This window comes from Trachypithecus francoisi, unplaced genomic scaffold, assembly GCF_009764315.1.
Source record: "Trachypithecus francoisi isolate TF-2019V2 unplaced genomic scaffold, Tfra_2.0 Lachesis_group8, whole genome shotgun sequence".
NCBI lineage: Eukaryota > Metazoa > Chordata > Mammalia > Primates > Cercopithecidae > Trachypithecus > Trachypithecus francoisi.
This window is the reverse complement of record NW_022681473.1, coordinates 65903770-65964717: the sequence shown is the minus strand read 5'-3', so window position 1 is coordinate 65964717 and position 60948 is coordinate 65903770. Positions and strand designations below refer to the sequence as shown.

The window sequence follows — 60948 nt, the reverse complement described above, 5'->3', positions numbered from 1 at the left end:
GCCTTCACTCTCTGACAGAGAACCAGGCCACCCCACACTTAGGAAACTAAAGAACAAACTCGGAAATTTACAGTTTGCTGCTGATAATATCAGCCAAAGATATGGAGAAGGAAAGAGAAAACATTTGCCCCAGTCTCTCCCCTCATGAAAACCTGAACTTCCAGATTCTCCAGGGAACCAACTATAGAAGAATGCTGCTCTGGGAGTTAGAACTTGGGTTCCAGTCCTATCTCTGTGGCTCGCTGGCCATGACAGTATGGGAAAGCCCTGGATCTTTTTGTCTTTTGCCCTTTCTATATTGAAAGAAAAAGCTGGCCAGGTGTGGTGGTTCACACCTGTAATCCCAGCACTTTGGGAGGCTGAGGCAGGCGGATCACTTGAGGTCAGGAGTTCGAGTCCAGCCCGGCCAACATGGTGAAACTCCATCTCTAATAAAAATACAAAAACTAACCGGGCGTGATGGCACATGTCTGTAATCCCAGATACTCAGGAGGCTGAGGCACAAGAATTGCTTGAACCCAGGAGGGCGGAGGTTGCAGTGAGCCGAGCTTGCCCCACTGCACGCTAGCCTGGGCGGTAGAGCAAGACTCTGTCTCAAAAAAAAAAAGAAAAGAAAAAAGGAAAAGCCAACTGGATATTTCCAGGTTTGGTACTTTTATGATTCAATGGCATGAGAGGTATTTTATTAGTGGTAAGAGAAATAGGGAAAATCAGAGAGAAGGTACTCTTAGAATCTTCAGGGTCAAGAGGCAATGATGTAAACATAAACGTGAACTTGCTCCTGGATTGTTTATTCAGAGAGACATCCCCAACATAGTAGAGCAGTCAATATTCTCCCTCAGTTAAAGATCTCCGGTTCTGTGGGCAGACAAAAGCACACATCTCTTCTTCCTTGACAGGGGGAGAACAACCTCTAGGATGGGGTCTTCTGCCTTTGGGCACTTGTCACAAGATGTTCTCTAGCAACAATGGCTCCCAAGACTCCCAAGTTTCCAGATTCCTGTAGTACCATCTTATCTGGGGTTAGGGAAGACTACAGGATAGTGATAATGACATGGTTAATCAAGAACACCTGCTGAACAGCGTAGCTGATAGGAGAGAACAAAAGTCATGCTCTTACACACGGACATCCTCCAATCTCTATTTCTGCTATTGGGTAGAACACACCTTTAACTTAGATTCCAATCTGGAAGCAAGTCCCCTCACAAAAGGCATCTTTTGCCCTTCCTTTTACTGTAATATGACAATAAACATTTATGTATGTATGTATGTATATATTTATTTATTTATTCTTGAGACAGAGTCTTACTCTGTCACCAGACTGGAGTGCAGTGGCACGATATTGGCTCACTGCAACATTCACCTCCCAGGTTCAAGCGATTCTCCTGCCTCAGCCTCCTGAGTAGGTGGGATTACAGGCATGTGCCACCATGCCCAGCTAATTTTTGTATTTTTAGTACAGATGAGGTTTCACCATGTTGGTCAGGCTGGTCTCAAACTCCTGACCTCGTGATCTGCCTGCCTTGGCCTCCCAAAGTGCTGGGATTACAGGCATGAGCCACCGTACCCAGCCTTATCTTTTTTTTTAATCTTATTTTTCATTTTTAAATTTTTTTGTAGAGACAGAGTTTTGCCATGTTGCCTAGGCTGGTCTCAAACTCCTATGATCTGCCTGCCTCAGCCTCCCAAAGTATTGGGATTACAGGTGTGAGCCACCATGCCCAGCCTAACAAAAGCCGTTTAGAGGAACATCAAAAACAGAAAAATGTAACCAATGGTGACAGAAGCCACAACAATAGCTACATTGTGGGTAGGGGAATTTATCGGATCTGGTGCAAGGGAGTTTTCTGGATTGCTAGAAATGTGCTATATCTTTAGCTGTATCTCTATATAGATTTGTATTTATATCTATAGTTATCTATATATTATTCATCCCAAATAGTTTTGGGCTTTATTACACCTGAGTACCTAAAACAAATGAACAAACAAAAATAGCTGAATACCTTGTCTTACCTCTTGGTTATATGTCTTGATGTGAAATTGCTGAGTCACAAGTTTAAGAAGCTGTTGCCACACTGTTATCCAAAGTGGTTGTACTAGTTACCATCAATGTATGAGGGTACCAGTTACTCCATATCTCACCAACACTTGCAGTCCTTTTAAGTTTAGCCATTTTAGTGAGTATGTACTATTAACATCCTGTATTTTAATTTACATTTCTAGAAAGCTAATTTTTTCATATGCTTATTGGCCATTTGGACGTTCTCTTTTGTAAAGTGCCCACTTATTTAAGTCTTTTGCCCATTTGTCTATTAGGTCATCTATCTTTTTCTTACTGGTTGTCGAGGTTTTTATATATACTGGATACATGGCCTTCGATAAATGTATTGAAAATAGGAAAATATCTTCTAGTCTGGTTCCTGCCTTTTCTTATTCTCTTTGTATTGTATTTATTATTGTCTTTTTTGAGCGAAGTAAAATTTACTTCTACTGATCTATTTTCCAGGTCTCTAATCCTATCTTCTGTTGTGTCCAGTTTGTTATTTTACCTATTCAGTGAGTTCTTTATTTCAAATATTGGATATTTCAGTTCTAGAATGTTTGCTTGATTCTTTTTAAAATAGATTCCAATTTTCTATTGAAATTGTCCATTTTAAAATCCATTTTGTGAACATTTCCTCTATTTTCTTTAATATATAAACATAGTTATACTAGAGTCCTTGTTTGCTAACTCAGGTAATGGGATCATCTGTATGTCAACTTTTATTGTGTATTTTCCCTCTTGATTGTTGGTCACATTTTCCTGCCTTTTGCAATAATTCATGTTGTGCACCAAACATTATTTATATTAGATTCATAGAGGCCCCAGATGATGTCTGTCATCAGACAGATTCCTCCCTTTTCTTTGTTAGGCAGGTAGAGTAAGGTAGGCTGGCTACCTAAAGCCAATTAAGGCTTGAGTTAGGTTAGGGCTGAGTTTCAGTTCTAGTAAAATTTAGTCCAACTTTGGCTTGTTCTTGTTCTTAAGTTATGACCCTCCTGAGTTTTGAGCTTATAGCCTGGTTGATCCTTGTCTCCTCAGCCCTAAAGGAGTATGGGAGATTTGCATCTATCCTTTGGTGGTTTTGAGCTTAATTCGTTAGCTGCATTCCCCATCCCTCCTTTCCCCCTGCCCGCTACATACACACATAGCTTCAAATCTTTGTAAAATGTTTTGAGAGGAAATACCAGTGTGTGTGTGAGGAAATCCCTCTTCCTCTATTCTCTTAAGCATCATGGGAATCATGGAAGATTTTGTTTTGTCTTTTAGAGGCCCTCAGCCCAGCTTTCTGGCCTCCTTTGCATAGCCAGAATTCAGATGTCCCATAGGGAAAACTTGTTATGCATTTAGAGTGCCTCAAATTTCCAATATGTTTTGCTAATCCTTTTTTAACTATCACAAGTCTTACTGGTTTCTCTTTCTCTCATATATGACTCTCTGCCTCGTCCAAGTCTCAGCCACAGTATGGTCCCCAAATCAAATACTCCCGGAGAACAAAAGAGCTGGTGATCATTAGTTAACTTTGGAGGGTCCCCACCCATTGGAGTTTGACTTCATCACATCCTTATGGCACCCATATTTCTCAATTTGTTTAAAAATGTGATTTGTGTAATTTATCCAGGTTTCCCTAGTCGTTGCAGTGAAAGTGTTGGGCTATCATGGTCTATGATATCCAATGCAGGAGCAGAAGTCCAGACACCTAGCTTAAATGGAGTCAGAAAGAACCACTACTCAAGGCATACAAGAAAGAAACTTAATAAGAGTGTGAGCAGCTGCATATTACACACAGCCTTGGAGAAAGGAGCCCCTCCGTGGAACATGGTGGAACTTTGAGTGAGTGCAAAAGTAGAGACATGAGCTTAAGGACTTGATTTATGAGATCTGACATCAGCCTAAACCACACAGCATGGAACCTTAGATGAAGATCAGCAGAAGCCTTTCCAAAGCACTTTCACCATTATAATTCAACAATCAACTGTTTAGATTTGATTTTCCCAGTAAAATATAAACTCTGGGAAGACAAGAACTTTGCCTGCCTCCTTCGCTTTGATCACTTCATCACCTAAACAAAGCGTATAGACTTCTATTTGGTAGCTTATTAATTAATTAATAATCAATATTTGACAAATTTTGGGTTCACATGGTAAAAGTCAATACCATAGCCCCTCATCAGTCCTCTACAGTTGGTTGTAAATAATTGTGCTTATATTACCGACAGAGTAAACATTATAGAATTATCACTCCAGAATCCTTTGTTTCTATGGTTTCCAGATGTTTCCAGTGTCTAGATGTTCCAGCTGCCCATCTCTGAGAAATCCAGCTCTGTCTCACCATGGATGCCACAGCCTGTAGTGAATCAGTGGATGGCTCACCCGTCTTCTATCTGGTGGGCATCCCCTCTCTGCCAGAGACCTTCTTCCTCCCTGTGTTTTTAATTTTCCTCCTCTTCTACCTTCTCATCCTGATGGGTAATGCCCTGGTTCTGGTGGCCGTGGTGGCAGAGCCCAGCCTCCACAAGCCCTGTACTTCTTTCTGATCAATCTCTCCACCTTGGACATCCTTTTCACCACAACAACTGTCCCCAAGATGCTGTCCCTATTCTTGCTTGGGGACCGCTTCCTCAGCTTTTCGTCCTGCTTACTGCAAATGTACCTCTTCCAAAGTTTTACATCTTCATCCTGGTGGTCATGGCCTATGACCGCTATGTGGCTATCTGCCACTCACTGCACTACCCTGTCCTCATGAACCCACAGACCAGTGCCACCTTGGCAGCCAGTGCCTGGCTTACTGCCCTCCTCCTGCCCATCCCAGCAGTAGTAAGGACCTCCCAGACAACATACAACAGGATTGCCTACATCTACCACTGCTTCTGTGATCATCTGGCTGTGGTCCAGGCCTCCTGCTCTGACACCACCCTCCAGACCCTCATGGGCTTCTGCATCGCCATGGTGGTGTCCTTCCTCCCCCTTCTCCTGGTGCTTCTCTCCTATGCCCACATCCCGGCCTCGGTGCTTCGTATCAGTTCCCGAGAAGGACGGGCAAAAGCCTTCTCCACCTGCAGCTCCCACCTCCTGGTGGTGGGCACCTACTACTCATCTATTGCCATAGCCTACGTGGCTTACAGGGTTGACCTGTCCCTTGACTTCCACGTCATGGGCAATGTGATATATGCCATTCTCACACCAATTCTCAACCCTCTCATTTACACTCTGAGAAACAGGGATGTGAGGGCAGCCATCACCAAAATCACGTCTCAAGACCTAAGCTGTGACAGGAGCATTTGACCTTTAAATGCAGCTAATTCTGCTTCCAGGACACCAAATAACAGTGCTTAGCACAGAATAAGGACTCAATACATAATAATGAAATAATGTTAATTTTTATAGGAATCTCTAGTTGTTGTATACAATTTTGCTATTTAGTAATTCAAGAAACCTTTACTAAAATAAAAAATTTTCATGGCAAAAAATTCTTATAAACAAAGTCAAAAAAACAAATAAAAAACATATCACAGGGAAATGCAAATATTCATATTATACAAAGAATGTAGAAGACTGAAATAAATATTTCAATAAAAACATGGGCAAATATATGCGTAGACAAATCATCAAAAAAATGCGGTGGCCTTTAAATAATGAGTCTTCACTTTATAAAAAGAATACTAATTTAAATTGTGCTGAAATGCTATTTTTCACTTAGATTAGCAAAAATCCAATATTTTGACAATATGCATGTAGAAAAACAGAACTTTTATAACTTGCTTGTGAGGATACAAATTGGTATAACACTACCACAATACCTACCAAAAGTACATATGCATTTACCCTTTGACTCAGCAGTATCACTTCTAGGGATCTATCCCCCAAGGAGTCACTGTCAATCATTCATTAGGTTATGTATTCATCACTACAGGGAACTTATTGAATAAACTGTTAAAATGCATGATGCAGTAATAAAAAGGAAATGAGGAAGCTCTCTACTGATATGGTATCATCTCTGGGATATGTGTTAAATGAAAAAAAGCAAGCTGCAGAAAAGTGTTTTTGTACGAAAGGAGATAGTTTGCTTAAAATTTCAGGAAAAAACTAGGGGGAAAATGCGAACTCATAAAGATGGTTATCTATAAGGAGAGGGAGGGAACAGGAAGGGACGGAACCGGAATGGAAACGAGACTAGATATATGTAATTATTTTTACACAGTTCAAAGAAATCAGAAAGAAAAACCCCACAATTCCCTCAATTTAAAATAAACAGAAGCACTTGACCCTGGCTGTCTCTCAAGTTAGTGGCATGACCACACAGAAAATTACTATAAGTGACTTTTAAACAATATTTTGAGTATACATCCTAAAACGGGTATACTAAAAGGACAAGAAAAATCACATTTTAAACTGCATTGAGGAGTTTTTGTTTGTTTGTTGTTTGTTTTGAGAAGAGGCCTTGCTCTGTCACCCAGGCTGGAGTGCAGTGGTGCTATCTCAGCTCATTGCAGCCTTGACCGCTAGGGCTCAAGTGATCTCCCACCTCACCTCCCTGAGTAGCTGGGGCCACAAGCACATGCACCACTACTCCTAGCTAGAGGAGTTTTAAAAACATGCATATTACAGTTTTACCCCTTTAATATATATTAGATGTAAATTACATATTTCTATAACCAAAACCATTTTTATCATTTTATTTTACCATGCATGGTTTTATATTTACAGAGAGTTCCAAAGATATGAGAGTTCCCATATATCCTTCACCCAACTTCCTCTGTGTCAACATCTTACATAACCACGATACACTTATCAAAAGTAAGAAGTTACCATTAGTAAAATACATACTATTAATTGTACTAGAGACTTTATTCAAATTTCTCCCGTTTTCCCGTAACGTCTTCTTTCCATTCCAGGATCCAATCCAGAATGCCACGTTGCATTTTATTATATCTTCTTGGTTGCCTGACGTTTTATTGGTCTTTCCTTGTCTTTCATGACCTTGACACTTTTGAAGAGTCAATAGTAAATTTGGCTAAGTGAAAGAATCCAATCTAAAAAGGCTGCATACTGTATGATTCTAACTGGAATTCTGGAAAAGGCAAAACTATGAAGACAGTAAAAAGCTCAGGGGCTGCCAGGGACTAGGAGAAGGGAGGGATTAATAGGCAGAACACAGAGGACTTTTAGGACAGTGAAACTATTCTGTATGATACTACAGTGGTGGATACATGTTATATATTTGTCAAGACTCATAGAATGTACTACACCAAGAGTATACTATGGGCTTTGGGTCATAATGCTGCATCAGTGTAGGCTTGAATGTAACAAATGTAACCACTCTGGTGGGGGATGTCATTCTAACAGTTATGTAGTGGTATCTTATTGTGGTTGTAATTCAATTTAATTACATTTCCCTATAACTAATTGTGTTGACCATCTTTCATGTGCTCATTTTCTATCCATATATCTTTTTTGGTGAAGTGTGTTCAGATCCTTTGCCTGCTTTTTAATCCAGGTTGTTTGTTTTCATAACATTGAATTTCAAGTGTTCTTTATATATTCTAGGTATAAATTTGCTATTAGATATTTGATATACAAGTAGTTTCCCCAGTCAATGACTAGTCTTTGAATTCTCTTACAGTGTCCTTTGCAGAGCAAAGGTTTTTGATTTTGATAAAGTCTAACTTATCATTTTTCCTTTATGGATTATGATGTTTTATAACATACCTAAATACTCATCACCAAACCAAAGGTCATGCAGATTTTGCCCTATAGAAAACAAAGTTTCTAGAAGTTTTCCATTTTTGATTTCATTCTATGAACAATTTTGAGTTAATTCTTGGATAAGGTGTGAAGTTTAGGTTGAGATTTTTTTTTTTTTTTTGCGTATGAACATCCAATAATTCCAGCACCATTTGTTATAAACCATTCTTTATCAAGTTGCATTTACACTTTTGTCAAATATCAGTTGATTATATTTGTGTGTATCTATTTGTGGGCCTCTCTATTCTGTTCCACTGATACATATGTCTATCCTTTACCAATACCACATGGTCTTGAATACTGTAGCTTTATAGTTAGTGTTGAAATTCCATAATGTGACTCCTCCGACTTTGTTAATTTTTTTTATAATTGTTTGGTTATTCTAGTTCCTTTGCTTTCTAATATAAATTTTAGAACCAACTTACTGGGATTTGGGGAGGAGAGGGACTATGTTAAATCTATAGATTAAATTTGGGACAACTGACATTTTAACAATGTTGAGTCTTCCAATCCATGAATATATCTCTCCATTTACTTAGCTCTTTAATTTTATTCATTACAAACTGCATTCCTGGGATGAACCCCGTTTGGTTGTGACATATTTTTCCCTTTATATATTACTAGATTTGACTTGTGAATATTTTGTTTAGGATTTTTGCATCAAAATTTATGAGAGATACCAGGGTGTAGTTTTCTTGTAATTTCTTTGTCTGGTTTGGTATTAGATAAATGCTGTCCTCATAAAATGAGTTAGGAAGCTTTCCTGTCTATTCCACATTCTCAAACACATTGTATAGAATTGGTGCTATTTCTTCCTTAAATATTTGGTAGAATTTGCCTGTAAAATTTCCAGGGCCTAGAATTTTTTTACAGGAAGTTTTAAACTACAAAATTAACTATTTAATAGATACAGAAAAATTTCCATTATCTATTTCTTCTTGAATGAACTTTATAATTTCTGCCTTTTAAGCTATTAGCCCATTTTGTCCAAATTTAGAATTTATAAACAGAGTTGTTTGTACTGTTCCCTTATTATCCTTTTAATGTCTGTGATGTCTACTCTTTCATTCCTAATATTGGCAATTTGTGTTTTCTGTTATTTTTTCTTGGTTAGTTTAGCTTTAAGTTTACCAATTTATTGATTTTTCAAAGAATCAGCATTTAGTTTGTTTCTTCTAATTGTTTTCCTGCTTTCAATTTTATTGATTCTTCCTCTAATCTTTATATTTTTTTCCTCTACACATTTTGGGTTTGATTTGATCGTTTCTTGACGTGGGAGATTAGATCATTGATATGAGACTTTTCTTTTTCTTTCTCTTTTTTTTTTTTTTCTTTTGAGACGGAGTCTCCCTCGGTCGCCCAGGCTGGAGTGCAGGGGCGCGATCTCGGCTCACTGCAAGCTCCGCCTCCCAGGTTCACGCCATTCTCCTGCCTCAGCCTCCCAAGTAGCTGGGACTACGGGCGCCAGCCGCCGCGCCTGGTTAATTTGTGGCATTTTTAGTAGAGAGGGGGTTTCACCGTGTTAGCCAGGATGGTCTCGGTCTCCTGACCTCCTGATCTACCCGCCTCGGCCTCCCAAAGTGCTGGGATTACAGGCGTGAGCCACCGCGCCCGGCCAAGACTTTTATTTTTCAGTGTAAGCGTTGAAGTCTGTACATTTCCCAATAGCTCCCACATTAGCAACTTCACACGAATTTTGATATGTTGCATTTTTATTTTCATTTCATTCTAAATGTATTTTAAATTTCCCTTTAAACATCCTAATTGACCCATGGTTATTTCAAAGTGTTTTTATTTAATTTCAAAATATTTGGAAGATTTTCCCAATCACTTTCTGTTACTATTCTCTAGTTTAATCCCCTTATCGTTCAAGAATATGCTTTGTATGATTACTATTCTTTAAAAAGCTTTTCTATTCTTTTAAATATTTTGTTTAATGGCCTAAAATATGATCTATCTTGGTGAATGTTCTGTGCACTCTCGGAAGTGTATTCTGCTATTATGTGGAGTGTTCTATAAATGTCCATTAGGTCTAATTGTTTGATATTGCTCTTTAGGCCTTCTATATCTTAACTGATTTTCTATCTGCTTGATCAATTCCTGAAAGGGAAATATTAAAGTTTCTAACAATAATTATGGATTTGTCCATTTCTCCCTTCAATTTCACCAGTTTGTAAGAAAATTTCCACTTTTTAGATTCAGGGGGTACACATGCAGGTTTGTGACATAGGTAAATTTCATGATGCTGAGGTTTGGGGTATGAATGATCCCGTCACCCAGATAGTGAGCATAGTACCCAACAGTTTTCCAAATCTCACTACCCTCCCTCCACCCTCTATTAGTCCCCAGTGTCTATTGTTGCCATCTTCATGGTCATGAGTACCCAATGTTTAGCTCCCACTTATAAGTGAGAACATGCAGTACATGGTTTTCTGATCCTGTGTTAATTAGCTTAGGATAATGGGCTCCAGCTGCATCCACGTTACTGCAAAAGACATGATTTCATTCTTTTTTATGGCTATGTAGCATTTCATGGTGTATATATACCAATTTTCTTCCTCTTCTTTTTTCTTTTTTTCTTTTTGAGACAGAGTTTTGCCTTGTTGCCCAGGCTGGAGTGCAATGGCACGATCTCGGCTCACTACAATCTCCACCTCCCAGGTTCAAGCGATTCTCCTGCCTCAGCCTCCCAAGTAGCTGGGATTACAGGCATGTGCCACCATGCCTAGCTAATTTTGTATTTTTAGTAAAGATGGGGTTTCTCTATGTTGGTCAGGCTGGTCTCGAACTCCCAACCTCAGGTGATCCACCTGCCTCGGCCTCCCAAAGTGCTAGGACTACAGGCGTGAGCCACTGTGCCCGGCCATATTTGGACCAATTTTCTTTATTCAGTCCACCGCTGATGGGCATCTAGATTGAATCCATGTCTTTGCTATTGTGAATAGCAATCAACATATGAGTGCATATGTCTTCTGGTGAATAATTTATTTTCTTTTGGATCTATACCCAGTAATGAGATTGCTGGGTCAAACGATAGCTCTACTTTATGTTCTTTGAGAAATTGCCAAACTGCTTTCCACAGTGGCTGAACTAATTTACATGTTCACCAACAATGTGTAAGCATTCCATTTTCTCTGCAGCCTAGTCAGCACCTGTTCTTCTTTGACTTTAGTAATAGTCATCCTGACTGGTGTGAGATAATATCTCATGGTTTTGATTTAAACTTCTCTGATGATTAGTGATGTTGAGCATTTTTTCATGTCTGTTGGCTGCTTATATGTCTTCTTTTGAGAAGTGTCTGTTTATGTGTTTTGTCCGCTTTTTAATGGTATTATTTGGTTTTTGCTTATTGAATTAAGTTCCTTATAGATTCTGAATATTAGACCTTTGTCAGATACATAGTTTGCGAATATTTTCTTTTTTTTTTTTTTTTTGAGGCGGAGTCTCGCTCTGTCGCCCGGACTGGAGTGCAGTGGCCAGATCTCAGCTCACTGCAAGCTCCGCCTCCTGGGTTTCCGCCATTCTCCTGCCTCAGCCTCCCAAGTAGCTGGGACTACAGGCGCCCGCCACCTCGCCCGGCTAGTTTTTGTATTTTTAGTAGAGACGGGGTTTCACCGTATTAGCCAGGATGGTCTCGATCTCCTGACCACCTCGTGATCCGCCCGTCTCGGCCTCCCAAAGTGCTGGGATTACAGGCTTGAGCGAATATTTTCTTTCTTTTCTTTCTTACTTTTCCTTCTCTCTCCTCACCCCTCCCCCACCATCCTTTTTTGAGACAGTCTTATACTGTCGCCCAGGCCGGAAGGCAGTGGCGTGATCTCAGTTCACTGCAACCTTGACCTCCTGGGCCTAAGCAATCTTCCCACCTCAGTCTCCGGAGCAGCTGGAACTACAGGCATGTGCCACCACACCTGGCTAATTTCTGTAGAGACAGGGTCTCTCTACGTTGCCCAACTGTCTCAAACTCCTGAGCTCAAGGGATCCTTCCACCTCCGCCTCCCAAAGTTCTGGGATTACAAGCGTGAGTCACAGAGCCCAGCAGTTTACAAATATTTTCTCCCATTCCGTAGGTTGTCTGTTTACTCTTTTGATAGTTTATTTTGCTGTCCAGAAACCCTTTAGTTTAATTAGGTTCCACTTGACAATTTTTGCTTTTGTTGCAATTGTTTTTGAGGACTTAGTCATCAATTCTTTCCCAAGGCCAATATTTAGAATGGTGTTTCCTAGGTTTCCTTCTAGGATTCTTATACTTTGAGATCTTTACATTTAAATCTTTAATCTATCTTGAGTTATTTTTTGTGTATGGTGAAAGGTAGGGGTACAATTTCATTCTTCTGCATATGGCTAACCAGCTATCCCAGCACTATTTATTGAAGATGGAGTCCTTTCCCCATACTTATTTTTGCTGACTTTGTCGAAGATCATATGGCTGTAGGTGTGCAGCTTTATTTCTGGGTTCTCTATTCTGTTCCATTGGTCTATGTGTCTGTTTTTATGCCAATATCATGCTGTTTTGATTACTGTAGCCTTAGAGTTTCAAGTCAGGTAACAACGATACCTCCAGCTTTGTTCTTTTTGTTTAGGATTGCTTTGGCTATTTGGGCTCTTTTTTGGTTCCATACGAATTTAAGAATAGCTTCCTTTTCTAATTCTGTGAAAAAATGATGTTGGTAGTTCAATAGGAATAGCATTCAATCTGTATATTGCTTTGGGCAGTATGGTCGTTTTAATGATGTTGATTCTTCCAATTCATGAGCATGGAATGTTTGTCCACTTTTTTGTTTTTTTCAGCAATGTTTTGAGTTCTTCTTGTAGGGATCTTTCACCTCTTTGGTTAGGTGTATTCCTAGGTTTCTTGTGCTTGTGTGTGGCTATTGCAAATGGGATTGTGTTTTTTAAAGTTGATTTTTAATGTTTATACATATTATAACATTATGACATGATGTTGTAATGATGTACAAAATCTTTATGATAAATAAAATTATTGCACTTAATATCATTTCTCTGAAAAATGACATTAATTAATTTCATTTTTGTGAATTTAATTTCATTATTGTGAAAACAAAAATCATCAAATTCCTTAATGCTGTATCAAACATAAGCAATACCAGTTCAAATTAGAGAAAAGGTATGCCAACACCAGATTTTGACAACAAAAAGAAAGTTAAAACCCTAATATTTGTCTAATCTAGGTCAGGTAACCATGGAAATGAAAGAATATTAAAATTATTTCTTTTATTATAGCATGATAATTTTTATTATGCTTTTTATTATAGCATACATTGAAGAAAATCATAACCCCATTAAAAAGTGGACAAAGCAGGAGTTCGAGGTCGCCTGACCAACATAGTGAAACGCGTCTCTACTAAAAATACAAAAAATTAGCCGGGTGTGGGCTGGGCACGGTGACTCATGCCTGTAATCCCAGCACTTTGGGAGGCCAAGGTGGGTGGATCACAAGGTCAGGAGATGGAGACCATCCTGGCTAACACGGTGAAACCCTGTCTCTACTAAAAATACAAAAAATTAGCTGGGTGTGGTGGCAGGCGCCTGCAGTCCCAGCTATTCAGGAGGCTGAGGCAGAAGAATCGCTTGAACCTGGGAGGCGGAGGCTGCAGTGAGCCAAGATCATGCCACTGCACTCCAGCCTGGGCGACAATGCGAGGCTCTGTCTCAAAAAAAAAAGAAAAAAGTGGGCAAAGGACATGAACAGATACTTCACGAAAGAAGACATACATGTGGCCAACAAATGTATGAAAAAAAGCTCAACATCATTGATCCTTAAAGGAATGCAATCAAAACCATGATGAGATATTACCTCACACCAATCAGAATGGCTATTACTAAAATGTCAAAAAACAACAGATGCTGGCAAGGTGGTAGAGAAAAAGAAACACTTTTACACTGTTGATCAGAGTGTAGATTAGTTCAACCAGTGTGGAAGACAGTGTGGTGATTCCTCAAAGACCTAGAGGCATAATAGTACCATTTGACCCAGCAATGCCATTACTGGGAATATACCCAAAGGAATATAAATCATTCTATTATAAAGATACATGCATGTGTATGTCCATTGCAGCATCATTCACAATAGCAAACACAGTAAATCAACCTAAATGCCCATCAATGATAGACTAGATAAAGAAAATGTGGTACTCATACACCATGGAATACTATGCAGTCATAAAAAGGAATGAGATCATGTCCTTTGGAGGGACATGGATGGAGCTGGAAGCCATTATCCTCAGCAAACTAACGCAGGAACAGAAAACCAAATACCGCATGTTCTCACTTATAAATGGGTGCTGAATGATAAGAACTCATGGACCCATGGTGGGGAACAACACACACTGAGGCCTGTCAGAGGCTGGGGGGGTGGGAGGAGGGAGAGCACTGGGAAGAATAACTAATAGATGCTGGACTTAATACCTAGATGATGGAATGACCTGTGCAGCAAACCACCAAGGCACCTGTTTACCTATGTAACAAACCTCCACATCTGCACACTTACCCCTGAACTTAAAAGTTGGAAATTAAAAAAAAAAAAAACACAGAAATCCCATGTGTTATTAATCCCAACTATCAATAATAATTATCGCCCTGGTGTGATTCCATCCTGCGCAGCTGTTCTCTTGAGCAGTGGTTGTTTATCTCTGTCTGCCTTCTCTCCCACCTAAGGGCGTGCTGCCACTCGTTGGCAGATTCGATGGACCTACACATGAGCCCCCTGAGGCTCCAGAACTATCTTTTCAGTTGGGAACTAAAGGCTAACAAAGATTATCACTTTAAGGTGGATAATGATGAAAATGAGCCCCAGTTATCTTTAAGAATGGTCAGTTTAGGGACTGGTGCAAAGGAAGAATTGCACATTGTTGAAGCAGAGGCAATGAATTGCGAAGACAGTCCAATTAACGTAACACTGGCAACTTTGAAAATGTCTGTACAGCCAACGGTTTTCCTTGGGGGCTTTGTAATAACACCACCTTTTGGTTGAAGTGTGGTTCAGGGCCAGTACATACTAGTGGGCAGCACTTAGTAGCTGTGGAGGAAGATGCAGAGTCAGAAGATGAAGAGGAGGAGGATGTGAAACTCCTGAGTATATGTAGAAAGCAGTCTGCCCCTGGAAGTGGTAGCAAGATTCCACAGAAAAAAGTAAAACTTGCTGCTGATGAAGAAGATGATGATGATGAAGAGGAGGATGATGATGATTCTGATGATGGGGAAACTGAAGAAAAAGCACCAGTGAAGAAATCTCTACAAGATACTCCAGCCAAAAATGCACAAAAGTCAAATCAGAATGGAAAAGACTCAAAACCATCATCAACACTAACAAAAAACAGGAAAAAACTCCTAAAAACACCAAAAGGACCTAGTTCTGTAGAAGACATTAAAGCAAAAATGCAAGCAAGTATAGAAAAAGGTGATTCTCTTCCCAAAGCTGAAGCCAAGTTCATCAGTTATGTGAAGAATTGCTTCCAGATGACTGGCCAGGAGGCTATTCAAGATCTCTGGCAGTGGAGGCAGTCTCTTGAAGAAAATAGTTTAAGCAATTTGTTAAAAATTTTTTGTTGCCGGGCGCGGTGGCTCACGCCTGTAATCCCAGTACTTTGGGAGGCTGAGGCAGGCGGATCACGAGGTCAGGAGTTCAAGACCAGCCTGGCCAACATGGTGAAACCTAGTCTCTACTAAAAATACAAAAATTAGCTGGGCATGGTGGTGCATGCCTTTAATCCCAGCTACTCAGGAGGCTGAGGTAGGAGACTTGCTTTAACCCATGAGACAGAGGTTGCAGTGAGCCAAGATTGTGCCACTGCACTCCAGCCTGGGCAACAAGAGCGAGACTCTGTCTTATTTCATTTCTGTAACAGTTGATATCTGACTGTCCTTTTTATGATGCAGAATGAGAACTTTCCCTGCTGTGTTTGATAAATGTTGTCCAGGTTCCATTGCCAAGAATGTTTTGTCCAAAATGCCTGTTTAGTTTTTAAAGATGGAACTCCACCCTTTGCTTGGTTTTAAGTATGTATGGAATGTTATGATAGGACATAGTAGTAGTGGTGGTCAGACATGGAAATGGTGGGGAGACAAAAATATACATGTGAAATAAAATTCAGTATTTTAATTAAAAAAATAATAATTATCAAGCAACCATGCTGATAGGAACAGCTGAATTATATTTCTCTTTTCTTCTTTTCTTTTCTTTTTTTTTTTTTTTTGAGACAGAGTCTCACACTGTTGCCCAGGCTGGAGTTGCAGTGGTGAGATCTCTGCTCACTGCAACCTCTGCCTCCTGGGTTTAAGCGATTCTCATGTCTCAGCCTCCCTGGTAGCTGGGACTACAGGTCATGCCACCACACCCAGCTAATTTTTGCATTTTTAGTAGAGATGAGGGTTTGCCATGTTAGTCGGGCTGGTCTTAAACTCCCAACCTCAGATGATTCACCCACCTCTGCCTCCCAAAGTGCTGGAATTACAGGCATGGGTCATCGTGCCCAGTTATATTTCTATTTTCTTTGCTAAATAATTATTTTATAAAATTACTGACACATTGAAAGACAATCAAAGAGTATAAAGCCAAAGATATGTGGGGGGAAGCATTACATATGTCAGGGGGCTCAGTAATAAAAATGTGCATTTTTTTCTGGATGTGGAGGCATATGTAGTCTTTTTTCTTTAAAAAAAAATTTTTTTTTGAGACAGAGTTTCGCTCTTGTTGCCCAGGCTGGAGTGCAATGGTGCCATCTCAGCTCATTGCAACCTCTGCCACCTGGGTTCAAGTGATTCTCCTGCCTCAGCCTCCTGAGTAACTGGGATTACAGGCACATGCCACCACGCCTAGCTAATTTTTGTATTTTTAGTAGAGACAGGGTTTCTCCATGTTGGTCAGGCTGGTCTCTAACTCCTGACCTCAGGTGCTCCGCCCACCTTGGCCTCCCAAAGTGCTGGGATTTTGGGTGTGAGCCACCGTACCCGGCCTTATTCATCTTTCTATAGATTCTAGTTCTCTCTTTAATTCTCCATTTCTCATATTTTATTTATCTTTTCCTCTTTTTTGTAATATATTTATTAATCATAGTTATTTTAAGGTCCCTGCCCGATAACTGTATCTGAATTATCTGTGTATTTGCTTCTACTCTCTTTTTCTCCTCTTGTTTTTGTTCATTTGATCTTTCATTTTATTTTGTTTTAACCATGACTCATATTTTTTTATTGGTTACCTGATGTCAAAAATTTTTAAAATTTAAAGCTCTGGATTAATCAGTTTTTTCCAGAAAGAGTTATATTTTTCTAGCAAAGAGTACTAATGGATTGCCTTGTTGTGGCTTGGTTTTAGGCTATATTATGTCATGTTTATTTCAATTTTGCTATTACTTTTAGGGTTTAGCCGTAATTCTAAAGCCTGGAATTTCCAGGGTCTCAACTGAAATTCTGGGGTGCTTACAATGGCCCCTCCATTTGCATGGAGCTAAACTCCAACCACTGAATCTCCAACATCATGTGGCTATTACAGTCTTTCTGAAGCTCTCTGGCTTCCCAGATGCTGTATTCTTCTGGGTTCTTTGAGTCTTTCCCTGCATATGCGCACCTTAGGAGTTGGTCAATGACAAGAGGTAATCTGTACACAGGTTCTGGTGTTCCTTCTCTGCACTGTCATCCTCTCCTAGAATTTGCTTCTTAAGTTCCAGTCACTTTGGTAACCTAAACTCCAAACAGTGGGGCTTGTGTTTCCTAATTGGGCTCTACTTTGCCATCCTGCAAGCTGGGAAATACCTTAGGATAAAAAATTGGAGTCAGGTGGAACTAGCCTCATGTGACTCCCCTCTCACGGACTGCAGTCCTTCAAGACCTGCCATTGGTGGCTCTCTGAGGTCTTCAGACCATTGTTTTACATATTGTCCAGCTTTTACAGTTGTTTTTGGCAGAAAGCTTAGTCCCAGACAAGCCACACTGTCATACTCAAAACTTAAAAGTCCCCTTTGAATTTTCTTTTCTTTTCTTTTCTTTTTTTTTTTTTTGAGATGAAATTTCACTCTTGTTGCCCAGGCTGGAGTGCAATGGCACAATCTTGGCTCACTGCAACCTCTGCTTCCTGGCTTCAAGTGATTCTCCTGCCTCAGTCTCCCAAGTAGCTGGGATTACAGGTGTGTGCCACCATGCCTGGCTAATTTTTTATTTTTTTAGTAGGGACATGGTTTCACCATGTTGGTCAGGCTGGTCTCGAACTCCTGACTTCAAGTGATCCACCCACCTCGGCCTCCCAAAGTGCTGGGATTACAGGCATGAGTCACCATGCCTGGCTCCCTTTGAATTTTTGAGGTAAAATACACTATTGAATCACAGCACAGCCCACTTGAATTTTAGAGCAAATTCGTGCTTTTTTCTGTAGTTAACTATTCTCCTTCTGAAAAATAGTGCCTGGCCCTGGAGCAGACTGAATGGCTGACTGGGGAACACTGAATGAATATGAGTCCCATGCTGTTCCTTATGAGTTGGATATTAATTTGAACAAACCAAATATAAAATTGAACATGTACAGAAACATCCCTTCTTCAAATGGAAGTAATAAATGTTATTCTATTAGGCTCAAGCAGATCTCGAAGGAGCTATTAAATTGAGTGAGTAGGCAGCTCACACTCCCATGACACCCAGTCTTGCTGTGTTGGCAACTTTCCATCAACTCTAATATATGATCTCATGGGAAGTTCCCTATAACCAATTCCCTGACGAATAAAAACATTCAAACCTGGTTTACAAATATTTCTTCAAAATATGCTGGGGCCACCTGAGTGGACTGCTGCTGCATTGCAGCCCCATTTAGGAGGGCCCCAAAGGATCGCCAACAAGGTAAATCCTGCCAGTAGGCAGAACCTTTGGCAGTGCATCTGTTTTTTCACCCTGGTAAGTTCATCTCACCTGAAAAGTGAAATGGAAAGAGGTATGGATCCATAACAGAGTATGGGCAAATGCTAATGGTTTTGCTGGGACATTCAAGTACTTAGAAAGAAGATTGGTGGAGAAGAGGTATGGAGAAGATTTAAGGTGGTAGACCTCTAAGAATGGGTACAGATTGTGAAGATATTTGTGTGCCATGTGACTATTTACCAGAGGGTATCATGGCAGAAAAAGCTCTTCAAAATCAATAAGAGTAGGCAAAATCAGGTAGACAAGATGATCCATCCATGAAAATCAGTTAGACTCTCTTTCCTAGATGCTTCAGTGTTTGCTCAATAGATTCATGAACAAAAGGCACAGTGACAAGGAATGAAGTTGTGCATGGATTCATAAAGGCTGGTCTGGCTTAGCTTCTGCTATATATCCAATATGTCAGCAACAAAGATCAACACGGAGTCTATGATATGAACCATTGGCCAAGGAAACTGGCCAGCTATGGGTGACAGGATGAACACACTAGATCCCTTCCATCATTGATGGGGCAGTGGTTTATCTTTATTGGAATAGAAACTTATACTGGATATGAATTTGCCTTTCTTACTCACAATGTTTCTTCTGTTATCATTTTCTGTAGATTTAATAAATGCCTTATTCATCATGATACTATCCCATATGGCCATGTTTTTGACAAAAAAAAAATCAATTTTATGGCAAAAGAAGTGAAGCAGTAAGTCTCATGCCCATGGAATCGCTGATCTTACAATGCAGCCCATCACTCAGAAGCAGGCGGCCTGCTAGACTAGAGGAATAACTTATTGGGACTCAGTTTTGGGTGTTGGCTGAATGATAATACCTCAGGGCTTGGGTGCTGTCTTGTAAGCTGAAATACATACTTGTAACCAGTATCCAATATATAGAGCAGTTTCCTGTCTAGCCAGAATACACAGGTCTGAGAACCAAGGTAGGAAGTGGGAGTGCTTCCTCTTATTGCCCCTAAGAACCCAGTTCTAAAATACATAGAACCTGAAAGGGAATTGGGGGAAAAAAAATAAAAAAGGAGAATCAAAGTATGTGCTTCCGCCTCCCTAACTTTGGATTCTGCCAGTTTATGTATTTTAGTTCCTAAGCATGGAATAGATCTACCAGGAGTGAAATAATCATTTCATTGAACTGGAAGCAGAGATTGCCACCTGAACTTTTGGGTCTCCCCATGCCACTGAATTAACTGGCAAAGAAGGGTACAACGAATACATCTGATTAGAAAGAGAAAACAGGGTTGTGACTATGTAATGGGAGGAAGAGGAGGTATTTCTGGAACCAAGCCCTTCTCTGAAGTGCATATTAGCACTTCTGTGTACATTTAGAAAAGTAAGTGGAAAACCAGCAAACCAATAAAGGAGGATCTTTAATATTTAATAGCTCCAGGCCCCATCTTCTTGATTATTATATACTTCTGTTGCAGCAGTCAAGGCACTAGGCAGGGAATAAAGCCCTAGGTCTAAATTCCAGCTCTTCCTCTAGCCATCAATGTTAAAATGGACCAGCTGTTTCACTTCCTAGACCTCGTTTTCTTTCTCTTGGACTTACTGTATACCCTATTGTTAATTCCTGCCTTCTCTGCTATTGTGAGGATAAGAGAGGATAATGAGAATAAAGGCTACACCATTGGTTTAAAGTTTTGGGCCCTTGAGGGCTGTTAATAATGATCTTGTTATTATTTGCAAAGCCCAGGGACAAATACTACTTCTTTTTGTTTCTTTTTTTGAGACGGAGTCTCGCTCTGTCGCCCAAACTGGAGTGCAGTGGCCGGATCTCGGCTCACTGCAAGCTCCGCCTTTCGGGTTTACACCATTCTCCTGCCTCAGCCTCCCGAGTAGCTGGGACTACAGGCGCCCGCTACCTCACCCGGCTAGTTTTTTGTATTTTTTAGTAGAGATGGAGTTTCACCGGGTTATCCACGATGGTCTCGATCTCCTGACCTTGTGATCCGCCCATCTCGGCCTCCCAAAGTGCTGGGATTACAGGCTTGAGCCACCGCGCCCGGCCTAAATACTACTTCTATCACATACAAGCTGAAGAAGATGCCAGGGAGTTGATCCCTGAGGGATGGTGAGTGTGGCGTGCCATGGAAGCACCATTGAGAGAAAGCACCCCAGGAGGCCTGCCAGAAAAGAGGGGCCTGAGGGTTTAATGAGTCATGGCTCAGCCCTAGCCTGCCACCTCCTCCAAGGTCTCACATGGAGGAACACAGGAGATACCAGTGTGCAGCAGGCTCAACAGGTGAACATTGCTGGAGATGGAGTGCCCAGAGATAGGCAGAGAAATCTGGGATGGGAAGACGGGGACAGGGTGTCCAGGGACTACAAACCTGGGCCAGAGGTCAGGAAGGCAGATTTAGTATGCACAGAGCAGGCACCCAGGATCCAGGTTGGAAGGTGCCTGGGATCCAGGTGCATGCCTGGGCTGTGAAACCTTTGGCCAGATATCCTGGCAGGCCTGGGCAATGGATGCACTCACAGACAGGATTCAAATCTTCTTGACCAAGGCCTTCCTGCAGGGAGAAAAGGCTGATGACAGCAGGAACCACTGGAAACACTAGCAAACTTTGTGCTCTTCCATGTTCCGGGCTCTTTGTAAGCATATCTAAGCATTCTCTACATAAAGAAAACCCCATGAGGTCACAGATCAGGGGCAAAAGGCTCAGAGAGGGGAAAGTGACTTGCTCAATGTCACACAGCTGGAGTTAGAAGCAGGGATTGACTCCTGAGCCCACACACATAACCACTAAGGTGCACATGACATAATGAAGGTCAAGAACCCGGTTCTGCTGCGGTGTTCCCTCAGTGCGAGAGCCCTCATCCTCTCCCTTAGAGGCGTGAGTCATGTGACATCTGTCCTGAACCCCCACTCTGCAAAACGCAGAGGGACACTCAGAAAATGGCTCATTGAATTGGAAACCTCTCAGAGATGATTTCCTCAAACCCCTCACTGTATGGATGAGAAAATCAAGACTACAGTCACAGAGAGTGTCAGAGCTGGCCCGGGAGGCAGGACTGTGGGCTGCCAGGCTCCAGGTGCAGCCTGTGCTCTCACCCCTCACCAGCTGTGACCCTGAAGGAGAGCCTGGCCTTCTCTGAACCTCAGTTTCTTCACTAGTTGAAGGGGCATAAGCACTTCCTTGCAGGGCTGTCTGATGGGGAGAGATGATGTATAGAAAGTGCAGGATGACATTCGGGTGATCATTTTTTCTGTCCTTCTCTCTCCCTCACCAGCACTGTAACTGACTCATAGACAAACCTAACTGGAAAGGTCTGCTGGACAAGTTCTGTGCCCTGGGAAACAGTGTCCTTTTAGCCCTAAGCACAGGGCTGCATTACTTAGAGATAGCAAGTAATTCAAAATAAAATAACTCTAAATTGTACAGAAAGTCCAGCCAAATTCTGATATTTCCTATGATGGGCTAGTTGAATGGTGCTTTGAAATAATACATATTAAAATCTCTCAGGAAGTATTTTTGATGCCTCTGCTTTGCTGGTGACCCAAGCCTGGTCTGCCTGTTGGCTAGTCCAGCACCACCTGGCTGTGAAAAGCCTCAGGCTGTCTCTCCACCAGGGGGTCTCAGCATCCATGTCTCCTTCTGCAAAGCAGTGGATACAGGAGAGAGAAGGAGGGGCAGCTGGACTGCATGGCCTCCAAGGGCCCCTCTAGCTTTGACCTTCTGAGTTTCTGTCCCTCAGACCCCCAACTCAGCCTAACGTGGGGACAGTCAGCCCATGACTCACTCTCTGAGTGCAGCAATGTCCAGGGAAGTGCAGTTGCCCGCTTTGGGTATGAGGAAAACCTAGCTACTGAATCTGTTGGGACAGGGTTCTGGTTAACTGAGGGATAACCTTCTCAACTTGGGACAAAGCAAGTTCACTCTTGCCAGGTCTTGCGACATTATTTTAAAGGAGCATTTGCATTGCTAGACAGTGATTTAGTACCTACCGTATAAAAACCCAGAGGAAAATTTGAAATTTAGTTTTGTTTGATGTTATCAACTAGAAAACAAAAAAGGGAAATAGAAACCTTTGTCTTAAAAGACTTCCCCTTGGAAACTTGGACTTCTATATTCTTCAGGAAACATGTATAGAAGAAAGAACCCTGTCCTGGCAGTGTTTCTGGCTCTGCAGCCAGCTGTCCGTGGCACCCGGGAAAGCCCCTAGCCTTTCTGTGAGCAGCCTCTGGACTATGGGGGATAAATTATTTGGACTTGAAAATAAACATCTTTTCCATTTTTTACATTAGTGATTTTATCCATGAGAGATATTTCATTAGAGGAATGGGAAATTAGAAGTGACTCGGGAAAAATAGTGGAAACTGCTCCTGAATCATTGGGATTAATGAGACAGTAATACAAACATCAACAAAGACTTGTGCCGGGGGTCCTTTAGCGCAAGAGACAAGCCTAAAGTAGAGGGTGAATCAGTACTTTCCTTCAGCTCAAAATCCCCATGTCTGTGGGTTGAAGCAGTCATTCCTGGTTCCAAAAGGGGTTCTTTTGACTCGGAGCAGCTACTACAAACAGATTTCCAGGTGGTTCTTTTCTATCAGTTACGCCTCCCAAGTTTTCCCAGGTTACCGTGACACTTTCTGACTAGCAAAGAAGCAGAGAAGCCTGCTGGGTAGTGGGAATGCAGTGGTCAAACAGGAGCACAGCTGAGCTGCAGCAGCCAGCAGGGAGGGAAGCTCAAAGGAGTTACAGAGACTGTCTTGGATTCTCTGTTGTTGCCCAGCTGTGGAAGAAGCCATTATCAGGAACCCAGTCTGGAATGCTTCTTCCTACCAAGAGCATTCCAGTGTCACTCCCTTCACTGTAACATAACAAAGAGCCCCACAGTCAGAGACAGGATAGAGAGAACTCAGCTTAGATGGAAACAGCAGAACCACTGCACCAAGCAAACAAGAGAGAAAGGAGCCATTCCCTAGTTAATAATTATGATGGAAAGACAGCATGTTGCAGTAAACCTGGGAGACATCAGCCCTCCCTATTCAATGTGGTAACAAAGATGCCATTTTAAAAAAACTTAAAGCAAATGCCAAAAGAAAAATGAACTTGGTGTTCTGGTTTAAGAGATCTGGGCCGGGCGTGGTGGCTCAAGCCTGTAATCCCAGCACTTTGGGAGGCCGAGACGGGCGGATCACGAGGTCAGGAGATCGAGACCATCCTGGCTAACATGGTGAAACCCCGTCTCTACTAAAAAAAAAATACAAAAAGCTAGCCGGGCGAGGTGGTGGGCGCCTGTAGTCCCAGCTACTCGGGAGCTGAGGCAGGAGAATGGCGGGAACCCGGGAGGCAGAGCTTGCAGTAAGCTGAGATCCGGCCACTGCACTCCAGCCTGGGCGACAGAGCGAGACTCCGTCTCAAAAAAAAAAAAAAAAAAAGAGAGATCTGATATCCCCAAAATAATTATATGGAACATGCTAAAGTGCACTAGAAGTTCTTCCAAAGCACTTAACACAATTACAATTAAATAATTATGTGATTCATTGCTTAATGTCTTTCTTCAGCCCCACTAAGTTGTCTACTATATATCCAGCAAATAACACCTGATTTATATATTGTAGGTACTTTTTCCATACTTGATTTAAAAAGGAAAGAGAGAATTCTGGGATAGGATGAAGAATTTTGAGATAAGATGGAGTCCATCATCTATTTATTATACAGTGATCATTTAGTAATTCTCCTTACAGAATCTCTGGTTGTTTTGGCTTCCAGATGGGCCTGGTTCCCAGGTGTTCCCAGTACTCAACTTCAGCGCCTCCAGCTTTAACCCACCATGGAAACAATCACCTGTAATGGATCAGGGGACTCCTCAATCATCTTCTACCTTATGGGCATCCCCTCTCTGCCAAAATGCCTCTTCCTTCCTATTTTCTTTGTCTTTCTCCTCCTCTACATGCTTATCCTGATGGGTAATGCCCTGATCCTGGTGGCTGTGGTGGCAAAGCCCAGCCTCCACAAGCCCATGTACTTCTTCCTAATCAACCTCTCCACCTTGGACATTCTTGTCACCACAACCACTGTCCCCAAGATGCTGTCCCTATTCTTGCTTGGGGACCGCTTCCTCAGCTTCCCTGCCTGCTTCCTGCAGATGTACCTGTTCCACAGCTTCTCCTGCTCAGAAGCCTTCATCCTGGTGGTCATGGCCTATGACCGCTATGTGGCTATCTGCCGCCCACTGCACTACCCTGTCCTCATGACCCCACAGACCAACGCTGTCTTGGCAACCAGTGCCTGGCTCACTGCCCTCCTCCTGCACATCCCAACAGTGGTACAGACCTCCCAGATGGCATTTGACAGCATTGCCCGCATCTACCACTGCTTCTGCGACCACTTGGCTGTGGTCCAGGCCTCCTGCTCTGACATTACCCCCCACACCCTCATGGGCTTCTGCATCGCCATGGTGGTGTCCTTCCTCCCCCTTCTCCTGGTGCTTCTCTCCTGTGCCCACATCTTGACCTCGGTGCTTCGTATCAACTCCCAAGAAGGGCACTCCAAAGCCTTCTCCACCTGCAGCTCCCACCTCCTAGTGGTGGGCACCTACTACTCATCCATTGCCTTAGCCTATGTGGCCTACAGGGCTGACCTGCCCCTCGACTTCCACATCATGAGCAATGTGGTATTTGCCATTCTCACACCCGTTCTCAACCCTGTCATCTACACACTGAGGAACAAGGATGTCAAAGCAGCCATCACCAAGATTGCATGTCCCCAGTAGCCAAAGAATGCTAGGAAACCCTGATTCAAAGAAATAACTTCATCTTCTCTCATAAACATCAATAACATAGAGGGGAAAAATGGAAAATTTAGAAAGCCCAGTAGTCAGAACACTCAATCTCAAAATATAGTCCTAGGTAGTCCTCCATTGTAATCAAATAATAATTTTTTTCTTAATTCATAGAAAAAAAGAATAGGATTTTTAAATTCAATTTTAAGGTGTGAACCCCAAATTTCACAAGACTGTGAATATAATTGAGGTCACATTACCATTAATTCAAACAGTTTTGATTCTTGGAGATTCCAAGTATTTGATTAGCAAGAAACTCTGTCTTTTCCCTTGGATCTCTTCTGTCGATGTTTCTGAAAATCCCTAGCATTGCTGGCTATTGGATATGAATTATTCTTGCCCTTTTTGGTGAAATAGCAACTTAGATAGAAATATCCCTCAATAGAAAAACTCTGAAACGCTCACATCTCAATCCTTGTTGCTTGAAAATTCACTGCCACCAGTGATTTTCAATACCAGTCACACAGGAAATTTGCCTCTGCTATCTAGACCTGTGTGATGTCCTAGAAGCAGAGCATGCCCCTCACGCAGCTTATGCTCAGGCAAGCAGTGTCCCTTAGCACACCTGTTTGGGTAAAAAGCAGTAGTTATTTTAATTCTCAGCACACCATAGTTTCCCACGGTGGCTAAGTAGAGACACTGGGTGGCTGAGTGGAGAAGTTTCTCCTTATCAGAGGTATGCTGTTCCTGGGGCCACCACCCTTTCTCAAAGTATGGTCCTAGATATTCCTCTTCCTGCCCCAAGTGGCGAGCCCAGGCTCGTTATTCCCTTCTCCTATGGCAAATTTCCTCTTGAAGACCTGTCAGGTTTGTCCATTGAGGGACATGTAGAACAATGAAAAGTGTTAAGGGGGAACCCAGGTGACAAATATCCTCATTGTTGGCTCTTCACAGATAGCCTCATTCCAATTTCTAGAGTCCCAGTTTTTGTCAATCAAGGCAATATTGTTAACCATTCTCCCATTGCATAAGACCCAATGTAAATGGGACCTCAATGGGTGCAATTCAACAAAGGATATGATTTGTTCCTGGACTCAGCTTTCTGTGATATCAGAGATCCTGCTATGGTCAGAAAGGGCTTCCCAAAACAGGGTGATATGAAGGCTCTGAGTTTCCTTGTTTACTGACCCTGGGCAGCTGGGATTGGGATTCATGTTCTTTTATCTAAACATTACTAATTTTGCAAGACATTTATTTCCAACTCCTTGAAACTGATGTCTAAATGTCAGTGGGACCACATCCTCAAGGTCTAAAGGAGGTAGCCTAATAAGTCGCCTTGCCCTAGAGTTCCATGCACTATCAGAATTTAACCTAAGGACGTAGAGGGGAAATTTTTTTACTGTCGACTCCACCACCACCCAATAAACAATTCCCAAAGTACTCCTGTGTTACTACCAAAGTTCTGTCTGGGGTTTATCTGTTCAGAACCTCCCTTCTGGTACCAATTTCAGTTTCAGGTCAGGGCTTTGGTTTGCTGTGTCCCCAGATCATGACATCTTTTCATCTTCAGCTCCCCTTCTAGATAAACAAAGAATCACATGTTAAGTGAATGGTAGTGCTATGGAATCTCAGGCTAGTTCTACCCTCACTCAGTATTTTCCTGTGGTTTCTCCTAAACATTTATCACGAGTAGACATGAAGTCATAGCAACAACAATGTTTTTCACTTGTAGCTATACCTGCTAATTGGTAGTCTGTCCGTATTTCCCAAGAAAAAATTGCCTCAATTTTTGTACATCAAAGGACACTCTCAAGAGAGTGAAAAGACAATCCATAGAATGGGAGAAAATATTTGCCAATCACATATCTGATAATATTAATAACTATATTATTAAAATAATAACAGATAATTAATAATAACTATTAATAAAATAATAACCAATAATCATTATATTAATACTTCATATAATAACTTTATTATGTTAGTATATGTTATATTATATATTATATAATATTAATATTATATTATTATAATGACATAATAATTTATAATGATAATTAATAAAATATTTAATAATAAAATTATTGTTAATAAAATAAATCAGAAAATGATAAGTGTTGATAAGAATGTGGAGAAATTGGAACGCTTGTGCATTATTAGTAGAAATGTAAATGATGCAGCTGCTATGGAAAACAATATGGCAGTTTCTCAAGAAATTAAACACATAAATACCACATGACCTGGTAATTCCACTTCTGGTTATATATCCAAAAGAATTGAAAGCAGGGTCCTGAAGAGATGTTTTTATCCTTATGTTCATAGCAGCATTATTCACAATAATCAAGAGGCAGAAACAACCTAAATATCCAATGACAGATGAATGGAAAAACAAAATGTGGTATATACACTAAATGGAATATTATTCAACCTTGAAAAGGAATGAAATTCTGATACATGCTACAACATAGATGAACCTTAAAGACATTATGCTAAAGGAAATAAGCCAGACACAAAAGGATAACTATTATATTATTTCACTTACATGAGGTGCTTAGAATAATCAAATTTGTAGGGACAGATAGTAGAACAATGGTTACTAGGAGCTGAGGGGAGAGGAGAATGGGAAGTTATTGTTTTATAAATACAGAGTTTCTGTTTGGGATGACTACAAGGTTCTGGAAATGGATAGTGGTGATGGTTGGACAACATTGTAAATGTACTTAATGCCATTGAGCTCTACACTTAAGAATGGTTAAACGGTAAATATTATGTTACGTATAGGTATCATAATTTTTTAAAGTTAAATAGTTTCAAGCCAGGCCATAGAACACAGGTCACGGATAGCCTGGGAGTTGGCTGCTTTTTGTCAGATGCTGGCTCTGGACCAAATTAGCTGTGGCCAGAGGGAAATGTATGAGTTCAATCATATGATTTAACAGGGGCACCTAATCAGTGGAAGCGACTGGGGGAGGGAGGGTGGGTGGATTGGGAAGATATCAATCAAAGGATACAAAATTTCAGCTAAGCAGGAGGAATAAGTCCAAGAGATCTATTGTACAACATGATAACTATAATTAATAACAATGTATTGTATACTTAAAAATTAAAAAAGAATAGATTTTGTGTTCTCACTCCAAAAAATAAGTATTTAAGGTCATATACATGTTACTTAGTTTGATTTAGCCATTCTGCAATGTATTCATATTTTAAGACATCACGTTGTACACCATAAATATATAGAGTTTTAATTTTTTTTTCATTTTTTTTAAATAAAAAGAGATGAGGTTTTGCCACGTTGCCCAGGCTGGTCTCTAACTCCTGGGCTCAAGTGATCTGCCCGCCTCTGCCCCACAAAGCACTAGGATCACAGGCGTGAACCACCAAGCCCAGCCAATATATACAGTTTTTGTTTATTGATTAAAATAAATAAATAAATAAATAAATAAATAAATAAATAACCTACAAAAAGAATCAGTGGAGCAGTTTGTCTTAAAAAGAAGGGTGAGAGGGAGGGAGTTTGAAGCCCTATACACTTGGTGGAGTCTTTTCACCCCTGTGAACCTGAGGTGGTGATTGTGAAGGTATCCCTAGACACCTTGGCTCCTCTCCATCCCCACATCCTTGACCCGGGTGCAGATGTCACCATCTGATCTCTTCTGGATGAGCACAGCATTCTCTTCACGGATCTCTCTGCTTGTGTGTCCACGTTCCCATACATAAAGTGGCCAGAGCAGGCTTTCTGACACACAGATCTGGTCATATTACCACCCTCCATGTGACTTAAAGACTCTCTCTGATCCAGTCTTGAACAATCTGTTTGGCCTCAAGTCTCGCCATTATCTCTTGCATGGCAATTCTGAATTTCTTTTCAGTTTCTCAAACACACCAAGTTCTCATTCTCTCTTCAAACTCTAGCAAACTCTTCTCTCTTCCTGAAGCACTTTTCCTCCTTGTCCATCTCACTTGCGTACATTTTATTCAGGCTCCTCCAGGGAATTATCCAGGAAATTAGAGAATCAGAAGCCTGCGCTGGCTGGCTCTTAATTCTGAAATGTGAGGTAGATGTCATTCTTTACGTGTGTGTGTATGTGTGTGTGTGTCTGTGTGCGTGAATACATACATACATATATATATATGCACAGAGTGGCCAAAATTCCCAGTCACCCTATGAACGAGACAAAGAGAGAGTCTCACTATGTTGACCAGGCTGGTCTCCAGCTCCTGGTCTCAAGAAACCCTCCCACCTCAGCCCTGCAAAGTGCTAGGATTGCAGGTGTGAACCACCACACCCAGCTGGTGCCCTGTAGCACTTTATAATTCCACCATTACGGCACTTTTTTTTTTTTTTTTTGGACCTTAGGAGAAAAGAGTTCAGAGCATGGCATACTCATTAGTTTCTGCAGGCCCCTTGCTTGTTTTACTTATTTTCCCCTTTCAATCTCCTTCCCACATAAGCACAAAGCATAGTGCTGCTTAGTGCATGTATGTGTAATTTTAATTTACAATAAAATAATTGTTTCATGTCTCAATTTATTTCTTACATTTTTACTCATTCTACTTTTTAAAGATACATTTATGTTGTTATTTATACATCTAGTTTCATTGGTTTCAACTGATACATAATATTCCATAGTATGATTTGATCACATTTTACTTTTCTCCTACTGAAGGGCGCCTAAATTGCCTCTAACTCTTTGCTACCTTTATGTCTTGATGAATGTCCTTGTGTTATGTCCCTTTACAGACCCATGGAGCATTTTCCTGAAATATATACCAAGGAGTAAAATACATTAGTCATAGAGTATGCATAACCTTTAGCTAAATACAGTCCATCCTCATCGTTTGAAGATTGCAAATTTGCCTACTTGCTAACCCCAACACTCACAGAGCTTGCAGGGTCATTCTCGAACATGTACACAGTGGCCAAAAATCTGAGTCACCCTATGAGCATGTTCCTAGCTGAGATCGAACAAGATGACGTTCTGTCTTCATGGTTCAGCTCTGTAAATAAGTGTCCTTTCGGCGGGCTATTTAGAGCCATGTTTTTCACATTTTTGTGCTCTTTTTGTTAGTGACGTCACTGTTTAAAGTATTTCCAGGCATGGTGCTGAAGTGCTGTCTAATGTTTCTAATGCAAGAAGGCTTGTGGGAAAAAAATTTTGTGTTAGATAAGCTGTGTTCAGGCTTGAGTTATGATGCTGTTGGCCATGACTTCAATGTCAACAAATCAATAATACATGTTAAATACAACATCTTTAAACAGAAACATATGTAAAACCAGGTTATGCATTGTTTGATTGATAAAAATGTTGTAACTAGAGGCTTGCAGAAACCTAATCCTGTATTTCCCCTAGAGAAATGATTCAGTATTCACTAATTCAGTGTTTGCAGCAACTTTATAAAACGTAACTACTGTAAATAATGACAGTTGACTGTACTTTGAGATTGTTTCCTAGAATGGCTGTGCCATTTAACACTTCTAGCAGTAATGAACTAAACAGTTCCCATCTTTCCACATCTTTAGCAAGACGTGCTATTATCCAGTTTTCTAATTTTTGCCATTCTTATCAGGCTAAAGAGCTACTTCGTTCTGCCTAATATACATCTTCCTGATTACTAATAAATATAAACATTCTTTAAATACTTGTTAGCACTTAGCATGCCTCTTTTGCAAATCTTATTGAGAAATTTTGCTCATTTCTTTGGATCTTCTATCTTATTGTATTGCTTTGCAGAACTTCCACATGTTCATGCCGTGTCAACTTTAAATTGCAAATATGTTTTCCCAGTTTGTAATCTATCCTCCATTGAGCAGAAATCTCTAATTTGATGTAGTCAAATCCATCACATTTAAACTTTATGGCCTGTGGAGTTTTAGTCTTTCATTCTTTTTGTATCATAAAGGAATTTCCCAGCAGTTTTTTCATTAGCTTCCCAGTTTTATTTTTCAAACTTATATCTTAAAATCATGTGGAGTTCCTCTCTGTTTAAGGTATAAGGAAGAAATTCATTTCTTTTTCTTCATATCAGAAGCCATTTTTTTCTAAAATCTATCTTTTAAAAAAAAATCTGTCCTTCCTCATTGTTTTATAGCACCATCTTTATCAATATCAAATTCCAACACACCTCATCTACCTCTGAGCTATTATATTCTATTATTATTTTGTCTATTGTTATGCCAGAACAATACTGTTTTATTATTACAGCTTTGAATTATGTCTTTTATCCTAGCTGATAATGGAAGCCCCTTCAATCCTTTGGTATTTTTAAAAATTGACTTAGCTATTTGCTTGTCTTTGTTCTTTCATTTAAATTTTGGACCAGTTGTGGTGGCTCATGCCTGTAATCCCAGCACTTTGGGAGGCCCAGGAGGATGGATCACCTGAGGTCAGGAGTTCGAGACCAGCCTGGCCAACATGGTGAAACCCTGTCTCTACTAAAAATACAAAAATTAGCTAGGCATGGTGGCAGGTGCCTGTAATCCCAGCTACTCGGGAGGCTGAAGCAGGAGAATTGCTTGAACCCAGGAGGCAGAGTTTTCAATGAGCCAAGATCGTGCCATTGCACTCTGGGTGACAAGAGCAAAACTCTGTCTCTAAATAAATAAATAAATATTGCAGTAAGTTTGCAAGCTCTCTCAAAAATTCAGCACAATTTTCAGGGGGGTTGCATTATGCTACTCCTCCCACTTATCTGATACACCTCCCCATTTATTTGAATCTTCTTTCATTTAAGTTTTTAATTTTTTTCAACAAATTTAGTAGTCATTTTTGGTAGGATAAACTTTTTTATTTATGTTACTATCATGAAAAACATTAAAAATTTTTTCTAATTGTTATGCTACAGAAAGAAAACCAGTTTCTAGCTAGTATATTGGTTCCCAACAACTGCCCTTATCACACTGAATTATAATTACCTTGTTGTTACTTATATGGGTTTTTATGAGAAGAATGAAGCCATGTGAGGATGGAAACTGGGCGTCTTTTTCATCTCTGTATCCACAGCACCTCTCAGAGGGCCTGGGACACAGAGTGGCTTAATTAGTTCAGCCCATGGGACATGGTGTCACTCACCATTAGTTCCCTCCCTCTCTCTGAACAAACATATCATCAGATTCTACATTGCATGGATCGATAGACTCATGTCCAGAGAGAGAGGACCAGAGAAATTAAAGAAAAACTAGAGCTACAGCCCCAGCTTCCTGGCTGAGGTCCATTTCATTTCCATTAGGCTGTCTTCACTCATTAAGTGCCCCTACCCTTAGCCTTATAAGAAGAATGAGTAAAAACAAAGTCAAAGGTCCATTCTCCTCAAGAGGCTTGATGATATGGTGATTCATGGCGACACAGAATTCCAGGGTGCCCCTTCTTTCAGTGCATGATCCTGTACACCAGGGGTTCTCAAACTTTAGTGTGCATAGAAATCATAGTGACAGCTCATGAAAACACAGGTGCCTGGGCTCTAACCTGATTTTTTTAATCACATAGATCTTGGGTGGTGCTGAAGGATTTGCATTTCTTTTCTTTTCTTTTTTTCTTTTTTTGTTTTGTTTTTTGAGATGGAGTCTTGCTGTGTCACCCAGGCTGGAGTGTGGTGGTGCGATCTCGGCTCACTGTAACCTCCGCCTCCTGGGTTCAAGTGATTCTCCTGCCTCAGCCTCCCAAGTAGCTGGGATTACAGGCACACACCATCACACCTGAATAATTTTTGTGTTTTTAGTAGAGACAGAGTTTCACCATGTTGGCCAGGCTGGTCTCAAACTCCTGACCTCAGGTGATCCATCCACCTCGGCCTCCCAAAGTGCTGGGATTACAGGCGTGAGCCACTGCACCCAGCTGGGTTTGCATTTCTAACAGACAAAAGCACAGAGCAAGCACTCAGTAAGCATTAGCTTTTAATATTATTGTGCAGAATTGATTAATTTAATGTCATCCCCATAATATTATTCAGTGTTGCCCAATAACTTTCTCCTTAAAGATAGTGGAAGAAAAATGTTTTACATAAAAGCAAACTATTTTCCTTTTTTGCTGGGTAATGAAATGCTTCGAATCCAGCTAGATTCTTTTTTTGCCTTAGCTGACAGGAACTCAGCCGCTTCCTCATCTTTTGCACCTCTCTTGTTCAAGTGCCTAAAAATATCAATTGTTCTTCTCTCTCCTCCTAAATTATTTTTTGTTATGTTTTTTCCTTTTTTAAAAACTTTGTCTATAGTTTCTAAAGCTATCTCAAATCTTTCTGATACATAGAATATAAATAAATATATATGTATTATAATATAAATGCATAGATATAATTATGAAGACTTCTGCTTAAAACAAATTAATGACCATCAGAAAAACTTTCAGGAGTGTATTAAGTCCATTCTTGCAATGCTATAAATACTTGAGGTTGGGTAATTTATAAAGAAAAGAGGCTTAATTGGCTCATGGTTCTACAGGCTGTATTGGCTCATGGTTCTACAGGCTGTATAGGAAGCATGATACTGGCATCTGCTTGGCTTCCTGGGAGGCTGCAGGAAAATTACAATCACTGCAGAAAGCCAAGGGGGAGCAGGCACTTTACATGGCCAGAGCAGGAGCAAGAGAGAGAGTGAGGGGGGAGGTGCCACACACTTTTAAACAACCAGATCTCACAAGAACTCACCCACTATGATGGGAACATACCAAGGGGATGGTGCTAAACCATTCATGAGAATTCCACCCCCATGATCCACTCACCTCCCACCAGGCCCCACTTTCAACATTGGGGATTATAATTTGACACGAGATTTGGGCAGGGACACGATCCAAACCACATCAAGGAGTAAATATTATTTTGTGTTACCTTTTATTCTCAGTAGATTGTCTTGAATAATCTCTAGTTTCAGGGAAATTTCCTGTCCCTCAGCTGCTTAATTAATGCTCCTCATGGAGAGGTGGCTATCAGACCTGAGTAGTATGAAGGAAACATTAGGGTGCTACTATCAGACCCTAGACAAAGCCAACAGTTGCTCTATGGCACCTTGCAAGAGCCTTGTGAGATTCCACTGGCATTTCTGTATCTTACTGGATGACTCCTCTAGGTTCCAGAAGCATAATATTCAGAGGAGTCCTAGCCTTCAGAAAGCTCAGAGAGCCCTAGGAAAAGGTCTGGGGAAGGAACCTATTGCCCTCTCCAATGGGCTCATCTGCCCATTTTGGGATCCTATTCATGTGAGTGGTCACTGGGGAAGGCTTGGGCACCCTAAGCATAAAAAGAAAAGAAACAGCCCTAAGAAGATGGGGTGGCATGGGTTGGGGGTGTGCCAGATTCGGGCTCTAGGCTCTGAGGGAGACTGTGAGGTACCTGGGCAAGGATCAGGTCAGGTTCAAGATGGGACAGTCAGAAGAGAAACTGATCCCTGGGACTGTAAATTCACCATCTACCCCAGTGCCTCCTTATAAAGGTCTGAGTTGCCAAATATGGTTCTTTCCTGACTTTAAGTCCCTGACAGCTCAGAGATTCTAGGGTCAGGAGACCAGGGGTCTGAGCCCAAGCTTCTCTGATTTGGAAGACTCGTGACCCCCAAGGCAAGATTCTGAGATTCAAGATTTTCCTTCAAATATCCTAATATTCTATTATGTTAAAACCATTCTTAGAGTATAAGATTCTAAAGTTCTCAGGTTTGAGGTCTATGGTTTGAGATTGTAAAATTTTAAAATTTAGAAACAAAGATTCCAAGGAGAAGAATGTAAAAATCTAAAATTCCATGATTTTAGATATTTTAGAATTTTGGAGACTAATATGCTAAAATCTTTAGAATCTAAGTTTCAATGATTCCAAATTCTTAAAATTTTAAGTCTAAGAGTCTAACAATCTGGGATCTTTAGCTCTATAATTTTATACCTATTCACTGGTGGTACCTGAACAAATAAATAAACTTTCCAGCCCACCTGCCAGGAAGTGTTTGGCACCTTCCAAGATGATACTCAGGGGCAAACCTACATGAAGGTCATAGCTGCCAAATGGTTCAGTCACTTCCTGGTAAGGTCAGATCATTTATGATGTGAACCTCTTCTCCACCTGCAACATCTTCACTGTGGTACTGGAGTGGATACCTATTACTTTCCTGTGTGCCAGGCAGCTCTTGTTTTTAGGAACTGCAATTCCCCCAACTCCATGTGATTCCAGTGGGGCTGGTGACCACACAGCACCACGTTCTCCACCTCAAGGATGGGCACGTGACCCATTCTAACTAGAAAATTCCCATGTCTTGAATGCAGCAATTCTTCCACAAATGAGCCAATACTTCATGTGAGAGACAATTGTGCACTTTCATCACTTGGGATCAGGAGCTGCAAGGATGGAGTAAGCTCTGTTAGTCAGGATTTGCTACTGGCCAACTCCCCCATCCAGGGAAAAGAGCCAGGACTGAGTTATTCATTAGGAACTAGCAGAAAAGTGCCTAGGGCCCACTATACTTTCAAGAGCCCATGAAAATGTTTTAACTCTTTCAAAATCAGAAGAAATGAAATACAGTTCAGCCTGGATTATATTCAACTTTATACCCATGCAATTGTAAAAATATAATTTTTAATATTGTTATATGGAGGGAGGAACCCAAAAAGCAAAAGTACCAAGGGCCCATGAAAGTTATAATGTGACTCTGGAAAGGACTTACCTGAGAATGAAACCAATATGGGGAAAATATCTTTGAGAGATGGAGCAAAACAGAATGATTGGTTGAATTCTTGGGTCAGCCACATTAGAAGCCAAACTGTCCCTGTGGACATCCCAGTTAAGTGAACAAATGAATTTTGTGTTTACTCAAGCTGGTGTGTTGGACATTGTCATTATCTTGGCTGCCCAGAAGCGTCCTATGTTTGAGGAGTTTCCCACCTTCTCCTGCCACTGAAGAAGCCTTTACTTGCTTTCCAACCTCCCTTGCAAGTAGAGCTCAGACATATGACCCAGATCTCTGGCCCCATATAGATTTCGTGAGATACCTAATATCCTTTGGTAAAATAATCTGTTGATTAAACCAGTCAGAGTTGTTTTCTGCTATTTGCTAGACTGGTACAGCTAGTTTGGGCTAAACTTCTACCCTGTGCAACCAAAAATGTTTTGACTAATACACAGCAGAGCTCTCCTCTGCCCGTCCTTTTTCAGGGTTCAGAGACAATCAGTTGTTGTATCTTCCCAACAGCCCAGCTGCTTTGTCCCTGGAGAAAGGATAGGTCAGGGTGAGTCCTACCCAGGACAGGATCACAGGGACCAGAACAGCTGCAGAGCACAGCTTGAAAAGTCAGTGTGATTTCAAGACTCCTTAATGTTTTTGTCCTTTTTCTCCCAGACTTCAGCCTCTTCTTTACTCAGGACTTTACTTCTGACATCATCTTTAGAAGGTAGGGTGCAAAGAAAAATTATTTTGTTTGTTTCCTTCTCCCACCCACAAGCACCATAGACATTCTCCCACAGGAAAGTATAAGAAAGGTGTCTCCAAGTTGCCTAGATGGATGGACCTGGAAACAAAATCAGAACCAGCTGCAAGGACAAGGCTGCTGGGAAAAGCAGCTGATGGAGAAAAGCTCAGGAGGAGGAAATGCACCCAAGAGCGATGTGGAGGGAGGACAAGGGAAGGGCTCAGGAGACTCAGACCTACAATTTAGTCTAAGTACCTGTGAAGTGGTCTCTCTGCCGCCCCATGGCCACACAGCCAGCACTATCGCCTCATTCACCACCACCATCCTGAGGCCTTCGTCCCAACCCATCCTGTACTCCCAACCTGATTCTAGTATTCTGAAGATACTGACTCCTCATTCTCTTTCCCACTGATGGTCTTTATTCCCCTACAGATCTGATGCTTCAGATCTGTATCAACTGCCTTATTTGAGTATGGCCCCTACTTTGCCCTTGGGCCTCTTGCTCATCTCAATTCTGCTTCATCTTCTGATTGTACCTGTGTCCTCTCATTACCCTGCAAGGCCTGGAGGTGGAGACCAGGTGATATGGTTTGGATATTTGTCCCTGTCCAAATCTCATGTTGAGATGTAATCCCCAATATTGGAAGTGGGGAGCCTAGAGGGGGTGTTTGGGTCAGGGGGGTGGATCCCTTATGGTGTGGTGCTGTCCTTACCATAGTAAATGAGTTCTCATGACATCCGGTTGTTTAAAAGTGTGTGGCACCTCCTACCTCCCTTGCTCCTGCTCCCGCCATGTGCAATGCCTGCTCCCTCTTCACCTTCCACCATGATTGTAAGCTTCCTAAGGCCTCCCCAGAAGCAGATGCCAGTGCCATGCTTCCTGTACAGACTGCAGAACCCTAAGCCAATTAAACCTCTTCTCTTACAAATCACCCAGTCTCAGGTATTTCTTTATAGCAATGCAAGAACAGCTTAATAAACCAGGTGTAAGTCTTCTCAGTCCTTGGGACTCAGCACAGAGTCTGGCACAGAACAGGGGCTAAATCTCGTGACCGAATGAATTGTATGGTGAATAGCAGGTCATCAGTGGATGTTGGTTGATTGGTTTTACAAATGTACTCATTTAATAGAGATGTTTCTTGGATTAATTTACTGATGACTTCCAGGTTACAAAAAAAGAGAGAGGCTCTCCCTCTTCCCAATGCCTAAACGGAGGGAAGATAAAAAGTATAAAAGAAAATTGTTTACCAGAAGATTATTTGGTATCCTTGAAGTAGAAATCCCAGTGAATGCAATGGAAAGTGTATTCAAAGATAAACAGCAGAAAAGTTCCATGAAATAAAGAACTAATTCTGCAGCACTCTAGGGTACCTATTCTTATTTCAAGAATAATTGATGCAGGAAGATCAATACCTACACATACCTTGATTAAGTTATCAAACTTCAAGGATAAAGATAAAATATTTCAAGCACTTCAGAAGGAAAAGTCTTCTCCTCAGCATTATTCAATGTCACAACATTGTGGAACAATGTCTCTGAAGTCATTGAAGCCCAAAGGCAACAGGCAAATATTCTCAGGAATTCAGAAAGTACAGCACCTATGAGCTTTTCATTAAAAAACCTACTACATAAAGAAATTCAGAAAACCAATGGTTAAGTCAAAATAAAGCATTATGGAATAGAGAAGCAGTGACAAATGAATGATTAGGAGCACTGCAAAATCTGTTTAAATGTAGAACTAGGACTAAAGAAGTTTGGGAATTATAACTACACAGTAGAAATCAATGTTTTAAACCTTGACCAAATAAAATTAACGATATAACTAACATTTCTGAGGATCAAAGGAAGGTGAGAATAAGTGTACAAAGTTAACAGAGTCATGCATCACTTAAAGTCAGAGATATATTCTGAGACATGCATTAGGCAACATCATTAGGCAATGTCATAGTGTGCTTACACAAACCTGGATGGCATGGCCTACTACACAGCTAGGCTCTATGGCATAGCCTGTTGCTTCTAGGCTACAAACCTGTACAGCGTGTTACTATCCTGAATACTGTAGGCAATTATAACACAATGGTAACTATTTATCTGTCTAAATGTATCTAAACAGAAAAGGTACAGTAAAAATATGATATAAAAGATGAAAAGGCTACATCTGCATAGGCCACTTACCATGAATGGAGCTTGCGATACTGGAAGTTGCTCTGGGTGAGTCAGTGAGTGAGTGAGGAGTGAATGTGAAGGCCTAGGACATTACAGTACACTGCTGTAGAGTTTATAAATACTGTATACTTAGGCTACATTAAATTTGTTAAAAATATTTTCCTTTTCAATAATAAATTAACCTTAGCTTCCTATAACTTTTTAACTTTATAAACTTTTAAATGTTTAGAAGCTTTTTGACTCTTTTGTAATAACACTTGGCTTAAAACACAAACATACTGTACAGATGTACAAAAATATCTTTATATCCTTGTTGTATAATTTTTTTCTATTAAAAAAATATTTTTTACTGGCTGGGTACGGTGGTTCACGCCTATAATCCCAGCACTTTGGGAGGCTGAGGCGGGCGGATCACAAGGTCAGGAGATCGAGACCATCCTGGGTAACACAGTGAAACCCTGTCTCTACTAAAACAAAAAATTAGCTGGGCATGGTTGCGGGCACCTGTAGTCCCAGCTACTTGGGAGGCTGAGGCAGGAGAATGGCATGTCCCCGGGAGGCAGAGCTTACAGTGAGCCGAGATCATGCCACTGCACTCCAGCCTGGGTGACAAAATGAGACTCTGTCTCAAGAAATATATATATATATATATACACATTTATTTACCTTTAATTTTTTTGCTCAAAACTAAGACAGAAACACACACATTAGCCTGGGCCTACATGGGATCAGGATCATCAGTATCACTGTTTTCCACCTCCACATCTTGTCCCACTGGAAGATCTTCAGGGAACAATAACATGCATTGAGCTGTCCTTCTTCTGGAATACCTCCCAAAGGACCTGCCTGAGGCTGTTTTATAGTTAACTTTTTTTTAAATAAGTAGAAGTACATTCTAAAATAATGATAAAAAGCATAGGATAGTAAATATATAAACCAGTAACATAGTCCTTTATTATTATCAAGTATTATATAATATAGATAATTGTATGTGCTATACTTGTATATGACTGGCAGCACAGTAGCTTTGTTTATACCAGCATCACCACAAACACATGAGTAATGCATTGCACCATGAGGGCTATGATGTCACTAGGTAATAAGAATTTTTTTTTTTTTTTTCACATGGAGTCTTGCTCTGTCACCCAGGCTGGAGTGCAATGTCACAATCTCGGCTCACTGCAACATCCGCCTCTTGGGCTCAAGTGATTCTCCTGCCTCATCCTCTCAAGTAGCTGGGATTATAGGCATGTGCAACCACGCCCAGCTAATTTTTGTATTTTTAGTAGAGACGGGTTTTTACCATGTTGCCCAGGCTTGTCTTGAGCTCCTGACCTCAGGTGATCCACCCGCCTCAGCCTCCCAAAGTGCTGGGATTAGGTAATAAGAATTTTACAGGCTAGGCGCAGTGGCTTATGCCTGTAATCCCAGCATTTTTGGAGGCTGAGGCAGAAGGATCACTTGAGGCCAGCTCGAGCAACATAGCGACACGCAGTCTTTACAAAATTTTAAAAAATCCGCCAGGTATGGTGGCATGTGCCTGTGGTCCTAGCTACTTGGAAGTCTGAGGTAGGGGGATTGCTTGAGCCTGGAAGGTTGAGGCTGTAGTGAGTTGTGATGCCTCCACTGCACTCGAGTCTGAGGAACATAGTGAGACCCTGTCTCCAAAAAAATTTCTTTTTCAGTTCCATTATACTCTTATGGGATTATCATTGTATATGTGGTCCATCATTGACAGAAACATTATACATGCATGACTGTTTCTTCTAAAATTGAAATGAGAAATTAAAAAAATGACTCCAACCTCAGTGTTTTTCATAATCTTTTAATTTCTTTTTTTTTTTTTTTTTTTTTTTTTTGAGATGGAGTCTGGCTCTGTCGCCCAGGCTGGAGTGCAGTGGCCGGATCTCGGCTCACTGCAAGCTCCGCCTCCCGGGTTAACGCCATTCTCCTGCCTCAGCCTCCCCAGTAGCTGGGACTACAGGCGCCCGCCACCTCGCCCGGCTAGTTTTTTTGTATTTTTTAGTAGAGACGGGGTTTCACCATGTTAGCCAGGATGGTCTCGATCTCCTGACCTCGTGATCCGCCCGCCTCGGCCTCCCAAAGTGCTGGGATTACAGGCTTGAGCCACCGCGCCCGGCCTTAATTTCTTAATCCTTACGTTTCTTTAACGAGTTAACATCTCTTGAGCTGCAGATACATTTATCTGAAGTTCGTTGGTTTCTTTAGTTTCACCTCAGTTCTTTTTTTTTCTTTTAAGTAAAATAAAAGTTATTTAATAGGTACAGACTTTCAGTTTGGGAAAATGTAAAAGTTCTGGCGATGGATAGTGGTAATGATTACACAACAATGTGAATGTACTTAATGCCACTATATTGTACACTTGAAAATGATTAAAACTTTAAAAAATTCCTGTTCTCTTAGGAAAGCACTAACTGTGGTTGGCCATATAAACAAGTAAGCACCAGAAATGGATTTCAAACCTGTTCTAATCAATTCTGCTATAGGTATGGTAGAGAGAGCTCCTAACAGACTTCCTCTCCTTTCCACCCTTCCCCACAGATAACAATTATAAACTCTGGGGAAATTTTTTTTTTTAACTACTTGAAGATTCTGGAGAGCAACAAAAAGCAGGCAGAGCCTAAAGAGATGTCAAAAACTTGAAAAAAAGTATAAGTGCAGGATGATTTTCCTGATTTTACATACTACATTTATAATGCCAAGCACAATGACTAACACTTTAATAGAAAATCTGCATCCCTCAAGTCAGAAGAACCAGAAGACAGACGAGAACAACCATCATGTCTGAAAAGTCAGCAGTAAGATGGGGTAGGGAAGTCAGGGTAGACCAAGATACATTATAATCAAATTGTCAAAAGACAAAGAGAGAATCTTGAAAGCAGCAAGAGAGACCTGAATAGTCACATGCAGGGGATCCTAAGGAAGACTTACAGCTGAGTTTTCATCAGAAATCACAGAGACCAGAGGGCATCCAGAAAGGAAAGAACCAGAGAGAAGATTGAGTTCTATGAAGAAACTCTTCCTACATTCCCAGGATGACCCTGAACCATGAGTGTCTGGGGAAAACTCAAAGCAGCATGCAGCTAAGTCTTAAAAAACTTAATTGATATTTTAGTTACAACTGACTGCAAGCAACACCAAACTTATAGTTTGAGTCCAATCAAGTAATTTGCTTAAAAAAAAATCAACCAAGTAACATCACTGAGAATGATGAAATAGAAAGTGCCAAGAATTTGTTTCTCTACTGAAGCAACCATGGAATTGGCAAAGACTAACAGAATCAAACTTTTTTAGAACCCTGGATCCAATTAAGAAAAAAACTTACAACAACCATGGAGTATTTCATGAAGAAAGAGGTGCTACATTTTAGCATTTAAGGAAATCTCTTTCAAGACACTGACTGACCACTGAACTAACAGATGTAGAATTCAGTAACCATATACAACAAAGAATACAGTCTTTGCCAAAAACAGTTTGAAAAAGTCACAAAAGAAAAAGATGATGGCAGCATATAACAAACAACAGCAGCAAACTCTGGGGAGGGTGAGGAGAATCTGATTTCCAGAGTTACCGTATTAGAATACTCAAAATGTCCAGTTTTAAACCAAAAATTTATAAGGCATGCAAAAAAACAGGAAAACATGGCCCATTTACAGAAAGCATAAATTAACAAAAACTATCCTTGAGGGAGCTCAGACATTGAGCTTCCTAGACAAAGAGTTTAAAACACTTGTCTTTAGTATGTTCAAAGAGTTAAAGGAAACTATGAACAAAGAAACAAATAAAACGAAAAGATGTCTCAATAAATAAAGGATACCAATAAAGAAAGAAAAATTATAAAAAGGAACTAAGTAGAAATTATGGAGTTGAAAACTATAACTGAAGTGAAAATGTTTACTATGTGGGTTCAACAGCATATTTGAGCAGGCAGTACAAAGAATCAGTGAATTTGAAGATAGGTCAATTGAGGTTACCCAATTGGAGGAGCAGAGAGAAAAAAGAATGAAGAAAAATAAGCAGAGCCTACAAGACCTGTGATACATCATCAAGCATACCAACATATGCATTATGAGAGTACCAGAAGGAGAGGAGAGAAAGGTACAAAATTAATATTTGAAGAAATAATGGCCAAACATTTCCCAAATTTGCTGAAAGACATCAATCTACACATCCAAGAAGCTAAACAAACTGCAAATAGGAGAAACTCAAAGACATTCATACCAATATATATTATAATCAAATGTCAAAAGACAAAGAGAGAGTCCTGAAAGCAGCAAGAGAGACCTGAATAGTCGCACGCAAGGGATCCTAAGAAAGATTTACAGCTGATTTCTCATCAGAAACCATGGAGACCAGAGGGCAGTGAATTGATATATTTAAAGTGATAAAAGAAAAAAAGTCTGTCAACCAATAATTCTATATATGGCACAATGATTCTTCAAAATGAAATAGAAATTAAGACATTCTCAGATAACAAAGGTTGAGGGAGCTCATCACCAGCAGACCTTCCCTATAAGAAATACTAAGGAAAGTTCTTTAGGATAAAATGAAAGGACAATAACAATAAATTGATGCCACATAAAGAAAAAAGATAAGATCTCTGGTAAAGACAACTACACAGATAAATATAAAAATCCAGTATTAGTGTATGTTTGGTTTACAAATCACTTCTTTTTTCCTATATGATTTAAAAGACAAATAAATACAAGAAAAATTATTAATCTATGTTAACAAGAACACAATTTCTAAAGATGTAATTTGTGACAATAACATAAAGGAGGAGAAGACAGCAGTACAGGCACAGACTTTCTGTATGCTATTGAAGGTATCAATTCAAACCAGATTATTATGAATTTAGAATGTTAGTTGTAATTCTTAGGGTAACCATTAAGAAAGTATCTTTGAAATATCCAGAAAAAAAATATGAGGAGGGAATCAAAATGGCACACTACAAGAAAACCAACTAAACACAAAAGAAGGCAGTAATGAAGGAATTAAGGAACAAAAAAAGATACAACATAAAAAACAAATAGCAAAATGGCAGAAACAAGCCCTTCTTTACCAGTAATTTCTTTAAATGTAAATGGATTATACTCTCCAGTCAAAAAGCAGAAATTAGAAGAATGTATTTTTTAAAAAGTATTATCCAGCTATATACTATCTATAAAAGACTCATTTTAGATCCAAAGATAAATACATTGAATGTGAAAGTATATCAAAATATATCTCATCTGGGGAAAGATGGCAGATACGAGGCAGGACTAGCTTGCAGCTCCCACTCAGATGGACAGGACAGTATGTGGAGACTTTTGCTCCAAGGGCTACCACAGGAACATACCAGGAAAGCCAAGAGAATCTATAGAGCCTTTGAAGGAACTGGATCACCAATGCAGGCTCCCTGAGATGCCAAAAAGCTGTGAGTCTGCTTGGTTTCTCAACAGGAAGGCTCGTGGTCTGGGGCAAATTCTCAGCTTAGGTCACTGGCTGTCTAGAAATAGATGTGGTGCTGTTGTGGGGGCACCGTGGGAGTGAGGCTGGCCTTTAGCACTGTGGGCTGCATGGGAGCAAGGTGAGGCCTTAGACTGCCAACTTTCCCCCACTTCCCTAGTGACTCAGCAGAGGCAGCCATAATCCCCTTGGGAATATAACTCCATTGGACAGGGAACCACACCCCCATATGATACAGGAGCCACAGCAAACCCTGCCAAATGAGAAGCTGAGCTCAGACACACCTATCCCTGCTCCCACCTGGTGGTGTTTCTCTACCTGCCCGGCTAGCTGAAGACAAAAGTTATAATCTCTTGGAAGCTCTATGGCCCTGCCTACCACCTGAGAAACCAGAATACTTAACCAGGTTTGCATCCTTCCTATAAAACCACAGCTGATGTGATCTTGCAAGTGCCACCTCCTGACTGAAGGTCAATCAACACAAAACCAGTGCATTAAACAAAAACACAACCAAGGACCCTCACAGAATCCACTTCACTCTCCTGCTACCTCCACCAGAGCAGGTGCTGGTAGCCACAGCTCTAAGACCTGAAGATAGATCACATCACAGAACTCTTTGCAGATGCTCCTAGGACCAGCCCAGAGCCCGGTAGCTCCACAAGGTGGCTAGATTCAGAAGAGCAAGAACAGTCACTACAGTTCAGCTCTCAGGAAGCCCATTCCTAGGGGAAGCGGGAGAACACCACATCAAGGGAGCACCCGGTGGGACAAAAGAATTTGAACAGCAGCCCTTGAATCCCAAATCTTCCCTTTGACATAGTCTACCCAAATAAGAAGGGATCGGAAAAACAATTCTGATAATATGACAAAGTGAGGGTCTTTAACACCAAAAGATCACACCAGCTTACAGTGTGAACTCAGAAAATCTGAAATAGGTCTCAATTTAGACAGTTTATTTTGCCAAGGTTGAGGACACACCTGTGACACAGCCTCAGGAAGTCCTGATGACCTGTGCCTAAGGTGGTCGGGGCACAGCTTAGTTTTATACAGTTCAGGGAGACATGAGACATTAATCAACATACATAAGAAGTACATTGGTTTGGTCTGGAAAGGCAGGACAACTTGAAGCAAAGGTAGGAAGACTCAAAGTGGGGAGGAGGTTTCCAGGTCACAGATAGGTGAGAGGAACAGTTGCATTCTTTTGAGTTTCTAATCAGCCTCTTCAAAGGAGGCAATCAGATATGCATCCATGTCAGTGAGTGGAGGGGTGACTTTGAATACAATGGAAGGCAGGTTTGCCCCAAGCAGTTCCCAGCTTGACTTTTCTCTTTAGCTTAGTGATTTAGGGGCCCCAAGATTTACTTTCCTTTCACACCAGCAATGGATCCAAATCAAGACGAAATCTCTGAATTGCCAGAAAAAGAATTCAGAAGGTCAATTATTAAGTTAATCAAGGAGGTACCAGAGTAAAGTGAAGTCCAACTTAAAGAAATCAAAAACATGATACAGGATATGAAAGGAACATTATCCAGTGAAATAGATAGCATAAATAAAAAACTATCACAACTTCTGGAAATCAAGGATACACTTAGAGAAATGCAAAATGCACTGGAAACGCTAAGCAATAAAATTGAAGGAGCAGAAGAACTTCAGAGCTCAAAGACAAGGTTTTTGAATTTACCAAATCCATCAGAGACAAAGAAAAAATAATTTCTAAAAATGAACAGAGCCTCCGAGGAGTTTGGGACTATGTTAAACGTCCAAACCTAAGAATAATTGGTATTCTCAAAGAAGAAGATAAATCTAAGAGTATGGAAAACATACTTGAGGAAATAATTGAGGAAAACTTCTCCAGCCTTGCTAAAGATCTAGACATTCAAATATAAGAAGCTCAAAGAACACCTGGGGAATTCATCACAAAAAGATCATCGCCTAGGCACATAGTCATCAGGTTATCTAAAGTCAAGACATAGGAAAGAATCTTAAGAGCTGTGAGGCAAAAGCATCAAGTAACCTATAAAGGAAAACCTATCAGATTAACAGCGGATTTCTCAGTACAAACCCTACAAACTAGAAGGGATTGAGGTTCTATTTTCAGCTTCCTTAAACAAAATAAGTATCAGCCAATAATTTTGTATCCAGTGAAACTAAGCTTCATAAATGAAGGAAAGATACATTCTTTTCCAGACAAACAAATGCTGAGAGAATTCGCCACTACCAAGCCAGGACTACAAGAACTGCTAAAAGGAGCTCTAAATCTTGACACAAATCCATGAAATACACCAAAACAGAACCTCCTTAAAGCATAAATCTCATGGGACCAAATAACAATAACACAATGAAAAAAAAAAAAACCCAAGGTATTCAGGCAAAAAAATAGCATGATGTATAGAATAGCTCTCCACATCTCAACACTAACATTGAATGTAAATGGACTAAATGCCGTGCTTAAAAGATACAGAATGGCAGAATGGATAAGAATTCACCAATCAAGTTTCTACTGTCTTCAGGAGACTCACCTAACATACAGATTCACATAAACTTAAGATAAAGGGGTGGAAAAAGATATTTCATGCAAGTGGACACTAAAAGGGAGCAGGAGTAGCTATTCTTATATCAGACAAAACAAACTTTAAAGCAGCAACAGTTAAAAAAGACAAAGAGGAACATCATATAATGATAAAAGGACTAGTCCAGCAGAAAAAATCACAATTCTAAATATATATGCACCTAACACTGGAGCTCTCCAATTTATAAAACAATTACTACTTGACCTAAGAAATGAGACAGTCAGCAACACAATAATAGTGGGTTGGACTTTAATACTCCACTGACAGCACTAGACAGGTTATCAAGACAGAACGTCTACAAAGAATCAATGGACTTAAATCATATTCTACAACAAAAGGACTTAACAGATATTTACAGAACACTCTACTCAATAGCTGCAGAATATACATTCTATTAATCAGCACATGGCACATTCTTCAAGATAGACCATATGATAGGTCACAAAACAAGTCTCAGTAAATTTAAGAAAATCGAAATTGTATCAAGTACTCTCTCATACCACAGTGGAATAAAACTGTAAATCAACTCCAAAAGGAACCCTCAAAACCACACAAATACATAGAAATTAAACAACCTGCTCCTGAATGATCACTGGGTCAACAATGAAATCAAGATAGAAATTTAAAAATTCTTTGAACTGAATGATAATAGTGATGTCACCAGTGGAGAGTGTCCAGGCTCTTGGCATCTTGAACAAATAACTGGACAAAATGCACAAACAAAGCAAGGAAGGGAGGAAGGGGTTTACTGAAAATGAAAGTACACTTCACAGCGTGGGAGTGGGCCCGAGCATAGGAGCTCAAAGGCCCCATTACAGAATTGTGGGAAGTTTACCGCCTAGAAGATTCCAGTGGTTACTTTGGGTACACCCTATGTAAATGGAAAGGATGAAGTTACAAAGTCATTTACGGCGTACGCCCCATGGAGAGGATATTTCCTGTCATAGCTGAAGTGTGAATCAGCCTTATGTTCCCTGCCTCCAGACCCTATTTTCCTGCCTTGGTGACATAACTTATCAAAACTTCTGGAATACATCAAAAGCAGTGTTAAGAAGAAAGTTCATACCATTAAATGCCTACATCAAAAAGTCTGAAAGAGCACAAATAGATAATCCAAGGTCACATCTCATGGAACTGGAGATGTAGCAGGACAAGCGGCAGACAAAACTCCTCAACACAGGGTTAAAGAACGAAGGAGCTTTATTCGACTGGGAGCTTCAGCAGACTTGCATCTCAAAAGCTGAGCTCCCCAAGTAAGCAATTCCTGTCCTGTTTAATGGCTTACAACTCTAAGGGGGTCTGCGTGAGAGGGTCATGATGGATTGAGCAAGCAGGGGGTACAGGACTGGGGGCTGCATGCACCGGTAATTAGAACAGAACAGAACAGGACAGAGATTTTCACAATGCTTTTCCATGCAATGTCTGGAATCTATAGATAACACAAGCAGTTAGGTCAGGGGTTGATTTTTAACTACCAGGCCCAGGGCATGTGTCAGGCTGTCTGCCTGTGGATTTCATTTCTGCCTTTTAGTTTTTACTTCTTCTTTCTTTGGAGGCAGAAACTGGGCATAAGACAATATGAGGGGTGGTCTCCTCCCTTATTCCCCCTTGAGAACTTCACTCATTAGTGGGAGCTCTCACTTTCACCCTCACTACCCATGTCTTCTTGTAGGACAGATTGATAGTGATTTATATAGTATACTTGTGCTAAAGCATTTTGGTGAACTAAGGTAGCGATGAAGCTTTTTATCATTTGAAGGAGTACAGGTAGCAAACAAGGGAGTAGTAAGAAGGTTCCTATTACTATTATAATCTCTATTATAATACTTAAATCCATGCCACGCTTGCACAGGCACATATGCCAGTTTTGTCATATCTTTAACTATGTCTTCAACTACTTGCCCTTGATCATCTAGGTGTAAACAGCAATTGGTAAGGTTAAATTTCCCACAGACCTCTCCCTCAGCTGCTAGCACTAGTCAAGAGCCAACCTATTTTGATAGATAGCATTTCTCATCTGAGTTTCTTGCCGGGTCAGAAGAGTCAAGACTCTGCCGGTTTTATTAGTGATTATTTTTAAGACAGCTTGTAACTGTATGATTTGGTTGAGCATGTAAATGGGAGTCCAGTATCCCCATGAGCCATCTTGTGCCTAAGTAGCAGGCCCATAGTATTGTATGACTTTCTTAGGGGGCTGTTTATCATCTTTCCAATTAGCTATAGCTATGTTTCTCTTTCTGCGGGAAGCATAAACAGGGAAGCCCAGGAGTTTGCCTGTTTTTATGGGCAGTAGGAAGAAGGAAGGTTTAATAGTGCCAATAACACAACTACCTGCCCACTGGTTGGGTAATCTGGCATAAGCTCTATGCCCACATATCCAGTATAATCCAGTGGGGGCTGTCCAGTCCTGGTGGAACTCCGGGTGGGCCCGCACGGTTTGCAACTTTGGGAATTTACTAAATGGATTTTTTTTAGTATGGTTTAGACCTCACCAGGTGACCGTTTTTAATTTTATTTTAAAAACTGTGACTGGCCGGGTGCGGTGGCTCATGCCTGTAATCCCAGCACTTTGGGAGGCCAAGGTGGTGGATCACAAGGTCAAAAGATCAAAACCATCTTGACTAACACGGTGAAACCCTGTCTCTACTAAAAATACAAAAACAATTAGCCAGGTGTTGGCAGGCGCCTGTAGTCCCAGCTACTCAGGAGGCTGAGTCAGGACAATGGCGTGAACCAGGGAGGTGGAGTTTGCAGTGAGTTGAGATTGCGCCACTGCACTCCAGCCTGGGCAACAGAGGGAGGGCAAGACTCTGTCTCAAAACAAACAAACAAACAAACAAACAAAAAAACAAAGCTGTGACCATAGGGGGTTCAGATGGGTTATAACACACGTCAGGCTGGTCACTTCTTGGGCTACATACCTTGTACTGGGTGGCATTATACAAACAAATCCTTTTTAAAGTTCCAGCACATTTGTAATAACTATAGAACAAAAAGACAGTTTTAACTTTTTGCTCTTCCTTAGTGACCTGATGAATATGCTGGGAACAGCCCTTAGTTTGAGGAAGGTCAGTTGAAGTCCGTACTGTACAAGTCCAAAACTTAAGGAAAATAAGTCCCACAGTGAGTTTCCTCATGCTTTGGCTGTGCGTGGATCAGTCAGCTTCTTGGTGTGACTGGAGCAGTGCTTGTCATCTTGTTCAGAGTCACTTTGTAGGGATTGTCCGGGCTTGGTCTCTCCTCCCAGGTCTCAGGTGCTGCGGGTTTCACGTGGCTGCTGTGGATCCAGGCTGGGATTCCTTTCACTTTTACGGCTGTGGGAGTGGTCAAGATGATGGTCTAGGGTCCTTTTCACCATGGCCGCAAGGGGGCTCGTTCTAATCCTTGATCTACACCCGATCACCTTTGCTATCTTCTGTACCAAGTCAGTCACAAATGCCGGCCCATTGTCCAAGCCAATTTGTAAGGGCAGTCCAAACCTAGGGATGAGATCTCCACATCTGGGCATCTCGCTGAAGTCTACTTGGAGATCTTCAAAGGGGGCTGCTCTATAAGCCTGTATGCCGGGCAGGATGGTTGGACCTTGCCTAGCATTGTGCTGCTGGGAGGTGACACACGGCTGCGCCACTGTTTTGGCAAGGGCTGACAGATGCGAGATGTAGAAGTACCAGCCTAACAACTTTTCAAGTGACTCTTGGCCTAGGTGGGTGGTCTCATGCACAGCCAGTACGACTGCCACTCCTAGTAGTTGTGGCACGGCTATTCTTCCGGCCGATAACGGGATCCATCCTACTTCTATTACCTGCCCTCCTTCTGGTTGATGAAATGCCAGGGTGAAAAGGATAGCCAGTTGGGCTAAAGCACAAGTGCCACTCTAGTTATTGGGCAGTGTCCAGTAAAAGGTCCACCACAATACCATCACACATCCACTCAGGGATGAACAAGGGCTGATTTATTGGTAAGCTCTTGAAAATTCTTAAGCTCACTGCATCCCTTCAGGTCTCCAAGGAACGCTAAGTTTCCTCCCTGACATGAGAGACACGAAGTGAACGTAGTGTTGGGAGATGGAAGCTGGATGGCCCTTGGGGGCTGACCCGCAGGGTGTCGAACTTCAGGATATAGCAGAGAGAGAGTTTGGCATGACTTATTACTTCAAGCTGTAGAAAAGAGCTTGGAGTAATCCTGGAAAAGAGCTACCAATCCTGGAAAAGAGCTACCATGCAGTCCACGCCTGGTTGACTGGAGGACCACCTTAGTGGAAAGGGGACAATCTGGACCTCCGGCCTGCCATGTGCACAAGCATAACAATTGCTTTTGTTTAATTGGCAGATCGAATATTTGATTTATTCCAACCAGGCATTTGCATCTTGGTATCCTGTCTTAAAATTGTTGAGGTTGAAGTCTATAACTTCTATGATCCTCTAGTAGAATGAATGTATGCTTTTAGGAAATTACAAAAACCAGTTGGGGCAGTCCATCTTGCTTTTTAGTGGTTCACAGAACGTTGGACCAACTACAGCATAAAAACTCTACATCAGGGGAAAGACTCCTGGTTGATACTGGGGTCTTTATCAAAATCTCCTCAGATTAAATGGTCCTAATGTACTAATGCCTAGTCTGAAGAGAGTCAGGAGGGACAGAGGTACTCTTCTGAAGTAGAGAGCAGTCTTTGACTTGGCAAGTCTCCACAGGGTGTAACAAGGCAAGCATTAAATGCAATAGTTTGAGGTGAAATCGACTTGGTTATGTTAATAACTAGATGGTCAGCAATAGAGCGAGGAAAGAAGAAAGTGTAATAGATGAAACAGTTAAATTTTTCTTAGCTGTAGTTCAGTAGGGTTTTCCCCTGCGACTATGGCCCACGACTCTGGAGGGGGTGGGGCTTTCTTGACTCCAGTGTGATGAGTCCATCCCTTTTTCACTGTACAAACAGGAGTCTTGGTGGTTAGCAGCACAAGGTAGAGTCCTTCCCAGGCTGGCTCGAGTTTTCCTTCTTTCCACCCTTTGATGAGAACGTAATTTTCAGGCTGGTGCTGGTTTATGGGAAATTCTAGGGGTGGTGGTACATGTGCTAAAGACTTTTAGTTTTGAGGGAAAGGAAAGTGGAAGATAAACCAAGTACGTAATTTTTAAGAAATTGACCTTTTGTTTTAAATGTGGAGACATTAGCAGTGGACTTTATAGTCCTTGGTGCCTTCTTACTGAGAAATTTCCTTTAGCACCTATTTTATTAGTTTTTAGACCAAAGAAAGCCAAACACCATTTTATATTTGACAATACTTTCTATATGATTTTTATACCAGATAAGCTAAATTTCACGTTTATATTAGGGTGTTATTAATGTTAAACTTAGTTTTAATAAAACTTTGTAGACATGTTTATTCAATTTTTAATGTCTGATCATAAGGTAAGATTTTTATAGACTCTTTTTAACCTTTTATAATTTTTGTTAAAGAGCAGGTTAGTGCTTTAAGAAAAACCTATTGTGTTTTTACTTTAATGTTCAGTTCACAGAAAAACTGGATGATACCCCTTTAACTTTTGCTAATATGTTTACACACAGAATTTCCTTTATAATTAACGTTTCAAAACTTGTTTAAACCTTCAAAACAAAATTTTTTTAACCTTTCAATGTAGGTAAAAATCCACATTCTTATGCCTCCTTATAATCCTTTTACCAGAGGTATATTTTACTTTCCTTACACACCTTGCACATAAACTGTTTTTTCAACACTTTTACATTCAGGAGGCCTATTTACTTTTAAATTATACAACATTTCTTGCATACTTTTTTTTATAACTTTTTTTTTTTACTACTTTCACAGACAATTCTTTGACATGTTTCAACTTTCTGATTTATTATAAACATTTCTTTCTTTAAACAACCAGTTAATATATTTCAGGACAAGAATTTACCGTATAACATTCTTTTTACATAAATTCTGCTCTCCTTTTTTTTCAAAGATGATAACCATTCTTTTCCAAAGTGAACTTCCTTTATGTCTGTGGACTAGACTGTCTAAGGCCACAAGATTAGAAGTTACTATAATACATGTTACACTGTTAACTTTTAGCAAACTTTACTTTTGTTGAAAACCTTGTAAGTTTGGGATTTCCATTAATTAATAACCTTGTAAGTTTGGGAATTCCTTATTGCTATTAATAAGACCTTGTTTACTCCAAATTAACTTAGAATTGGTATAGATAGCATTTTTCTCCCCCCTTCAATTACCCTGGAGGAACCATCTATCATCCTGTCCTGAAGGAAGTTCCTCCTAGGTCTGGTCGGACCTTTGTATGGTAATTAAAATTTAGATCCCCTGTTAGGAAACCTGCTGGGTTAAGGGAATTTTCAGTGATTAATGTTAAATCATTTTTTTTTTAACAGAATGGCCCTATACTTTAAGATTTTTAAGTTAGTAAGCTACCTTTTTGCCTTTTTTTTCCCCCCTTAGGATACTTCTGAACTGGTGAGGTGTGCTCACAATGAGGTTTCCTCTAAAAGTTATTTTTCTACTTTCTTCGGTTAGCAAAGCAGTTGCTGCTACAGATTGAATGCATTTGGGACATCCATGGGTTACTGGGTTAAGGATTTTTGATAGGAAGGCTATGGGTTATCAGTGGCCTCTGTGCTTTCCTTACGAGCGCATATGCCCTTGTTTACATTGACAACAAAGTGGTATTGGGGTGTTATAGGGTTATGGAGAATACCTTTAATTATCAATTATAGGTTTTAAATTTACCTTGGCTTTTAAAGGAATAGGGTAACTGTTTTTTTCTTAACTATTTGTATATCTCTCTCTTTCTCTCTTTGACTTTCTGTCTCTCTCTCTGACTTTCCTTTTGCCTCTGTCTCTTCCTCTTTCTCTGTCTCTCTCTTTCTCTCTCTCTCTCTCTCTCCTTGACTCCCTCTTTATCTCTCTGTATCTTCCTCTCTCTCTTTGCCACTTTTCCTCTCTGTCTCTTTCCTCTCTCTTGCTCTGCTGGTCTTTCCTTGCCTCTGCCAGCCTGTTATGCTGCTGTTCTCCCACCTCAACCACTGTGGGAGGTTGAGGGATATCTAAAACCAGCTGTAATCAAGTATCTACATATGGGAACTGGTCTGGGTGCCCTGGCTTACAGGTTACCTTGTGCTATACCTTTGAAACAAGGGACCTGTTCAGGCTTCCTTTTGATGGTCAACCCACTTGTAATGCTGGCCAGTCTATTTCATACAAAGTTCTAAGTTTTCCTGGTGTCATAGTAACACTGTAATCTCCCTTAAATCCTTTCTTGAAATTTTTCAACATAGTTCCTAGTGGGGTGGGCTTACTTTGTGCCTGACCCAGGCTTCCTCGAGACAAAACACCAGGCTCATACCACATGCACACCACAAAATAAAGAAAGGGTAAAAAGGACACACACACACTTTTACAGTTTATACCAAACCAGATCAAAATCAAAATCAGAATATCAAGAAATCCAAGCCAGGTCAAAACCAAAACCAAAGTATAAAGCAATCCAAGTCAAGTCAAAAACAAAAACCAAAGTGCCAGTACAGGCACACTGTGGGTGATCAGGCCATGCTTCCACTCAAATCGAGTGGGCAAGTTCCAAAGACCAGTCTTACCAAGTTTCAGACGTCTGGACTCCAAGTGCCAGTTCCTTCCCAGGGTTCAGTCACTGTGTTGATCCTCCGTGGGGGCCTGCCACATGCTGCTCTGGCAAGGCATCCCACCGGGGCAATTGCCTACCTGGGAGAGCCCTTTGGATCCATGTTGCTCAGGCTGCTCTGAGTCCCCCACAGGGATGCTCCACAGGGTTGGGCTAAGTCGCCTAAGGGGCTGCCTCGGCTGTCCGCCAATCACCTCGCTTCCCAGTCAGGGAACCAAGAAATGAAGTAGGACGAACCGCAGACAAGTCTCCTCAGACACTGGGTTAAAGAACGAAGGAGGTTTACTTGGCTGGGAGTGTCAGCAGACTTGCGTCTCAAAACCCAAGCTCCCTGAGTGAGCAATTCTTGTCCCATTTAACGGCTTATAACTCTAAGGGGGTCTGCATGAGAGGGTTGTGATTGATTGAGCAAGCTGTGGGTACGTGACTGAGGGCTGCACGCACCAGTAATTAGAACAGAACAGAACAGGACAGAGATTTTCACAATGCTTTTCCATGCAATGTCTGGAATCTATAGATAACACAAGCAGTTAGGTCGGGTTGATTTTTAACTACCAGGCCCAGGGCATGCATCGGGCTATCTGCCTGTGGATTTCATTTCTGCCTTTTAGTTTTTACTTCTTCTTTCTTTGGAGGCAGAAACTGGGCATAAAACAAAATGAGGGATGGTCTCCTCCCTTAGACAAACAAGAATAACCCAAACTCATGCGGTGGTGCATGCCTGTAGTCCCAGTTACTTGGGAGGCTGAGGCAGGAGGACTGTTTGAGCCCAGGAACTCGAGGCTGCAGTGAGCTATGATTTTGCCACTGCATTCCCACCTGGGTGACAGAACGAGATCCCATCTCAGAAGGAGAGAGAGAGACAGACAGACAGAGAGGTACTGACATAAATATAAATGTATAGGTCAATGGAATAGAATTAAGACTCCAAAAAATAAACCCATGCGTCTATGGTCAATTGATTTTTGACAAGAATGCCAAGACCATTCAATGAGGAAAAAATAGTCTCTTCAAAATATGATGTTGAAACAACTGAATAATCACATGCAAAAGAATGAATTTGGCTCTTTACCTTACACTGTATACAAAAATTAACTCCAAATGGATCAAAGACCTAGTGTAAGGGCTAAAACCATAAAATCCTTAGAAGAAAACATAGAGGTACATTTTCATAACTTTGGATTTGGCAATGGTTTCTTAGACATGACACAAAAAAAAACACAGGCAATAAAAGAAAAATAAATAAATTGGACGTCATCAAAATTTTAAATTGTTATACTCCAAAAGACACTATTAAGAAACTAAAAAGACAACCCATAAAATGGGAGGAAATATTTGCAATTTGTATATCTGATAAGTTACTAGTATCCGGAATACATAAAGAATTTCTACAACTCAACAACAAAAAACAAACAACTCAATTTTTATTTTTATGTATTTATTTATTTTTTTTTATTTTATATATATTTTTTGAGACAGAGTTTCACTCTTGTTGCCCAGGCTGGAGTGCAATGGAGCGATCTCAGCTCACTGCATCCTCCACCTCCCAGGTTCAAGCAATTCGCCTGCCTCAGCCTCCCAAGTAGCTGGGATTACAGGTGTGCACCACCATGCCCAGCTAATTTTTGTGTTTTTTAGTAGAGATGGGATTTCATCATGTTGGCCATGCTGGTCTCAAACTCCTGACCTCAGGTGATCCACCCTCTCAGCATCCCAAAGTGCTGGGATTACAGGCATGAGCCACCATGCCCGGTTTTCAATTTTTAAATGGGCAAAGGACTTGAATAGACATTTCTCCCAAGAAGATATACAAATGTACAATTAGCGCATGAAAAGGTGCTCTACATCATTAGCCATTAGGAAAATGCAAGTCAAAACCACAATGAGATACACTTCACACTCACTAGAATGGTTGTAATCAAAAAGGGAAAATAACAAGTGTTAGTGAGGATGTGAAAAAATTGAAACCCTTATACATTGCTGAGAGGAATGTCAAAGATGCAACCGTTTTAGAAAAACAGTTTGGCATCTCCTCAAATAAACATGGAATTACCATATAACCCGGCAAATCCACTGCTGGGTATATATATCCAAAATACAAAATTTGTACATGAGTGTTCACAGCAGCACTATTCACAATAGCCATAAGGTGGAAACAACCCAAATGTACATCCATTGATGAAAGGATAAACAAAATGTGGAGTATATATACAACGGGATACTATTTAGCCACAAAAAGAAATGAAATTTTGATGTATGCTACAACATGGATGAACCTTGAAGGCATGATGCTTAGTACAATAATCCAGACATAAAAGAACAAATATTGTGTGATACCACTTACATGAGGTATCTAGAAGAGAAAAATTCACAAGACAGAAACTAGATTAGAAATTACTGGGGCTAAGGGGAGACAAGATAGAGAGTTACTGCTTGATGTTTATAGAGCTTTTGTTTAAAATAATGAAAAAGTTTTTGGAAATAGTGGTGATGATTGCAAAACATTGTGAATGTAATTAATGCCATGGAACTATACATTTCAAAATGGTTACAATGGCTAACATTATATTGATTTTACTATAGTTTTAAAAAATTAATAATTTAATATATCAAAACCCATTGAATTGTACACTTTAAATGGATGAATTGTCTGTGTAAATGGGTGAATTATATCTCAATAAGGCCGTTTTTTAAAAAAGGAATGACATATTGATGAATTTACTACAATATGGATGAACCTTGAAAACATTACGCTAAGTGAAATAAGCAAATCACAAAAGAGCACATATTATGTTATTTCATTTATATTAAATATCCAGAATAGGTAAATCTATAGAGACAGAACATATATTAATGGTTTCCTGGGGCTGGGAGGAATTGGGGAGGGGGTAAGGAAAGTCACTGCTAACAGGTGATAAAAAATATTCTAAAAGTGATTTTGGCAATAGTTGCACAATTCTGTGAATATGCTAAAAACCATATAAGTGTACACTTTAAATGAATGAATTGTATGATATGTGAATTATTATTTCACTAAAGCGGTTTTGTTTTTGTTCTTGTTTTTCAGATGGAGTCACGCTCTGTCGCCTAGGCTGGAGTGCAGTAGCACGGTGTCGGCTCACTGCAAGCTCCGCCTCCACTATGCACTACTAAAGTCCTGCACCACTAAAATCCTCCTCTTAGATGATAAAAACAATCTGTGATTATCTTTGCACTTGTACTTTTGCTGCAAATGGACAGGGTGCCCCCAAGGTCTGCCAATCCCTGAGGGGCCCAGCCCAGCAGAGGAAAATGGGTCTGTCTCAAGCACATACATACATATTTACCTCCCCTCTTCCCACCTCCCAAGCTTCCAGTTGTCTTAATTGGCCTCCAAAAGAGAACCATTTCATTGAAGGGCCCTAATTAATCCCTAGGAATCTGGGTCCCCACATTCTCCTCTCACCCCACCCCAACTCCCCAGTTATTTGTTCCAGACAAAAAAAAAAAACTTTGTAGACTCCCCAAGGAAAGAGAAGCCTTAGGAGAGGGCCACATGTATGGTCTGTGCTGGGTGTTGTAATGAGGCCCCAGGAGGCCCTTCCTCACCAGGGGCCCAGCACTTGAAAGTGAATGCTGAGTGCCCTTCCCTCACACCTGCAGGAGAGTTCCAGCAGCATGCCCACAGCCACCTTTACCCCACATTACAGGCACTTCTGCTCTCACCTAGCTCCTCACAGGCATCTCTGTTCATACAGCTCTGTATGTCCTGCAGTTCTGGAGGCATGGTCTGGGTCACTGCCATGACAGAGTGTCCCTGCTGGAGACGGTTCTGCCCTCACAAGGGCCACCTCACCTACCCTGCTCATCTTTCAAGGCCCAGGGCAACCATTCCTCTTTGAAGTCTTAGCCAAGTGCCAGACAAGCTGCCTCACCCTCCCTGGGGGCATCCATGGTTTGTGGCTCCTGGCAGAGTTCTTAGCACTGCAGGCTCTGGAGCAGAACTGGCAGCGTATGTATTACACTCCCTGGCCAGATCGCAGATCCGTAAGCATGGGGAAGCCAGATCTGAGGCAGAGGCCTCAATGTCAGTTCTGCTGTAATGCTGTCTTTACTCCAAAGTGGAATGTTCTGTGGTGTGTTCATAGCTGTTCTTTTAAAATGGGGTCTGTACTCAAATAAAATTGTGAACCAAGACATGAAAGTTTCCTTACTACTTGTTAATATACATTGTGAATCTCTAAGAAGGTGACGGTTCTTATGTAACAGTTCCTAGACTTTTCTTGACTATAGGATCTTTTTTTATTCCTGAGCATCTTACAGGATCAGTATTCCATGGAATCATTCTGGGAAACTCTGACCTAGATTACAACTCATATGTAGCCAGACCAGTTGGGGGGAAATTTAGAGCTTCGCCTCATACCGTACACCAGAACAAACCCAAGATGAGTTAAATAATTAAAGGTAAAAATGAAACTATGAAAACTAAATGAGGAAAAAAATGAAAGGAAAATGTAAGCAGGGCCTTTGGATTCCCAAGCCTGGCACTGAGCCTTGCCACTGTGCTGGATAATTATTCTTGGAATAAACACAGGGTTTATGATGTCACTGATGGACATGCTATGTAGGTAACATTCATTTTTGCTATTTTTTTTTTTCTGAGATGGAGTTTCACTCTTGTTGCCCAGGCTGGAGTATAATGGCATGATCTCGGCTCACTGCAAGCTCCACCTCCTGGGTTTAAGTGATTCTCTTGCTTCAGCCTCCCAAGTAACTGGGATTATAGGCATGTGCCACCACACCCAGCTAATTTTTTTGTGTGTTTTTAGTAAAGACAGGGTTTCTCCATGTTGGTCAGGCTGGTCTCGAACTCCTGACCTCAGGTGATCTGCCCGCCTTGGCCTCCCAAAGTGCTGGGATTACAGGTGTGAGCCACCGCACCTGGCCAATTTTGCTTTTTAAATAGGCTGCTTTAGCTTAGATGAACAAGTTTCCATTTTGGCCAAATTCCTCCTATGAAATTGCATCTAAGAAACTAATAACCTCGTACTTGGAAAAGCTCCCTAATGGTGCGACTTAATGTGGCCATCAATTGTGCCTGCTCTTTACTACAGAGGCATAAAATAGCCTTTCATTCACAGCAGTGATTTCAGACCTGAGTCCATGGTTCTGATTGTTGGCTGGGAGGTGGAGAGGGACCAACTCACACAGGCCCTTCCCCAGGCAGAAGCCAGGCTTTCTGACCAAGAAGTCATCCTCTTAAAAGGTCCTGTGGGCCTGGGCCTCAGAAACAACCCATGAGGTTACATGTATCCTAAGCTCCTAACTGGCCACCCTCACCTGTGGGTACCCAGGAGCCTGCATACCTCATGTCCTGTATCTGCAGTTGGCCACGAATTCCTGCCAATTCTACCTCCACAACACCCTTGCTTTCCTCTCTACCTACATCACTGCAACGATTTAGCCTCATCTACTCCCTGCTTAAGGGTCTCTATCTCCCATCTCCTGGCCTGTGAGGTATGAGAGGTCAAAGACCAAGTGTCCCTGATACCCAGCAGAGGAGCTCATGTTTCTGGATGGGTGGGTGGCTGAACCTGGCAGGAGCAAGTCCTCATCAGAGACGGAAATCAGGTTGGGAACTTCAGCAAAGGCAAGCCCAAGAGAAGGAAGGAAGTTGAGCCTCTTCCTAGTGAACTGGTGCCTATACAATGCCATGAAGCTGTCAATGGCTAACACTTATAACTCTAATACTGATCTCATCAGGATGGAGACTCCCCAGCCCCAAGCCTGCATGAGCAATAACTTTCTGGGAAGAAATGCCAGCCAGTTATATATATCACCTTCTCCATGGGCAGAGGCCAGCAACCAGATGTACTACTAGGATGAAGGAGAATCAGTCTCTCTCTCTGGGCCCACAGAAGCCGAGATCAGCACTGGTTATTTTCTGAGTCCTTGGCACATGGAAGCCTGGCAAAAGGGAAGGCTTTGGTGAGATATGGATAGATGTGGGTAGGTAGGTGGGTAGATGGGAAGGTGGATGGGTGATGAATAGGTAAAGAGGTGAATGGGGTGGCCTCAAGGTTGGGCCCAGAGCACTTCCCTATAGGAAAGCCTGCTTTCTAGCACTCTCCTAGCCACCACCCTAATCCCTCAGGTCAAACGTAGGCCATACGTTAACTCCTCTTCTCTCATCCCATCTGCTATTCACCTTGGGCTGGACTCAACTGTCAGGAGATCTCTCAAGTCCATCCTCCTGACCTCTTCCCACATTGAACCTCATTA

General features: G+C 41.0%; 2 protein-coding genes and 1 pseudogene across 2 annotated transcripts; all 3 read left to right on the top strand.

The window, feature by feature from the left end:
- Positions 1-4373: 4373 nt before the first annotated feature.
- LOC117080806 (olfactory receptor 2AT4-like) lies at positions 4374-5325 on the top strand. Its single transcript, XM_033206107.1, is given in 3 exon segments — positions 4374-4560; positions 4563-4709; positions 4712-5325. Coding segments are annotated over 3 exon segments (948 nt in total).
- Positions 5326-12727: 7402 nt separating this feature from the next.
- LOC117081339 lies at positions 12728-22883 on the top strand (annotated as a pseudogene).
- A 1559-nt stretch (positions 22884-24442) lies between these two features.
- LOC117080807 (olfactory receptor 2AT4-like) lies at positions 24443-25479 on the top strand. The gene has a single exon (XM_033206108.1). It carries the CDS (start codon positions 24498-24500, stop codon positions 25437-25439), a length of 942 nt encoding a protein of 313 aa, XP_033061999.1. The 5' UTR covers positions 24443-24497; the 3' UTR covers positions 25440-25479.
- The last annotated feature ends 35469 nt before the right edge of the window (positions 25480-60948 follow it).

Bases quoted from the DNA above. Each gene is read 5' to 3' on its own strand.
- LOC117080807 (XM_033206108.1), top strand. From the start codon at position 24,498: ATGGAAACAATCACCTGTAATGGATCAGGGGACTCCTCAATCATCTTC.